We start from the raw sequence: 72,089 nt of genomic DNA, 5'->3' as shown, positions 1-72,089 counted from the left end.
TAATCTCCGCTGTTCCAGAAATAAACTGACCCAGCCTCACCAGTCTCCGGGGAGTGGAAAGGGGAGGGAGGGGCCGCTCCCTGCAGGCTGCACAGTGCAAGTGTGTGGGAGGCCCATCCTCCTCGTGTCTCGCTCCGTGCTCCTTTAGCCAGAGAGCTGCCCTTGAATCTGCTGGGTTCAGGCACCCCACACGCCAGCCTGGCCCGTTCCTGAGGGCACACTGCTCAGGAGGGGCAGTGGGCTAGGTTTAGCGTCAGGCTACAGAGCAAGGGAGGGCATGAGGAAGTTTGGGGAGGAAATGCTGATGGGGGAGGCTAGTCGGGTGGGCAAAAACTTGCTCGTTACAGGAAAGGAAGAAGAAAAACAAACCAGACACACACGAACACGTTTCTGAATCACTGGGATCTCTTCTGGGGAAGGAACTATATGTACAAAGAGGACAGGTTATAGCTGAACCCGAAGGAGACCAATATCCTTGTGGGCAGGTTTGCTAAAACCGTTGTGGAGGATTTAAGCTAATTTGGTAGGGGACTGGGAACCAGAGTGACGGGGCTGAGGATGGGGCAGTTGGCATACACGTCGATTCTGTGTGTAGTGAGACTTTGAGGAAGGACAGACAAATGATAGGACAAAATTGCAGTCAGTGGAATGAGATGAAGTGTAACATGGGGGCAAGATCAAAAAGGGTGATGAGTACCGGACTGAAGTTGTTATATTTGAATGCATGCAGTATAGGGAATAAGGTAGCTGATCTTGTAGTACAGTTAGAGATTGGCAGATATGACATTGTGAGTATCACTGAGTTGTGGCTGAGGGAAGATTATAGTTGGGAACTTAACATCCAAGGATACACATTGTATCAAAAGTACTGTCAAGTCGGCAGAGGGGATAGCGTGGTTCTGTTGGTAAAAACTGAAATTGAATCTTTAGAAAGAGGTGATATAGGATCAGAAGATGTAGAATCCCCATGGGTAGAGTAAGGAACTGCAAAATACCCTGATGGGAGTTATATGCAGGCCCCCAAACCGTAGCTAGGAAGTGGGATATAAATTACAATGGGAGTTGGAAAAGGCATGTAATAAGGTCATGGGGGATTTCAGTATATAGGTAGATTAGGAAGGTCAGGTTGGTGCTGGATCCTAAGAGAGGGAATTTGCAGGATGCCAAGAAGTTGGCTTTTTAAAAACAGCTTGTAGTTGAGCCCAGGAGAGGAAAGACAATTGTGGATTGTGCAATGAATTAAAGATTTGATTAGGGGGCTTAAGGTAAAGGAACCCTTCAGAGGCAATGATCAGAATATGATAGCATTCACCCTGCAGTTTGGGAAGATAAAATCAGATGTATCAGTATTACAATGGAGTAAAGGGAATTACAGAGGAACTGGCCAAAGTTGATTGGAAGGGGACACTAGCGGGGATGATGGCAAACAGCAATGGCTGGAGCTTCTGCAGGCAATCAGTAGGTGCAGGAGATAGATATATCCCAAAGATGATAGGGAGGATGAGGCAACTGTGGATGACAAGGGATCAAAAAAGGTTCAGCAAAAATTAGTTGGAAGTTAGAGGATTTGGAAGCTTTTAAAAACCAACAGAAGACAACTAAAAAAAAGCCAAGTGGAGCGAAAAGATGAAATATGAAGGTAAGCCAGCCAATAACATAGAAGAGGATAGCAGAATCATTTTCAGATATATAAAAAGTAAAAGAGAGGTCAGAATGGATATTGGACTGCTAGAAAATGGTGCTGGAGAGATCGTAATGAGGTCAAACAAATGGTGGACAGACTTATTTAAGTATTTTCCATCAGTCTTCTTTGTGGAAGACACCAACAGTCTGTCAAAAATTTGAGAGGGTGAAGGGACAGAAATCAGTATAGTTGCTATTATTAACAAGAAGATGATTGGGCAGCTGAAAAGTCTGAAGGTAAGTCACCTGGACCAGATGAACTACACTCTAGCATTCTAAAAGAGGTAGCTGAAGAGATTGTGGAGGCATTAGGAATGATCATTCAAGAATCACTAGATTCTGGCATGGTTCCAGATTACTAGAAAATTGCAAATGTCACTCCACTCTTTACGAAGGGAGGGAGACAGATGAAAGGAATTCTTAGTGCAGTTAGGCCGACTTTAGTGGTTGAGATGTTGGAGTCCATTATTCAGGATGTGGTTTCGGGGTATTGGAGGCACATGATAATGTAGGCCTCAAGTCAGCATGGGGAAACCTTGCCTGAGAAATCTGCTGGAATTCTTTGAGGAAATAACGGGCAGGGTAGACAAAGGAGAGTCAGTGGATGTTGTTCACTTGGCTTTTCAAAAGGCCTTTGAGAAGGTGCCGCACATGAGGCTGCCTAACAAGATAGAAGGCCATGGTATTGCAGGAAAGATACTAACACGGATAGATGAATACAAGGCAGGAGGCAAGGAATGGGAACAAATAGGGCCTATTCTGGTTGGCTGCCGGTGACTTATGGAGTTCCATAAGGGTCAGTATTAGGACTGCTTCTTTTCATGTTATCGGCCAACAATTTGGATGATGGAATTGACGGCTTTGTAGCCAAATTTACAGAGAGTGCAAAGGTAGGTGGAGGGTGGCGGTGAGAAAGCAGGAAGCCTGCAGATTGAAAGAATGGGCAAAGTGTCAGATGAAACACAGTGCAGTAAAGTGTACAGTTATTGCCCTTGGTAGGAGGAATAAAAGCATAGATTATTTTCTAAACTGGGGAGACAATTCAAAAAGCAAAGGTGTAACAGGGCTTGGGAGTCCTTGTGCAGGATTCTGTAAAGGTTGACTTGCAGGTTGAATCAGTGGTAGAGAAGGCAAATTCAATGTTGGTATTCATTTTGAGAGGCGAGAGTATAAGAGCAAGGATGTGATGCTGAGGCTTTACAAGACATTGGTCAGACTGAACATGAAGCATAGTGAGTAGATTTGGAAACGCAAAATAATCTGCAGATGCTGGGGTCAAAGCAACACTCACAACACGCTGGAGGAACTCAGCAGGTCGGGCAGCATCCGTGGAAAAGAACAGTCGACGTTTTGGGCTGGAACCCTTCGTCAGGACTGAAGAGGGAAGGGGCAGAGGCCCTATAAAGAAGGTGGGGGGAGGGTGGGAAGGAGAAGACTGGTAGGTTCCAGGTGAAAAACCAGTAAGGGGAAAGATAAAGGGGTGGGGGAGGGGAAGCAGGGAGGGGGTAGGCAGGAAAGGTGAAGAAAGAATAGGGGAAAGCACAATGGGTAGTGGAAGGAGGCAGAACCATGAGGGAGTTCCTTTACTGCCATGATGAGGCTAAACTCAGGTTGGAGGAGCAACACCTCATATACCGTCTAGGTAGTCTCCAGCCCCTTGGTATGAACACTGAATTCTCCAACTCTGCTCATTCCCTCCCCCTTCCTGTTTCACTCTGCCCCCTCCCCCAGCTGCCCATCACCTCCCTCATGGTTCCAGCTCCTTCTACTACCCATTGTGTTTTCCCCATTCCTTCTTCACCTTTCCTGCCTACCCCCTCCCTGCTTCCCCTCCCCCACCCCTTTATCTTTCCCCTTACTGGTTTTTCACCTGGAACCTACCAGCCTTCTCCTTCCTACTCTCCCCCCACCTTCTTTAAAGGGCCTCTGCCGCTTCCCTCTACAGTCCTGACGAAGGATTTCGGCCCGAAACGTCGACTGATCTTTTCCACGGATGCTGCCCGACCTGCTGAGTTCCTCCAGCGTGTTGTGAGTGAGCAGTTTTGGGCCTTTTATCAAGAAACAATGTGCAGGCATTGGAGAAGTTCCAGAGAAGGTTCGCCATAATGATTCTAGGAATGAAAGGGTTTAATGTATGAAGCTCTGGGCCTGAACTCGCTGGAGGTGTTTGATAGGTTCCTGAAGTTCTGGGGAGAAGGCAAGAGAATGGGATTGAGAGGTATAATAAATCGGCTGCGATGGAATGGCGGAGCAGACTCGATGGGCTGAGTGGTTAATTGGTCTTATACACGCACCTTATAAACAAACACATATACACGTACTCAGACACGACACACACATAGTTAACAAAGCGGGCATCCGCGGGCTTACCTGCACTCAAGGAATTTTTCAGTTGATGGTGCTGCGCGAAATCAGGACGGTGGGTTTGTGGGGCTCCCGCAGCCACCTCGAACAGCAGGAAGATTCATCCCGCGGCGGACGCTGCCCGACCAGAAACGCTTCCAGTATTTTGTGGTGCACTAACTGGAAGCAGCCGGGAGTGAGTGACCTTTACAGACCGCTGGGCTGTAAGGCTCCGGTTTGGTGCCCGGTTGACGTGTACTTCTGGCCGATCTCAGTCCCGCACGGTGGCTGCGGGGCGATTCCTCTTCGCTGATCGGGGGAATTCGGCCAGCTTCCCCCCCGGTAATGTGGGGGATAGCGAGGGGGAGCTGCCCACTTGCACAGCCCCCAAGCTGAGTGGGCGCTCGCCAGCGAGTCTCCCGTGACAGGTGGGAGAAGCATCTTCGCTCGTTTGAAGGGGCCCACCGCGCACACAACACACACGCAGATCTGGAGGTGGATGGAGCGGAATGAGCCGTCATCGTGCTTACCGGCAATTCCCTGAAATGCGACTAAAGGGAAAGCAAACAAACCCCGTACCAACCCAGTGCTGATCACCCGCTCCCAGGGAAGCAAGGAGTTTGCTGTGCAATCGAAACTCCGCCGCATTCACAACTGAGCTGGAAACGCGCGACTGGACTTACAGCCGGTCGAGTCGGAAAGACTGCGAGCTTCCCTGGCAGACAGTGAAGGCGATGCTCCCATCGTGTTCCCCTCAGGACCAGCAGATTCACCGATCTGGAAACTCACCAGCCCCGACGACGGAACTGGCACACCCGTGATCCGATCCTTTTCACGTTGCGGAATCCGAGTGTAGCGTCGAGCTTCTGTAAAGGATCCCTCTGGGTCCTACTGCTCACACGCTTTCAGTTTAAATCTAAATACCATCCCGCGTTCTTCAACGTAATCCATGCGCTGGAGAAAGACCGTACACCTCCCCCTCTCTGTTAGTGATCCAGCTCCCTTTTCAACGCGACAAGCGAATCTGTCTTCACTGCTGTTCCTTCAGACCCTCACCCCCCACTGGCGACTTTTGTTCTTTTGCTAATCACCTTCAGTTTACGGCCCTTGATTTTGATCGCTACGCTAATGGAGCAGTTTCTGCCCACACCTGTGATCTTAACGATCTCTATTAAACCACCTCACACCTCCCCCAGTTCCAAGCAGAACAACCCCAGTCCCCAGACTGTCCACACAATGAAGTCCCTCTCCCTGAAATGGCTTTGTAAATCTCTTCTCCACCCTCTCTAGTGTTTTCCCATCTCTATTAGCGCATCGTGCCCAGAACTGGATACAAAACACCATGTGTGGCTAAACCAGGGTTCAAATTGACTTACAACAGACATCAAAGTTGCTGGTGAACGCAGCAGGCCAGGCAGCATCTCTAGGAAGAGGTACAGTCGACGTTTCAGGCCGACTCCCCTCGTCAGGACTAACCGAAAGAAAAGCTAATAAGAGATTTGAAAGTGGGAGGGGGAGGGGGAGATCCAAAATGATAGGAGAAGACAGGAGGGGGAGGGATGGAGCCAAGAGCTGGACAGGTGATAGGCAAAAGGGATATGAGAGGATCATGGGACGAGAGGCCCAGGGAGAAGGAAAGGGGGGGGGAATCCAGAGGATGGGCAAGGGGTATAGTCAGAGGGACAGAGGGAGAAAAAGGAGACGGAGAAAGAATGTGTGTATAAAAATAAATAATGGATGGGGTACGAGGGGGAGGTGGGGCATTAGCGGAAGTTAGAGAAGTCAATGTTCATGCCATCAGGTTGGAGGCTACCCAGACGGAATATAAGGTGTTGTTCCTCCAACCTGAGTGTGGCTTCATCTTTACAGTAGAGGAGGCCATGGATAGACATGTCAGAATGGAAATGGGATGAGGAATTAAAATGTGTGGCCACTGGGAGATCCTGCTTTCTCTGGCGGACAGAGCGTAGGTGTTCAGCAAAGTGGTCTCCCAGCCTGCATTGGGTCTCGCCAATATATAGAAGGCCACATCGGGAGCACCAGACGCAGTATATCACCCCAGCCGACTCACAGGTGAAGTGTCGCCTCACCTGGAAGGACTGTCTGGGGCCCTGAATGGTGGTGAGGGAGGAAGTGTAAGGGCATGTGTAGCACTTGTTCTGCTTACAAAGATAAGTGCCAGGAGGGAGATCAGTGGGGAGGGATGGGGGGGACAGATGGACAAGGGAGTCGCGTAGGGAGCAATCCCTGCGGAAAGCAGAGAGGTGGGGAGGGAAAGATGTGCTTAGTGGTGGGATCCCGTTGGAGGTGGCGGAAGTTACGGAGAATATGTCGGACCCGGAGGCTGGTGGAGTGGTAGGTGGTTTTTAAATTGACTTCCTTGGTCTTCTGTTCTTTGCATCTGTTCATAAACCTTGGGATCTAATTTACACCTTCTCAACCTGCTCTGCATTTTCAGTACTGATAACAGGTCTCAGCCCAAGACATTGACTGCTTATTCCCCGGCATAGACACTGCCTGACCCGTTGAGTTCCTCCAGCACTTTGTGCACCTGTTGCTCTGCATTTTCAATGACATCTGCATCTCCAGATCTCTGTTCCGTTGCCACTTTTAGAATAAACCTTTAGTTTTAACAGTCTCTTCTCATTCCTCCTACAAGATCATAACCCCATATTTCTCAGCATTCACTGTCATCTTCCACTCTCCTCCTACTCGCCTCTCTTCTACTCCTTGTAGGGTATCATTATCCTCCTGATTGTCACAGTTCCCTATAGTGTTGACTGAGCTGTTCTTGAATTAGTCCACCCATTGTTGAGACTGTATGCTTCATCATTAGAACATTCAGTATTAGAACAGAGATGAGGAGGAATTTCTCAAGCCAAAGGGTGCTGGATCTTTGGAATTCATTGCCAAGGACGGCTGTGGAGGCTAGGTCATTTGCCATATTTAAAGCAGAGCTTAACACGAGGAATTCTGCAGATGCTGGAAATTCAAGCAACACACATAAAAGTTGCTGGAGAACGCAGCAGGCCAGGCAGCATCTCTAGGAAGAGTTACAGTCGACATTTCGGGCCGAGACCCTTCGTCAGGACTAACTGAAAGAGGAGTTAGTAAGAGATTTGAAAGTGGGAGGGGGAGGGGGAGATCCAAAATGATAGGAGAAGACAGGAGGGGGAGGGATGGAGCCAAGAGCTGGACAGGTGATAGGCAAAGGGGATACGAGAGGATCATGGGACAGGAGGTCCGGGGAGAAAGACAAGGGGTGGGGGACCCAGAGGATGGGCAAGGGGTATAGTCAGAGGGACAGAAGGAGAAAAAGGAGAGTGAGAGAAAGAATGTGTACAAAAATAAATAACGGATGGGGTACGAGGGGGAGATTTATTTATATACACACATTCTTTCTCTCTCTCCTTTTTCTCCCTCTGTCCCTCTGACTATACCCCTTGCCCATCCTCTGGGTTCCCCCCCCACTTTGTCTTTCTCCCCGGACCTCCTGTCCCATGATCCTCTCGTATCCCCTTTGCCAATCACCTGTCCAGCTCTTGGCTCCATCCCTCCCCCTCCTGTCTTCTCCTATCATTTTGGATCTCCCCCTCCCCCTCCCACTTTCAAATCTCTTACTAACTCTTCCTTCAGTTAGTCCTGACAAAGGGTCTCAGCCTGAAATGTCGACTGTACCTCTTCCTAGAGATGCTGCCTGGCCTGCTGCGTTCACCAGCAACTTTGATGTGTGTTGCTTAAAGCAGAGGTTGATAGGTTCTTAGTTAGTAAGGGTGTCAAAGGTTACAGCGCAAAGGCTGGAGAATGGGGTTGAGAGGGATAATGAATCAGTCATGATAGAATGATGGAGCAGACTCAATGGGCTGAATGGCCTGTTTCTGCTCCTGTGTGCTATGGTCTTATGGTCTTACTGTCACCCTCTCCACCCCCACCCCCGACATTTCAAATTTCACATCATCCCCATGAGTATTTGGCTTTCAGTCTAGTAATAAAATTAATTTAAATATATTAAATGTTCATGCAAATCTCAGGAAACAGCATAAGGTAGGGGTTGCTAACTTTTTTTTAATATAATTTTTATTAAATTTTCAAAAAGAATACATGAAAAGATAAAATCTACCCATCCCCCCCACCCCATATATATAGTCCTACCTAAAAGAAAGAAAGAGAAAAAAAAAAGAGCCGCCTGGGTATTGGAAGGTTTCCACATGCTCCATGGGATTCAAAATAAATTTGGTATAATTATTCGTTACTTTCCCCAAGTAACCAAATTCTTTGTCGGAGCACTTAAATATGACATCCTATCTTTTGTAAATAAGGGCGCCAAATATTCAAGAATGTTACATAATTATCTCTTAAATTATAAGTAATTTTTTCGAGTGGAATAGAACTAGCCATTTCATTATTCCAACGATCCATACTTAAATACGAATCAGATTTCCAAGTAACTGCTATAGCCTTCTTAGCTACTGCCAATGCAATTTTTATAAATTCTTTCTGATATTTATTCAATTTAAGTTTCGGTTTTATCCCTTCAATATCACCTAATAGAAATAATACAGGGTTATGTGGAAGTTGAATTCCAGTAATTTGTTCCAATAAGACTCTTAAATTTATCCAAAAGGGTTGAATTTTAAAACAAGATCAAGTAGAATGTAAAAAAGTACCAATTTCTTGATTACACCGAAAACATTTATCAGATAGATTTGAATTTAATCCATTTATTTTTTGTGGTGTAATATATAATTGGTGTAAAAAATTATATTGTACTAATCTAAGTAGAACATTTATTGTATTTGTCATACTGTCCAGACAAAGTCTTGACCAATTTATTTCATCAATATTAATATTCAGATCTGTTTCCCATTTTTGCTTTGACTTATGGGTTCCTTGTTTAATTGTCTGTTCTTGAATCAAATTATACATACAAGAAATAAATTTTTTAATTTTCCCTTTTTGAATTAAAATTTCAATTTCATTAGCTTTTGGCAAAAACATTGTTTGACCCAGCTTACCTATTAAGTAAGCCCTTAACTGAAAGTAACAAAAGAAAGTATTATTAGATATTTTATATTTATCCTTTAATTGTTCAAATGACATCAATATACCTCGCTCAAAACAATCTCCTATAAATTTAATCCCTTTTTGGTACCAATTATATAAAAGTTGATTGTCCATTGTAAAAGGAATAAGTCTGTTTTGAAACAAAGGTCTCCTTGCTAATAGAGATTTCTGTGTTTCCTTATCAACATTTATCTTATTCCATAGATCAATCAAGTGTGTTAATATAGGAGATTCTTTCTTTTCCCGTATCCATTTAGATTCCCATTTATATATAAAATCTTCAGGTTTATTTTCTCCTATCTTATCTAGTTCTATTTTAATCCATGCTGGTTTTTGATCATCGAAAAAAGATGCAATAAATCTAAGTTGATTTGCTTTATAGTAATTTTTAAAGTTTGGAAGTTGTAACCCTCCTAACCTAAATTTACATGTCAGTTTTTCCAATGATATTCTTGACATTTTACCTTTCCAAAGAAATTTTCTCACAGATTTATTTAACTTGAAAAAATTTCTGTGGCAATTGTATTGGTAATGTTTGAAACAAATACTGTAATCTCGGAAATATATTCATTTTTACAACATTGACTCTACCTACTAATGTTATTGGTAGTATCATCCATTTGTCAAGATCTTCTTGAATTTTTTTCAATAGTGGTAAATAATTAAATTTATATAAATTCTTTACATCACTATCAAGTCTTATACCTAAATACTTTATACCATTTACCGGCCATCTAAATTGGGTTACTAATCGACATTGACTATAGTCTCCTTTAGTAAGAGATAAAATTTCACTTTTGTCCCAGTTTATTTTGTAACCTGATACCTTCCCATATTCATCCAATCTAGAAGATAATTTATGTAACGAATGTTGTGGGTTTATTAAATAGATCAAAACATCATCGGCAAAAAGATTAATTTTATATTCCTCTTGGTTAACTCTAAAACCTATATCTGGATCCAATCTAATTAGTTCTGCTAATGGCTCTATCGCCAATACAAATAAAGCAGGTGATAGTGGACAACCTTGTCTAGTTGACCTTTTTAGCTGGAATTAACTTTAACTTTTTTTTATGCCATGGAGCCTTTACTGGGGTGGGGGGTGTCAGTGGACCCCCAGTTGGGAACACCCAGGCATAAGGGGACTGCAGGAAATCCAATGGCTTACAGTCAGTGTAGGCAAAGAGAACTAAAAAAAGGACATCACAACAGAGTCTGCAGAGTGTCACAATGTTTTCACGGGGATTTCCGCCGCTTGCTGGAAGGAGTTTCTACATTCTCCGCATGACTGCGTGGATTTCCTCCAGGTGCTCTGGTTTCCTCCCACAGTCCAAAGACATACTGATTAGTAGGTTAATTGTTCATCGTAAATTGTCCTGTGACTAGGCTAGGATTAAATTGGGGGATTGCTAGGCAGTGCAGCTCAAAGGGCCAGAAGAGCCTACCCCATGATGAATCTCAATGAAATAAGAATATATTACTGATGTTGATTCTGAGATCAATGGGAAGTTGTGGTTAAATTTTAAGTGCTGACTAATCTGCTGAGTGTGTTCAGCATTTTCTGATTTACGGCATCTGCTGTTTTTTTTGGCATTTCTTGTTAAAAGAGTTATTAGTAACTTGTTTGCTTAGTGAAAGTGATTATTCTGTTGCTTAGTGTTTGTGTAAGAAATGTTATTCATGAGTTTAATTTGTTGTTAGTATACTCCATTTTTGGTTTAGAGTTTGAATTTGGGTAAAGTTAAATGAATTTGGTGAATTTTAGTTTAAAAAAAAGCACCCAGAGCTGAAAATGATCTATACTAATTTTTATCTATCAATTCTATGTAGATATGACAGAGCAATCTGGATGCCTTTTGAATGTCAGGGTTCTCTGCAGAAATGTATTCTTACCCTGAATTTCACTGGCTCCAAGGCATTCAGCTGGAAACCCCTTAATGTGTTACTGAAGGAGCATCTGAACAAATAGTGTTGGTTAGAACTTGTGGAAAGGTCTATGGTCGGAATGAGATGGCGTGGATGGTACTGTAAGTAGCAATGACAACTCTGACTGATTGATGAGATTGGCACTGTCCTGGTTGGCAGTGAGTGTATAGCTAACGTCCATCGATGGGATCGCAGAAAGGTAACTGTGTATTGGGCTTTCCAAAGCCGGGAGGAAGAGAAATATGATATGGTAGTGGTGCAGCATAGGAGAAACTCAGACCCTGAGTTAAATTACAAAGTAAATAACATTCACTGAAATTATGTTTACTGTCTCAAAAAGGTAAGGGATGAATTAATTGATATCTTCAAAACATGTAAGGGAATCGGTAAAATTGGTTTCTCATTATCACATGTGCTGAGGTACAACTAAAGACTTGTCCAGCACACGATGCAATGCGTTAAAACAGTGCACTGAGGTAGTGCCAGGTAAAACAATAACAGAGTGTGTTACAATTACAGAGAAAGTCCAAAGCAAGCAGACAGTAAAGTGCGAGGTCATAGTGAGGAAGACTGTGAGATTACAAATAGGAAGCAAGTTAATAGTCTTATAACAGTGGGCCAGAAGTTGTACCTGAACCTAATCGTGGTGCTTTCAGGTTTTCGATCTTCTGCCTGGTGAAGAGAGAATGAATGGAGCGGATGGGTCCTGGATTAAGCTGGCTGCTTTACCGAGGCAGTGGGAAGTGTAGACAGAGTACGCAGAGGCGAGTCTGGTTTCTGCGATGAGCTCGGCTGTGGCCATGACTCTCTGCACTTTCCTACGGTTCCCATGCAGAGCAAATGCCGTACCAAGTCGTGATGCATCTGGACAGGATGCTTTCAATGGTGCATCGGTAAAAATAGGTGAGGTCAAAGGAGAAAAGCCAAACTGATTTAGCCTCTTGAGAAAGTAGGGGTGCTCTCTGGGCTTTTCCCACCACTGTGTCAACTTGGTTGGATCAGGATAGGGCTATTGGTGATGTTCACTCTAGGAGCTTGAAGCTGTCAACCCTCTCACCCTCACTGTTGACATGAACAGGCACATCAGAGTGCCCCTTTCCTGAAGTCAGTGACCAGCTTTTTTGTTTTGCTGGTATTGTGAGAAAGGTTGTTGCCACTAGCACCTCTATCTCCTTCCTGCTCTCTGACTTACTAGTATTGGTGACGTCAATAAGAAGGAACTACTTCCATTGGGTACACAATCTAATAACTAGTGTCACAATTCCTGCAGTGACGTTAGGCAACAGTTTTATATGAAAATGGAGTTAGTGTTTTTGAATTCTTATCTTCAAATGCCAGTCGATTCAAGGGTAATTGTTAAATCTTTGAACAGGGAGAGAATCTTGTTCACTCAGGTGTGAAAGAAATGGGCAAAAGCGCAGTCTTAAATTAGGTGGCAGAGCAGGTATCATTTCTTAGATTTATCCCTTTATTTTTCCAGAGATTATGTTGTTTATTGCCTTCTCAATAGTATACTGGAAATGTTAATATTCAGCCAGAGACAGTAATTTAAGGGATGGATTATTTTGAATAATCGGGGAAATTCTCAAAGCAAAGGCACCACCATGTTTCAAGACAGCACACACAAAGTGCTGGAGGAACTCAGCAGGTCAGGAAGCATCTGTTGGAAAAGAGTAGACAGTCGATGGTTCGGGTCAAGACCCTTCTTCAGGATTCAAGATTGTTTTAATGCCATTTCCAGTACTCAGGTATAAGGGAGGACGAAGTAATTGTTACACTGGCTCCAATGCAGCACAAAAAAAACACAATAAAATAAAAAAAATAAATTCAATTAAAAAAGACAAAAAATATAAATATAGAAGATACATAGAGTGCAGCAGGCAGTGCGGCACAGCATCCAAGCTGGGGTCAGTACTGCCCCCTGGTGTTCGCTCAGCAGAAGACAAGCCATATTGTGTTTGACTACAAACTGTCAGAGTAGCATTACAAGTGCACAGATACACAAATATGCAAATATTAGAAGAGAAGTAAGAAAGAATAAAAAATAAGTTAACCTCAAACAGTCTAACAGGAGGAGGTCATCACTTCCCCGGCTATAGGTCGACTCATTATAGAGCTTAATGGCCAAGGCTAAGAATAACCTCATGGCATTCTTTGGAGCAGTGCAGTTGTCTTAGCCTATTACTATTATTGTAGGCCGTATCTCGGGTAATGATGAGTTTGAGTACAGAGAGGAAATTAAGAACCTGGTGGCATGGTGCAAAGACAATAAACTATCCCTCAATATCAGCTAGACGAAGGAGTTGGTTGTTGACTTCAGATGGAGTAGTGGACCGCACAACCCAATTTACATCGGTGGTGCGCAAGTGGAACAGGTCAAAAGTTTTAAGTTCCTCGGGGTCAATATCACAAATGACCTGACTTGGTCCAACTAAGCAGAGTCCACTGCGAAGAAGGCCCACCAGCGCCTTTACTTCCTGAGGAAGCTAAGGAAATTTGGCCTGTCCCTAAAACTCTCTCTAATTTTTATAGATGCACCGTAGAAAATATTCTTCTGGGGTGCATCACAACCTGGTATGGAAGTTGTCCTGTCCAAGACCGGAAGAAGCTGCAGAAGATCGTGAACACAGCCCAGCACATCACACAAACCAATCTTCCATCCTTGGACTCACTTTACACCGCACGTTGTCGGAGCAGTGCTGCCAGGATAATCAAGGGCACGACCCACCCAGCCAACACACTTTTCGTCCCTCTTCCCTCCGGGAGAAGGCTCAGGAGCTTGAAGACTCGTACGGCCGGATTTGGGAACAGCTTCTTTCCAACTGTGATAAGACTGCTGAACGGATCCTGACCCGGATCTGGGCCTCCAAATATCCAGACCTGCCTCTCAGTTTTTTTTGCACTACCTTACTTTCCCTTTTCTATTTTCTATTTATGATTTATAATTTAAATTTTTAATATTTACTATCGATTTGTACTCCAGGGAGCACGAAGCGCAGAATCAAATATCGCTGTGATGATTGTACGCTGTAGCATCAATTGTTTGGCGACAATAAAGTATAAAGTACTAAAAGTGCTCCTCTGTTCAGCCAAGGTGGCATACAGAGGGTGAGAACCATTGTCCAGAATTGCCAGGATTTTCCATAGGGTCCTTTGTTCTTCCACAGCCTTCGGTGTGTCCAGTTTGACGCCTATAAAAGAGTCAGCCTTGCTAAACAGTTTATTGAGCCCATTGGCATCACCCATTTTTACGCCATTACCCTAGCTCATCACCGTATGGAAGATTGTCCTGGTGACAACAGACTGGTGGAACACATGAAGGAGAGGCCTGCATACTCTAAAGGACGTCAGTCTCCTCAGGAAGTAGAGGTGACTCTCGCCCTTCTTATACACAGCCTCTGTGTTGGTGCACCCCTCAAGTCGGTCACCCAGGTGCACCTCCAGGTACTTGAAGGTCCTCACCACATCCACATCCTCACCATCAATAGTAACAGGGAGCAGTGCAGGCTGAGTCCTCACCATCTCCTTTAACTGACGTTGAACTGCAGATGATTCAGCTTGTACCATCTGACAATGTCCTCCAGCAGGGCTCTGTATTCATCCTTCTGTCTTCCCTTTATTCACCCAACTATTGCTGAGTCATCAGAGAATTTCTATTGATGACATGACTCGGTGTTGCATCTAAAGTCAGAGGTATACAGGGTAAACAGGAAGGGAGCCAATACAGTCCCCTGTGGGGCCCCAGTGCTGCTTATAGCCATCTCTGACACACAGATCTGAAGCTGCACACACGTGGTCTGCCAGTCAGGTAGTCCATTATCCAGGATACAATGGAAGTGCCAACCTTCATGAACACAGTTTTTTGCCCAGTTATGGACACTGTAATTTCCTTTGGGATCAATAAAATATCTATCTGTCTATCTGTCTATCTAGATTGGGTATTATGTAATGAACCAGATGATTAGTGAGCTGAAGGTAAAGGAGCTCTTAGGGTATAGTGATCATAACATGATAGAATTGATCTGCAATTTGAGAGGGAGAGCTAAGGTAAGATGTATCAGTGGAGTAAAGGGAATTACAGAGGCATGAGAGAGGAGGTGGCCAGTGTTGGTTGGAAGAGGACACCTACAGGGATGATCGCAGAACAGCAATGGCCGGAGTCCCTGGGAGATTTTTGCAAGGTGCAGGATAGATACATCCCAAAGAAGATGGAATATTGTAAAGGCAGGATAATACAACCATTGCTGACAAGGGAAGTCAAAAACAACATAAAAACAAAAGAGAGGGCATACAACAGAGCAAAAATGAGTGGGAATTTAGGGGATTGGGAAACTTTTAAGAATCAATAAAAGGCAACTAAAATAAAAAAGCCACAAGGAGGGAAAGGATGAAATATGAAGGTAAACTGGCCAATAATATCTAACAGGATACCCAAATGATTTTTCAGATATATCAAGAGTAAAATAGAGATGAAAGTGTATTGATAATTGGTAATGATCTTTCAAGCATCAGTAGATTCTGGCATGATTCTGGAGGACTAGAAGGTTGCAAATGTCACTCCACTCTTCAAGAAGGGAGGGAGGCAGAAGAAAGAAAATTATAGGCCAGTTTGTCTTAGCCTGACCTCAGTGGTTGGGAAGACGTTAGGTCGATTGTTAAGGATTAAGTTTCAGGATACTTGGAGGCAGATGATAAAATAGGCCACAGTCAGCATGGTTTCCCTAAGGAAATCTGTTGGAATCCTTTGAGGAAATAACAAGCTGGGTGGACAAAGGAGAATTGGTGGATGTTGTGTAGTTGAGTTATCAGAAGACTTTCAACAAGGTGTCACAAATGATAACAAGAGCCTATGGTATTATCAGAAAGATAGAGGATTCACTGATTGGCAGAAGGCAAAGAGTGGGAATAAAGGGAGCCTGTTCTGGTTGGCTGCCGGTGACTAGTGATGTTCCACAGGGGTCAGTGTTGGGACCATTTCTTTTTACATTGTATGTCAATGATTTGCATGGTGAAATTGATGGCTTTGTAGCCAAGATTATAGGATGACACGAAGATAGGCAGCAGGGAGGCTGCAGAAGGACCTAGGCTGGAAGAATGGGCAAAGAAGTGGCAGATGGCATACAGTGTAGGGAAGTGTATGGTCAAGCACTTCGGTAGAAGGAACAAAAATGTAGACTGTTTTCTAAAGGGGCAGAAATTTCAAAAATCCGGGAGTACAAAGGGACTTGTATTCCCTGGACATTCAGAAGTCCTTGAAGGTTAATTTTTGGTGGCAAAAATAGGAAAACAGATTATTATCTGAATGGTGGCCGATTAGGAAAAGGGGAGGTGCAACGAGACCTGGGTGTCATTATACACCAGTCATTGAAAGTGGGCATGCAGGTACAGCAGGCGGTGAAAAAGGCGAACGGTATGCTGGCATTTATAGCGAGAGGATTCGAGTACAGGAGCAGGGAGGTACTACTGCAGTTGTACAAGGCCTTGGTGAGACCACACCTGGAGTATTGTGTGCAGTTTTGGTCCCCTAATCTGAGGAAAGACATCTTTGCCATAGAGGGAGTACAAAGAAGGTTCACCAGATTGATTCCTGGGATGGCAGGTCTTTCATATGAAGAAAGACTGGATGAACTGGGCTTGTACTCGTTGGAATTTAGAAGATTGAGGGGGGATCTGATTGAAACGTATAAGATCCTAAAGGGATTGGACAGGCTAGATGCAGGAAGATTGTTCCCGATGTTGGGGAGGTCTAGAACGAGGGGTCACAGTTTGAGGATAGAGGGGAAGCCTTTTAGGACCGAGGTTAGGAAAAACTTCTTCACACAGAGAGTGGTGAATCTGTGGAATTCTCTGCCACAGCAAACTGTTGAGGCCAGTTCATTAGCTATGTTTAAAAGGAAGTTAGATATGGCCCTTGTGGCTACAGGGGTCAGGGGGTATGGAGGGAAGGCTGGGTTCTGAGTTGGATGATCAGCCATGATCATAATAAATGGCGGTGCAGGCTCGAAGGGCCGAATGGCCTACTCCTGCACCTATTTTCTATGTTTCTATGTTTCTATATGCAGGTTGAGTCGGTGGTAAGGAAGTCAAATGCAATGTTAGCATTCCTTTCAAGTGGACTGGAATATAAAAGCAAGGATGTAATGCTGAGGCTTTATAAGGCACTAGTGAGGCCTTATTTGGAGAATTGTGAGCAATTTTGGGCCCCTTATCTAAGAAAGGATTGGAGCGGTTTCAGAGAAGGTTCACGAGAATGATTCTGGGAATGAAAGGGTTATCGTATGAGGCTTGACGGCTCTGGGCCTGGGCCCATTTGAATTTAGAAAAACTGGGGGGAATCTCATTGAAACCTATTGAATGTTGAAAGGCCTCGAAGAGTGGATGTAGGGAGGATGTTTGCTATACTGGTGGAGCCATGGGCTAGAGGGTGCAGCCTCAGAATAGAGGGACGTCCATTCAGAGTGCAGGTAAGGAACTTTGTAACTCTGGAATTACAATGGACCTGTTTTTCTCAACCAGAGACCAATAGAAACTATCAGAATTCTCCTGGTTTTTGGACGTGTCAGCGTAGACATGCAACATGATCAATCTGCCAGTCTTCCAATGGCCCCGAGCACATGCCAATGATGCCCACAGTCAACAAGGTGGGCAGTAAGACTCTGCCCTATTTCAGCCCAGTCGGAGTGGATTCGCAGAGCAGTGCTGCTACCATTGATGAAACTGTGGCTGGGAGATCCAACCCGTTAGAGTAAACTGAAATGATTTATCTACAGATCAGATAATAAACAACACCAAGCAGCTGTATCATAATTATCTGAGCAAACAGGGTAAGTGGAGAGAGTCCATTTGGAATTAGTGAAATGTATTAATCGCAAAATCAATACAGATAAGGAAATGCATCTTATTCTATCATTGTCCATTTACTTCCCCTCCTTCACTGATCTGAGGGCTATGGAAGTGCAATGATTTTCTTACTAAGTTTGGTGGACAAACAATCTCCCACAGGAGTCTAAGTCAGTTTTGAATATTTGTACTGGAAATGAAAGGCTGTTATCAGGAAAAGTGGCGATGAATCTAAGAAAAATCTTAAAAAATAACAACTGGTCTGCAACAATAAAATCTTCCATTTTCACAGCACCTTTAATCAAATAAAATATCCTAATGTACTTCAAAGAGATTTCCACAGTTGAAATTTGACAGTGAGCTTCATGAGGATATGGAAACACAAGAGAGTCTACAGAGACTGGAAATCTGGAGAAACACACACACAAAATGTTCGAGGAACTCAGCGGATCAGGTAGCATCTATGGAGGGAAATGGACAGTCGACATTTCAGGTTAAGACTTGCTCATTCAGAACTGGAAAGTCTTTTCCATTTCAGGTCAATGTGGTGGGTGGTCCTCGGCTTAATGTAACTCAGTTTTGTTCTCTATATTTATCATCTATTTCATTGTACTGCTGCCATAAAGTTAACAATTTTCATAATATAGGCCGGTGATATTAAACCTGCTTCAGGCTGAGATCCTTAAGACCATGAAGGGTCTTGACCCGTAACATCAACTGTCCATTTCCCTCCACAGATGCTACCTGACCTGTTGAGATCTTCCAGCATTTTGTCTTGTGTGTTGTTCATGAGGATATGTTAGGATCATCGATAAACTTTTTGATTATAGATGAAGGTTTTAAGGGTGAAGGAGAGGCAGAGTGGCAGAGGGCTGGGGGGGGGGCTAGATTGTCTCTGATCATTTCTTAAATTCTTGCTGATGGAATATTTGGGAATGAAGAGTTAATGCCACATTGATCTAATATGAACCTTATAAGAATGTGTAAATACAGTGAATAATGATAAAGGAATATGGATAATAGGGAGAGGATCCCAAAGTTAAGAGCATTATCAAAGGCACAGCTGGGGAGGTGGACAATCTTTTTTATGAGTGGGGCAGGAACCTAGACACAGAGACACTATGGCATAGTAAACAGTTAGAAAAATAATGTAAAATCAGACCTGTGGCTCTTGGGACAATAAAGTTGCTGTATTTCTTGTATTCTTAAAGTTCTTGTATTCTTCCCATGTGTAGGCAGCATTGGTAACATGGGATTTGACCTATTGGGTGACAGTTGAGCTGCTTTGCATCATTGTTGGTTTATTAAAACCTTGACTTTCTGGGAGCCATCTACTGAATGATTCTGCATAGCCCATGGTTTACCAGGAGTTCGGCGGCTTTTTGAGACGTTGGCCGTACTCTTTTTCCATAGATGCTGCCCGGCCTGCTGAGTTCCTCCCGCACTTTGTGTGTGCTGCTTTTCGATACGTCTTACTTTTGTTATACTTGATGCTCATGCTGCCTCCTCACCTAAGCTGGGCAATGGATCGTCGTCGTCATGACGACGCGTCCCTGACGGAGCTGCACTCCCTCCTGCTGCACAGGAATTCCAACCCCGAATTGGTGTTCAAGTCTCTGGAATCAGAATCGGGTTTAATATCACCGGCCTACGTTGTGAAAGTTGTTAACTTTACGGCAGCAGTACAATGGAATATAGAGAACAAAACTGAATTATATTAAGTCTATTAAGTAGTCTTAATGGGTCTTAAATACATCTATTAAATAGTTCAGTTAAAATAAGTAATGCAAAACAAAAACAGAAATAAAAAATTAGTGAGGTAGTGCACATGAGTTCAACCTCCATTTAGGAATCGGTTGGCAGAGGGGAAGAATCTGTTCCTGAATTACTGAGTGTGTGCCTTCAGGCTCCTGTACCTCCTTCACAATGAACAATGAGAAGAGGGCATGTACTGAGTGGTAGGGTCCTTAATAATGGATACCACCTTCCTAAGGCACTGCTCCTTGAAGATGCCTTGGATACTATGGAGGCTGGTACCCATGATGGGGCTGACTAATTTTACAAGTGGGAGTTTAGAATTCTGGTTCAAACGTACTTGGAATATTCTGAATAGTTGTGAATTCTATTTAATATCTTTTCAAAAGTACTTCCCCTTCTTTCATGGTTTCAATCTAATTTAATTGATTATTGAACCTTTTTTCTTGTCCCATAAACAGCTACCGCAGAACCCTGTAGCATGTGTAATGACAGTTGGAAGCTTCCATTTTAAAGCTTTTCAAATCCCATTGGGCATTTGGCTTATGCAAACTGAACAATACTCCTTCTTGGTGTTTGCTAAACCCAGTGTTGTGTTATAATGTCGGGAATAAAGGGGTGACGTTTCGCAATCGGACCATCAGGTGGCGATGCCGGTCAGTACAAATGCAAGCTAATTCCAAACAGGGTAGCTTTCGATTTTAAACCAGGTGTTCATGAAATACTCAGGCTTGTTTGTCACCGTCACAGGAAAGAACAGGGGGGGGGGGGATGTGTGGGTGTGGATATCCCTGTCATACGGAATATACCAGTAAGGGAGTTTTCGAATTTTCTTGTACACAGTAGACTGCCTTAAAATCAGAACATAGATGCTGCAGGAACTCAGCAGGTCAGGCAGCATCTATGGAGGGAAATAAACAGTCGACGTTTTGGGCCAAGACTCTGAAGGGTCTGTTGGCTGTTCACTTCCCCCTACTGATACTGCCTGACCTGCTGCTCTGTGTGTGTGTGTGGGTCTCCAGATTTCCAATATCTGTTGGCTGTATCGTGCTTCCACTTTAAAATCAGATTTATCTACAGTTTATCCGTCATCATTTGGATGCCAAAGATATATTGAAATATATATTAAAGTTAATCACACATCGCCATCTTGGTGCTGTAGTGAGATCCCTTTCAAACTGAGGTAATAATGAACTGTAAAGGTAGAATGGGGACAATCATTAAAGTGATCAGCTTGCTGACAGAAGTAATACTGAAATAAACCACAGAATCAAGGCTGCCTTCCCAACAGCAAGTTTGTCTGTATATGTACTGGGAGGGGGAGCACCTCTGGTGGCAGGCTGTCGTGCTCCGCCCAGGGGCAGCTCGTCCACCTTTGGTCCCCACCCGGCGCCCAGCTCTCACCTGTGGCTCCAAGTAACCAGTTGCATGCGACAGTGGCCGCACCCTGGTACCCCGCTTCAACAGGCGGGCTAAACCAGGTGAGGGTAACCAGGAGCCTCCAACCCCGGTGAGACAGGGATATGCCTACCCCAGCATGCGAGGCCATTTCTGGTGGACTGGGCGGATGAGATCAGCTACAAGATCCAATGGCCAAGAAGGTGGTGCTGTAACGCTTCGTGGAGAGCGAGGGGCATGAGAAGGCACAGAATGCTCCAGACGTGATGATTTTTGACGCCGAGAGAGTGGAAGTGCCCCAGTGCAGCGACCTTTTCACTACGAAACTCCTCCCGCGCAGGTTACATCATCGTCGGGAACGACGGACAGCTGACCCAAACGCTTTGGGACTCCTCATTCTCTCATCACACCTGAGCCATGAGGCACAGCCGTCGCGTTCAGTTCACAGACAATGTCTGTATTTGAGCACACGTGGAGGATGAGCGCCAAGTCACGGTCGACTCATTCGCCGGAGCAGACGAAAGGATGGGCCTTCCACCCAGCCTGTGTAAGGAAAAAGGCCCTCGGTCAACCTGCACTGCACAAAGCGGTGGCTATCCCTTAGCAAACTTGAATGAATAATTTGACGTGCTTGACGAAGGTAAGACGGTGGAAATTATGTACATTAATTTTGGTAGGGTATTTCTCGTGGAAAGTTGATTAAGAAGACAATGACCATTTCAGTTTAACATCCCAACAAGCTGAAAGTTGTCTTGAACTGTGATTCAAGACCCCACCCTCAATTGAAAGGAACACCATCCCCCATGGCTTTAATGACAGCTCACAAGCCTGCCCAGAGGGAAGCTGAAAAGCGACATCTGGGACAGTGCAGCACCTTCTTAGTAACACAGGAGCAAAAGGAAAGGGAGGTGGTGTGTACCTTGCTCCGGAGATGTGGAGTGTAACCCTGAAGGTGACAGCCTCGACATTGACCTGCTGCATTCCTGTTTTCTCTGTTCCTATTCTGAGCTGCCTTCCACACCCCACCATCTGGGCTACAGGCATGTCCAACTACTTTGGCGGTGCTGTATTTAAACCCTCTTCCCTCTGTGATATTTGCCCCAGTTCTAATTAAATCCTCAGAATCCAAACTTTTTTGACTGCCCTCCCCACATTCACTGACTGGCCAATTTCACCAATATATACTTCTTTATGCTTCGGTTAAAATTTTGAGGAACTGCATGCTAAAAATGACTGAACATTTTATCTGAATTTGAGCTGATAAATAGGTTTGCAGTAAACTAATGCAATTAACTAGCAAATTATGAAACAATTTGATGGAAAGTTTTGCCTACATTAAAAACTACGACTGAATTGTCTCTCTAAAAGGATGGAATTTCCAAATGTGAGCAATAAGGGAAGGTTTTATTGATTTTGGGCATCATTTTTGTGGGCTCCCAGTGTGATTGTTTTAGCACTAGGAAAATGCAAACCTTTGCAACAGGGGAAGCTTCCAGGCGCCCGGGTTAGACTGAATGCAATGGCAGCAAAGCTTTGCTCAGTATTGATAGAGAACCCAGAAACTTGGCATTCAGGTTGAAGTTGTTCATTTGCTTGCTTTCAGAAAGAGGTAGTAAATTGGATTCAACAACCCCATCCTATTAGGCAATTTTTGGTTTGCCAATGATGGAACATAGCTCTTTATCGTCTTCAGCCTGTCGTATGATTGCATTTGTTACATTAATGGCCAGCAGGTCCATTTCATTGAATTGGAAAGAGACCAATCCTCCTACTGCATTTCAATGGTTTTTTCAAACTATATCACGTTTAAATTTAGAGAAAATCAGAAGTGTCATTTTTGATCCTTCGGTTAAATTTGAAGAGATTTGGAAGCCATTTATTCGACATTTTCATATGATGTAGTTTGACCTTTTCTGAATCCTTTTTATTAACTTAAAATATATGAATAGAGGAGCGGAGTTGACGACATTAATGAATGTATTCGATCTAATATATTGGTTCAGCCCTGTTTTGTTCTGTTTGGTTTTTCTTTGTGATACTTTTTCTCTTTTCTTTTTTTCTTTTTTTTTCTCTTCATGATTAATTATATCAGGGGTTTGGAAGTTCATTACACTTGTCCTATTTGTAGTTTCTCTTGTATATGTTTATTATCAATAACGTACAAATTCCAATCTCTTTATATCACTATTGTTATTATGTTTATGAACTTGAAAACTAATAAAAAGATTAAAAAAGAAAGAAAGAAATTGGATTCAATATTGGCTTTGCGGGAGAAGCCAGAGAGTGGTAGTAGATGGTTGCCTCTTTCTGATTGGAGGCCTGTGACATATGGCGTGCCACAGGGATCGGTGCTGGGTGCATTGCTGTTTCTCATATAGACTAATAACTTTGATAATGTGCTAAACTGGATTAGTTTGCAGATGACATTGTTGCGTATTTAATATTTCAGTAATACTTGAGTAATATTGTAAATATATTGTTTGAGTTAAGCATTCTTTGTTGTTTACATAATGCCTTGAGGGTTACAGTGCCTTCAAGTGCAGTCGCTGCTGCCGAGACTGTCGCTCCCGTGTGGGCCTCTACAGCCACAACAGATGCTGCTCTAACACGGACTGAAGCAAGACTTTCCGGGCGCAGATCCACGGTCTCGCGAGACTAACGAATGCCACCAATATGAGGGTTACAGGTTAAAGTATGTAAATGGCACACATCATTATGCTGCCATGTCATACACGTTTAAAGTAAAAAAAACAAATACATATGAGCCATCTCCCAGCTCCTGAGTTTTCTTTAAATTAGTTTATTTTTTGGAGTTACAAAACATAACAGGCACCAAGATTGGGGCGTAGTGGACAGCGAGGAAGGCTATCAAAGATTCCAATGGGCTCTGGACCAGCTGGAAAAATGAGCTGAAAATGGCAGATGGGATTTAATTCAGACAAACTTGAGGTGTTGTCCTCTGGGAGGACCAACTGGGAGAGTGAGTGGGAGGGCACTGAGAAATGTAGCAGAAGAAAGGGATCTGGGAATACAGATCCATAATTCCTTGAAAGTGGTGTCATAGGTTGATAGGGTTGTAAAGAGAGCTTTTGGCATATTGGCCTTCACAAATCAAAGTATTGGAGTTGGGATGTTATGTTGAAGATGTGTAAGACATTAGAGGACATATTTGGAGCATTGTGTGCAGTTCTGATCACCCACCAACAGGAAAAGTATCAATAAGATTAAAACAGTACAGAGAAAATTTACAAGGATGTTGTCAAGATTTAAGGACTTGAGTTAGAGGGAAATAGGTTCGGACTTTATTCCCTGGAGTGTAGGAAAATGAGGGGAGGTTTGATAGAGGTACAGAAAATGATGAGGAGTACAGATCAGGTAAACACAAGCAGTATTTTCCCTGCTTGAAGCCTAGAACTAGAGGTCAAAGGTTAAGAGTGAAAGGTGAATTATTTAAGGGGAACGTGAAGGGGAACAACTTCACCCAGATGGTGGTGAGAGCGTGGAATGAGCTGGCAAGGGAAGTGGTGGGTGCCGGTTCGATTTGTAACATTTAAGAGAAGTTCGGATAGGTACGTGGATGGGAAGCGTATAGAGGAAAATGGCCCAGTGAGGGTCGATGGGACTTGGCAGAGCAACAGTTTGGCATGGACTAGATTGTCCGAAGCACCTGTTTCTGTGCTGTAGTGTTCTGCGACTCTAAACTACTGCTGCTGCTCAAGCCACCTATGTTGTAAACTCCAATCTGTGGACAAAATGGTTGGGGACATTGATGTTGTTTCCTACGTAGGTTGCGTTTCTGCCAGTACCGAACTTGACATTGTTGTTTGCTGTGCGATTATCGGCTTGTTCTGAGCCAGTGACAAGGTGTTGTCGCTTTTGCGATTAGAACCCCCTGTAAATGCAAGATTATCTCTGGTTTCCTCCACTGAAAACCAATTCCATCGCGATTTTGAAAATGCTTTAATAACCTGGCCCCAGAACACTTCACTGGCCGAGCGGAGTTGATGGCCCGCTGTTGCGGCGTTTTGCTGTAACTGGGTGACCTGAAGCAGGTGAAGGAACTCCACAAACGCGAAACTCAGAGGGAGCTGTATACCGGTTACAGAACAGGAAGTTCTAATGTTGAGGACCGGCAGAACGGGTTCCAACGTTGTCGCCAGACCACCCGTTTGCAAAAGCAAACAGCGAAGTTTCCGTGGGGATCCACGCACCATCAGCTCCCTCTCTGTGTGGGGGGAACGCACCGAGACCACGGAAAACTCGGTCATTTTGCCCGTGTGCGCTTTTCGAGCCGGAAGATATAGTGAGCCGTATCTTCACGATTTATTGGAACAGTTTTAATGGTGAGGTTGATTAATCGGGTTATCTCTTCACAAAAACATTGCCCTGTTGTCTACAGCGTTTATAAGTTTGCAAATGTTTTCTGACTTGGCATAAACAGTTCCGAAAACGTTTGCAAAGTATATCGTGGAGATCGCGGAAACATTTTAGTGGGAAAACCAAAGACAAAGCTTTGTAATGTACCTTGGAGCAAAAACATAGGGAGTAATAAAATGCAGTGAAGCGAAGTGATTTTCTTCGCTGTGCGCCGATAAATGGCCCATATGTAGATTGTAATGATAATGAAGATAAAGGACAGGAACTAACTCGATTACCAAGTAACAACACACACAAATAACTTCTAGCGGAAGTCCCTGCTCTGTCAGAGTGAAGTACCACGTGATTGGAATTTAAGGTCGAACTGATGCTGTGCAGAGCAACAAGAGATTAGCCACTTGAAAATCATTGTTTGTGGACAAATTAATGTCAACAATTATAAATGACGTTTTAATGTAGATTTTAGCACGTGGAATAATGGCCCTGCCAAAATCCTCTGCGTGTATATTGTTGCTATGTCAGTCAGTTGAGGTGTACAGCAAAGTGGTATCCGCTCTATAGTATGCAGTTTATGCAGCCACAGTAAACAGGAACTAAAGCAAAACTTTTAAAAGTGTGTTCAAAACAGCACTTGTATTGACACCAATGAGGATAAAAACAAAAATGGTTTTATAACCATTATTGGGATGTTGCTGTGGGGTGAAACTATTCTCTACAGAACAGAAACCGGTCAAAGGCAGCAGTTGTATGATGTCAAAGTCGTTATAGGTGGCTAAAAAGGAAGAAACAGATTAGCTTCTCATAGGCACAAGAGGTTCTGCAGATGCTGGAAATCCACAAAATGCTAGAGGAACTCAGTAGGTCAGGCAGCGTCGATGGAGCGGACTGAAACCTTTCATCAGGGTTGGGACGGAAGGGGGCAGATGCCAGAATAAGAAGGTGGGGGCAGTACAAGCTGGCAGGTGATAGGTGAGACCAGGTAAGGGGCAAGGTGGGGGAGGTGGGATGAAGTAAGAGGGGATAGGGGGATGGGTTAAAGGACTGAAAAAGAAGGAAATTAATAGGAGAGGACAAGTGGACCATGGAAGAAGGAGGGAAACCAGATGGGCGGGTGAGGAGAAGACTAGGAATGAGAGGGTAATGAAGAATAAAGAGGAAAAAAAAGGAAGGGCAAGCAGAAACAAAGTTGACCTATGAAGTCTCTTTCCAAAGAAAACAATACGATCCTTTTTGAACACCAAAAAAAAACTTCTGGGGCTTCCAGCTGGATACAGGTATCAATTTTAACCAACATTTCAGCGACAAACTCTACCTTCTTCATCCAGAATGATGCCTGGGCATGTCTAGTTTGGTGGTATTTACACCCCCGTCGTCTGTCCCTCCTGATTGGTTAGTCATCATCCAATCAGGTTTCCGCTGTTCCACCTTGTTCACAATCAATTTCCAGTTCTTTCTTAGAGCGAGACCTTCATCTTTGATGGCTGCACTATCAACAATACAACAAACTATCCCAACAGGTGCTGCCATCAAAGACAAAGGTCTCGCTCTAAGCATGAACTGGAATTCGATTGTAAACAAGGTGGGACAGCGGGGGTATAAATACCACCGGACCAGATTTTGGGACCCTTTCCAAATGTCAACCACTTTTTGTTTAACGTACTATTAAACAGACTGAAACTGTGAAGCCTAAGCGTGTATTGGCATTATGAGGAGCCCAGAATTAAGCTGATTGCTGGAGCCATAAACGTGCGATGCTTTATCTGCGATTTATTCTGCAGGGTTATTGTGTAGTTCACATCATGCAGGACACCGGTGGGAAACTACATATCAGTGTTGTTTGAGCAGACTGTTGCTCCCAGTGAGACTCCGGCCATTCAACTCGCCGTGCATAGGAGGAAGGACGATGCATGGTGTATTTTAGTTCTCACTCTGCTGTTGAATCACAGGGTGCTGGGATCAAGTTGCAGGCCAGAACTTAGTAAAAAACCTAATGGTTTATAAAATCATGAGGGGCATCGATACAATGAATAGTCAAGGTCTCTTCCACAAGGCATTGGAAGGGGAAGCTGGATTGTCAGTGGAGCAGTGGGAACTAGGGCAGTTATGTCTTTAAACTAGCAAGGTGTTCCGGGCAGAAGGCCTCAGAAGTGGTTTGAATTGTAAATCTCACTCTCACTACTGGGGCTCCCACAGACCCCTGCTTAATGGTATTGGCCCATGGTGGAGCAGCAATATTTAACTAAAAACCAAAACAATTGCCTGCAACCCTATGGATTTGTTATACTTGCACGACGCACTCCCAGCTCCAAAAGTCGAATCCTTTGTTCGATCCTTTATTAGCAAACGCACCATCTTGAAGCGAAGAAACTGAAGCACACTCAAGTGTAAGCTAAACATTATTCAGCAAATTAAGTATTACCTCAGCGGTCAGCAAAAGATGTGACCTCCGCTGGTCCTAAGCTACAAACAGCCACGAAATAAACAAGAATGCGTAACTTATTCCCTTCGCTTTTACCACGCCCCCCACTCGTGATTATTTTGGTTTCTTTACCTGAAAAGGGATATATTTTTCACAGAGGGAGTGCGCCAAAGATTCTCCAGACTGCTTCCTAGAATGCCAGGTGTATCATTTGAAGAGAAATTAAACAGTGGGTAGGCCTTGGCGAGTCGTGGAATAATGAGACCTGACCTCATTAGAACATGCAAGATTCTTTGAGCGTTCAACAAGGTATTGAGAAGAAACACAAAAATCCTGAAGAAGGGTCTCGGCCTGAAATGTTCAAAGACTCATGAGTATGTCACCATCTTCATAGACTTATCAGCAAGTGTGATAAGTGTGACTGTATCCCAAAGAGGCCAAACTGTTCACCACAGAAGAACTGGCAGATCCACACCCTACTGAAGTCTAGGTCTGTAGCCTTCAAATCGGGTGTCCCTGACCTTTACAAGAAATCAAGATATGACTTCTGTAAAGCAACCGGGATACCAAGAGATAAGTTAGTCCAAAACTATGTCCCAGACCAGCCAATGGTTATGGCAGGTCTTGCATTATATAACAGACTACAAGATGAAGACAGGTCAGCTGCCGGCAGCAGTACACCCATTCCTGACGAGCTTGCTGCATTCTTTGCACACTTTGAACAGAAAGGCAATGGCATGTCACCACCTACCCTGACTGCCTTCAGGACATCCGAACCTACAGTAGCTGTTTGAGATGTAAGATTGGTCTTCTGGAGAGGGAACTCAGAGAAAGCATCTGACCCAGATGGTTTCCCTGGCGGAGGCCAGTTCAGCTGCCAGGGGTATTTGTGGACATTTTTAAGCTCTCTCTGCTTCAAACTGAGGTTCCCACGTGCTTCAAGAAGACCAATATCATCCTAGTAGTAAGAAAAACAGGATAACGTGCTTTGATGACTCTAACATCCACCATCCTGAAATCTTTTGAGAGGCTGGTCATGGCACACCTTAACTCCAGCCACCCAGACAGCCTTGACCCACTACAATTCACTTACTGTTGAAAGATGTCTACGGCAGATGCTATGTCTTTGGCCACACACTTATCTGTGGAGTATCTAGACAGTAAAGGCCCTTCTGTTAGACTGTTGTGTATTGACTACAGCTCTGCCTTTAATTTTATAATTCCAAGCAAACTAATCTTCAACACCTTCCTTTGCAACCTGATCCTTGGCTTCATGAACAATAGACTGCAATCGGTATGGATTTGAAAAGGAGAATAAAACAATAGCTGTGAGAATCCCTGCAGCTTCTGGAAACCCTGTGATCTCTGTCTCAGAGGCCGACCTCAGAACATCTTTCAAGAAGGTGAACGCTCACAGGGCGTACCTGGTAGGGCTCTGAAGACCTGTGCCAACAACTGGCGGTATTGTTCAAGGGCATCTTCAAGCTCTCACTACCGCCGTATCCTCCTGCTTCGAAAGGGCAATAATCACGCCAGTGTCCAAGAAGAGCAGGGTGAGCTGTCTCAATGACTATTGGCCAGTGGCACTCACATCAACTGTGATGAAATGCTTTGAGAAGTTTATCATGGTTAGAATCAACTCCTGCCTAAGCAAGGAGCTGGACCTGCTGCAGTTTGCCTATTGCCACAATAGGTCTGTAGCAGATGCAGTCTCACTGGCTGTCCAGTCGGCCTTGGATCATCTGGACAACAGCAATATCTACATCAGTCTACTCTTTATTGACCACAGCTCAGCATTCAACACAATCATACCCTCAGTCCTAATCAACAAACTCCAAAACCTGGGCCTCTGTACCTCCCCCTGCAACTGGATCCTTGACTTCCTCGGCGGGAGATCACTTTCTGTGTGGATTGGAAATAACTTTGCAGCTCATTGTTGACAATCAACACCGGCACACCTCTTGGATGTTTGCTCAGTCCACTGCTCTATTCTCTTTATACCCATGATTGTGTGGCTAGGCACAGCTCAAACACCATCTACAAATCTGCTGATGACACAACTGTTGTTGACAGAATTTCGAACGGTGACAAGGAGGTGTACAGGAGTGAGATAGATCAGCTGGTTAAGTGCTGTTTCACCAACAAGTTTTCACTCAAAGTCAATCAGACTAAGGAATTGACTGTGGACTTCAGGAGGGGGAAATTGAGGGAACACACACTCAATTCTCTTCGAGGGATCAGTAGAGGAAAGGGTGAGCACTTGGAAGATCCCGGGTGTCAATATCTCTGAGGATCTATCCCGGGTCCAAAATATTGATGCAATTACAAAGAAGGCACGACAACAGCTGTATTTCATTCGGAGGTTGAGAATTGGTTTGTCACCAAGGGCACTCACAGATTTCTACAGACATACCACGGAGAGCATTCTAACTGGCTGCATCACCGTCTGGTATGGAGGGGCCGCTGCACAGGATCAGAAAAAGTTGCAGAAAGTTGTAAACTTTCCCAGCTCCAACATGGGCAGTAGCCTCCCCAGCATCCAGGGCACCTTCAAAAGGCGGCATCCATCATTAAGATTCCCATCGCCCAGGATATGCCCTCCTTTCTCATTGCTACCTTCAAGAAAGAGGTACAGGAGCCTGAATACACACACTCAACATTTCAGGTACAGCTTCTTCCCCTTCGCCATCAGATCCTCGAATACTACCTCAGTATTTTCCCCTCTCTTTTTGCACTCCTTCTTTAATTTAGTTTTCTTTTTTTAATATATACTTACTGTAATTTTTAGTTTTTATTATATATTGCTATGTACTGCTGCCACAAAATAACAAACTCAATGACATATGCCAGTGATATGAACCCTGATTCTATTTCGGATGCCCAGCAACTCCACATCAATGGAGCTGAGATTGAGGGGTTTGACAGCTTCAAGTTCCTCTGAGTGGATACCGCTAATAGCTTGGCCTGATCCACCCATGTTAAGACTACAGGCAATAAGGTTCACCTGCATCCCTACTTACTTGGGAGGGTAAGGAAATTTGGCACTTCCCCTGTGTCTTTCAGCAATCTTTATCCCTGTACAATAGAAACACCCCATCAGGATGCATCATGGCTTGGAATGGCATTGGCTCTGTCCATGACTACAGGAAACTTCAGAGAGTTGAGGATACACCACAGTATATAATAGCAACCAGCCTCCCCTCCATGGACTCAGTCTACACTTCTTGCTGCCTCGGTAAAGCAGCCAGCATAATCTAAGACCCCTCCTGGACGTTCTCTCTTCTCCCCTCTCCCATCGGACAGAACTCAGTAAATCCTGGAAGCACAGACCATCAGCTCAAGGACCGCTTCTAACCTGCTATCATTAAATGATTGAATGTTTCCCTAGTACGATAAGATGGGCTCTTGACCTCACAGTCTACCTTGTTATGACCTTACACCTATGCTGCAGTTTCTATCTGTTACTGTAACACTTGATTCTATTATTGTTTTACCTTGTACTACCTCAAGGCACTGTTGTAATGGATTGCTCTGTATGGACAGTCTACAAGATGAGCTCTTTGCAGTATTTTGGTACATGTGGACGACCGTTGTACAATTGTCCTCCAGCCACTGATTGCATGCCCCCGTCTTGCTCCTCACTTCCGACTGCAGCTCCCACTAACTGACCAGTTTAGCCTATTCGTGTCTTCCGGCACCTAACAGTTTCCCAACAGTCCCACAATTCAACCCATCCGTAAGGCCAGCGATGTTGTGGGGATGGAACTGGACTCTCTGACGGTGGTGTCTGAAAAGAGGATGCTGTCCAAGTTGCATGCCATCTTGGACAATGTCTCCCATCCACTACATAATGTACTGGTTGGGCACAGGAGTACATTCAGCCAGAGACTCATTCCACTGAGATGCAGCACAGGGTGTCAAAGGAAGTCATTCCTGCCTGTGGCCATCAAACTTTACAACTCCTCCTTTGGAGAGTCAGACACACTGAGCCAATAGGCTGGTCCTGGACTTATTTCCTGGCATAATTTACATACTACTATTTAACTATTTATGGTTTTATTACTATTTAATTATTTATGGTGCAACTGTAACGAAAACCAATTTCCCCTGGGATCAATAAAGTATGACTATGACTATGACTATCCCTCTGACCGCCCGCCACCTTGGACCAGAACTAGTTCCTGACCTGCCTTTGCATGCACTGTACAAAGGAAAGGTCTTGGCTTGCGTGAGGGAATCTGTGGTAATTGTAGTGTTGGACCTTGTGCACTTCTGCACTGACGAGTAGCAGGCCCAGAACCAAAATGCCTCTGGATTTATTGGGCAGCCAATGAGCCACACCTCGGTGAATTTCCAGACCAGAGTCAATCTACTGCACTGATTTGTTTGAAGGCTGGCTTTATCCAGGACACAAGGAGATTCCCTTTTCTTCTTTGAATTATGCCATGAACACTTTTATGTTCTGCTTAGTTTGCTTAATGTCTCATGTTTATACTAATTTCTGATAATGTAGCACTCCCTTGGTTCTGAACTGATTTAACTGTCTAGATCAGATCTCTGAACTGAATCAGCTTCTGACCCACACGAGCGTGCAGCCACTGAGGGACTGAGAATGCTGTTATTGTAGGGCGGATGGCAGTAAAGTCATTGCTGGATGCTTACATCAAGCTTGGCTGGCACTAGAATTAACCATCCATCTTCCCTCCAGCAAGCCATAGAAATGTCATCTTTTGCAGCCTCTTTTAAAGTAGGTATAGTCATTCAGCCCAGAAACAGGCCCTTTGGCCCAACTGAGATTCTCAAAGATGTTCGTCCCATTTGCCTGTGTTTGGCCAAAGCCCTTCTAAGCCAGGAGATCCCAAACTGGGGTCCACAGGTTCCTCGATTAATGGTAAGGGTCCATGGCATTTAAAAAAAAGTTTGAGAAACCCTGCTCTAAACTGTTCCTATCCATGTACTCGTCCGGGTTCCTTTTACATGCTGTTAATATACTTGCATCAACCACTTCCTCTAGCATCTCATCCATTTACTGACCACCCTTTGGATGAGAAAAAAATATTGCTCCTCAGGTCCCTATTAAGTCTTCCCTTCTCACTCTAAACTGATGTTCTCTAATGTACTCTGGGCAAAAGACAGTGTGCATTGACCCAATCTATGCCCCTCATGATTGTATGCACCTCTGTAAGATCTCCCCTTAGTCTCCTGTGTCCCAAAAAGTCCCAATGTACACAGTCTCTCTCCGTCATTCCAGTCCTGGCAAAATCCTTGCAAAGTGATATAGAAAACACTTCACCTGTGAGTCGGCTGGGGTGATATACTGTGTCCGGTGCTCCTGATGTGGCCTTCTATATATTGGTGAGACCCGACGCAGACTGGGAGACCGCTTTGCTGAACACCTACGCCGTGTCCGCCAGAGAAAGCAGGATCTCCCAGTGGCCACACATTTTAATTCCTCATCCCATTCCCATTCTAACATGTCTATCCATGGCCTCCTCTACTGTAAAGATGAAGCCACACTCAGGTTGGAGGAACGACACATTATATTCCGTCTGGGTAGCCTCCAACCTGATGGCATGAACATCGACTTCTCTAACTTCTGCTAATGCCCCACCTCCCCCTCGTACCCCATCCGTTATTTATTTTTATACACACATTCTCTCACTCACTCTCCTTTTTCTCCCTCTGTCCCTCTGACTATACCCCTTGCCCATCCTCTGGGTCCCCCACCCCTCCCCCCCCCCGTCTTTCTTCCCGGACCTCCTGTCCCATGATCCTCTCGTATCCCTTTTGCCAATCACCTGTCCAGCTCTTGGCTCCATCCCTTCCCCTCCTGTCTTCTCCTATCAGTTTGGATCTCCCTCTCCCCCTCCCATTTTCAAATCTCTTACTAGCTCTTCCTTCAGTTAGTCCTGATGAAGGGTCTCGGCCCGAAACGTCGACTGTACCTCTTCCGAGAGATGCTGCCTGGCCTGCTGCGTTCACCACCAACTTTGGTGTGTGTTGCTTGAATTTCCAGCATCTGCAGGATTCCTGTTGTTTGCGATAGAAAACAGGAAGTGCCTTTAATCCAATCCAGTCAGAATCAGAATCAGGTTTATCACTAACATATGTCGTGAAATTTGTTGTTTGCGGCAGCAGTACATAAAAATTACTATAAGTTACAATAAGAAATATAAACAAACTAAAAATAGTGCAAAAAGAGAGCAGAAAGTGAGGTTACATTCATGGGTTCATGGTCCATTCAGAAATCTGATGGGCGAGGGGAAGGAGCTGTTCTTGAACTTCTGAGTATGTGTCTTCAGGCTCTTGTACCTCTTCCCTGATGGTAGTCATGAGAAGTGGGCACATCCTGGATGGTGAGGGTCCTTAACAATGGATGTCGCTGCCTTGAAACATCGCCTTTCGAAGATGTCCTTGGCGGCGGGGAGACTAGTGCTCAGGATGGGGCTGGCTGAGTTTAAAACTCCCTGCAGCTTTTTCTGTACCTATGCATTAGCCTTCGAAGTTCAAAGTAAATTTATTATCAAAGTACATATTTGTCACCATGTACAACCCTGAGATTCATTCTCTTGCGCTCATACTCAATAAATCTATAGAATAGTAACTATAACAGAATCAGTGAAAGACCACCCAACTTGGACGTTCAACCAGAGTGCGGAAAGCAACAAACTGTGCAAGTGCAAAACAAAAGAATTAATAATAATAATAAATAAATAAGCAGTAAATATTGAGAACATGAGATGTAGAGTCCTTGAAAGTGAGTCCATTGGTTATGTGAGTATTTCAATGATGGGGCGAGTGAAGTTATCCCCTTTGGTTCAAGAGACGTATGTCATTATCTAAGAATTCAACCGTTATTACATTACTGTCGGCAGCTTGGAAGCAAGATACAGCATCACTTCTGCAAGTACAGGGAAGAAATCTTCAACCCATTAGAGATGGAAGCATGAAAGTTAATTATACTGTCCTGTGCATGTAGTGGGACAGGCAGAATGTGTGTCAGGGGTTAACAGTCTGAGGCTGAAGCTCGTGTTTCTCCCAAGATAATGTCCACTTATATCGGCAGTTTTATATAAATCTCTGAGACTGAAAGCTCATGGAGCCGATGTTCTTCTACATTACAGTCCCTTGGAATGTGCTATAAATTTACTGCAGTCTGACATTATCTTAACACTGTGTGCTATGAATCAGAGATGATGTAAATGAAAATGAAGAAGAGCCTAGATTTACATCTGATTTATTCAGAGTTTGAATTAGAAAGACTATGATAACCAGGCAATCCACTGAAGTTGGCAATGATAGTTTTTTCATGGAGTGCATTTGCTTCTTTGCCAAGCTCATCATTTATAGCAGATGGTTTTAAAAGTGGAAGGATGCCAGCTTTAGGCTTTCCTTTGCAAATTTAATGATTACTATAACTTCCAACAATAAGCCAAGTGTTTGCATTCGGGCCACTGTTTAAGGGTTAACTGAGCATTGCTTAAGGAATTTGAGACTTGCCATGAGAGCCCATTAGCCTGGCAGATTGCTGGTTTTTGGGTATTGTAATGGTCAAACAGCAGGCTGACTGATGGAGCAGCACCTCCAGTAATGAGGGCCAGCAGCTGTCAGCCGTGCTAATATGTCATCTAAATCCCAGCAGTGGCGTGGAGCGTTTTGATATTGCAAATACTGCTGCCAGGGACTGGACGCTCCGAGGTTGAGAAATTATAGGATTGATGATCAGGTGGTAGAAGCGTCTCCTACAGGGAGCAGGAGAGAGGAATTTTAGTCAAATTGGCCACAGTTGCTGGAAATAATGCAGAGAAATGGCAGATGCTGTTTCAAGGATCCAGAGAACAATCGGGGAGATGTCTGACCTGAAGAAATTAATTAAGCCAAAAATATCGTTTTGAAGGTCGTGCTCTGATCTCCAGTGAGCGTGTTAGAAAATCTGCTTTGAAGAGCTTTAAAATGTGGATGAGAATGCAGGTGGTATGATTCAAAGTCTGATGATGACGCAAACGTTGGTGGTATCATGGACAGTGAAGAAGGTTGTCCACGGTCAACTGGGAAAGCAGGCAAGAGAATGGCACAAGAGATTGTGCAGATGCTGGAAATCCAGAGCAACACACACAAAATGCTGGAGGAACTCAGAAAGTCAGGCAGCATCTATGGAAAGGAATACTTACTATTCTGTGAGTTTTCTGAGTATGCCCACAGGAAAATGAATCTCAGGGTTTTATATGGTAACATAGTGTAATTTGATAATACAACTTACTTTGAACTTTAAACAGTTGAGGGTTTGGGTTAAGACCCTTCATCAGGACTAGAATTCAACTCGGGCAAGTGCAAAGGGGTGTGTTTTGGGAAGTTAAATCAGGGCAGGACATACACAGTGAATTACAGGGTCTTGGAGAGTGTTGTTGAACAGAGAGACTTGGGGGTACAAACGCATTAGTCCCTGAAAATGGCAATGCAGATAGGCAGGGTGTGAGGAAGGTGTATGGTGTGTTTGCCTTCACTTACCCCTGTGTTAAGTTTAAGAAGAGGACTGCCATTTGTATTCACAGTTGTATTAAATGTTGTTTAGACGGCATTCAGAGTATTGTGTGTAGTTCAGGCCAGCACACTACAGTATGGGTGTGATTACATTGGAGAGGCTGACACTTACTGCCCGTCCTGACAGCCTTTGGGATGCAGAGGTGAGACGTTAAAGGGCCAGAACAAATCTTTAATGCTGACTGGTAACCAAGCCGGACTCTAACCCGGCCCAGGAATCAGTGAGACTTTAACCCAAGCCTCTCACCAAATTAGACTTAGCCCGGGCCAATAGCAAGAATTTAAACAGGCTCAGGGTCATCCCACTCGATTCCAAGGGTCGAACAGTGATCTTCCACTGGAGACATTTCCAAGGCACAGGTAAGCGTTTCACTCTCGCTGTGGCTCCTCGAGGCAAGTTCTCCACCTGGAGAATAAATGCACGTCAGCCTGCTGTTTGATGTTAAAGACTTGATGGAATTCGAGACTGTGGGGTTTGGGAGCCGACCGTACTCCGGTGTCTAGGAACAGTGCAGCGCTGAGGCGCCTCCATAGCTCCCTGAGTTCCTGACGCGGACTGAGCGCCAAGTCAGGTTGCCCACTTCCGCCTCACGGTGCGGAGCAGATACCTGACGCTGTAGATCGCTAGAGGTGTCGAAACGGGGTTTTATTGGCATGACTATCTTGGCCAATGTTTTACCTTTACCCCCGCCCAGCCTTTGATTGTGCACTCGTTACCTGGTTTGCGATGGCGCTACCGGAGCCATGCGACAGCTTACTGGTGGTTCGAGAGCAAAGAAATTTGAATAAAAACATTACTAATAACACATTTTTTTGAAGTAAATTGTGGTAAACTATCACCACAAACAATGAAGAGGCAAGCGAAGGCAAAGCGAACTTGAGAGCTGTGCCCTGCTGATGCGCTGCAAAATGGACGCACTTGGAGTTGGAGCCATGCTGGTTGGAGTGGACGATTCGGAGAGGGGAAGACGGGGCAGAGGAGTTCCAATACCCGCCCAACGAGCCCGGGCGCAAGGGTGGTTCGCTCCAATTGCTGAGCTGATTTGGAGAGTTCAGGAATGGCTTCTCCAGTAGTGAAATTTAGGCTCAAAGCAAATCGCGAGGTGGCGAGTTCTAGGCCTGGAGTGATTCGCCGCGGCAGGGCCCGGGTCCAAATGCGAGGCACTGTTTGGATGATCTAAACACTGGCCCAGAGAGAGCGGAAAGGCAGGGTCCCGACAGGCGGGCGAGGTTGAATCACTCTGGGCACCGAGCCGATTTGGAAAGGCTGAAAACAGTTTCTCCTGCAGCAAAATCTAAGCCCAGAGTGATTCACCGTGGCAGAGTCCGGGTCCTAACGCAAGGTATGATCCGCAGCTCGGACAATTTAAGTACCAGCTCAGATAGACTGAGGCCTCCTCTCTCTGTGACACTAAGTCTGTGAGTCTGCCTCTGGCTACGGTGCTTCATGTCTGTGAACGTTGCAGCTGTTTGCCCCGCTAACATGATGAACTGAATACTAAGGCTTTGGGCCTACTCCAGGAATTGGATTTAAGGACTCGGTTTGTTTCGGAATGCTGTTGTTATTGCTCGCTTCTGTTGTTTGCATGATTTGCGTTTTTTTTCCCTCCTCTTTCTCTGGTCGCAAAGTATTGGGGGTTGGTCTTTATATTTTTTTTTAATTGGGTTCTTTCGGGTTTCTTGCCTTGCGGCTGCCTGTAAGCAAACTAATTTCAAGGTTGTATAATTTATACATTCCTTGATAATAAATGCACTTTGAATCTTGAAGGGGAATCTGATTACGGAACAACTAAGATCTCTCTTTACCTCCACAAAGTCCAACATGACGCAACAGTGTAAAGTTACCGTAGGAAAATTTGCAGAATTGTTGTAGCAGTGTTGAGTTTTACTCATTATTGTCCAAGTTTAAAGCTGAGAGATGGAGCCTGTCTAATATCACTCACTGTAAGCAGTAATCAAAGGGTTTAAAGGCGCAGGCCCTAGTAACCTGCAAACTGCTGCTTGCAAGTGGTACTCTAGTCAAAGGGGATTTTTAACCAAAATCTTACACCAACTACAAGGTCTCCCTCACCTGGGTAAGAGAGTAGGAATCGACACTGTTATTCCGAATGCAAAGCATATAGCCGACAATGTGCATCTTTGTATTTTTGAAAACTTCCGTAGAATTGTTTGCTCTAACTTCTTGCTAACTACAGTAAGTGTGCAAAGCCATGTTTCCCCACAGTAGACGAGCACCGTACCAGCACTGCCCATTTTTATCCCGAGCGATAATGTCATGGGTTGACTCAAAACCTCGGCATTACCGAGGGAGATCCACATTGTTGAAAGCGTCATCCTGATGATTTATTCAACTTTAGATTCTCTCTGCTGCTCTGGTGAATGCGGGGAAAAAAAAGCAGCATTCATTGTCACTCTTGGCAAGAAGGGTAGGAGAGCTTTCCCCAGTCTCTGGCGAACAGCATTTCATCAGTCATCATCAAAAACAAATAATATGCTCACTTTCACACAGCTTTGTGTGAAATCTCAGCATGTTGCCAATGCTGCTATTTCAACATTGGCAGATAGTAGCTACATCAAAGTGCTTAATTGGATGACTCTCTGTGCTGTGTTTAGGGAGTGTGTTATTGCTTTGTTTTGATATTGTGAGAAGGAATTAAAAAGACAATATCATAGGACTATGCTCTATTCTGGCTGCTGCCAACAGCAAGAAGGTACAAGAGCCTCAGGACTCACACCACCAGGTTCAGGAATAGTTACTACCCCTCAACCATCAGGCTCTTGAACCAAAGGGGATAACTTCACTCAACTTTACTTGCTCCATGATAGAAAACTTCCCACAACCAACAGATCACTTTCAAGGACTCTTCATCTCATGTTCTTGATACTTATTGCTTATTTATTTATTATTATTGTTCTTTCTGCATTTGCACTGATTGTTGTCTTCCTCACTCTGGTTGAATGACCTCGTTGATTCTGTTATGGTTATTATTCTATAGATTTATTAAGTATGCCCACAGGAAAATGAGTCTCACGGATATTTATGGTGACGCAAATGTACTTTGATAATAAAATTTACTTTGAGCTTTGTTGCCCTGGACAATATTCTGCTGTTAATGATTGCTGCCGTAGACAAATGATCTGGTCTTTGAGGCAGGAGATTATATTTGCTCTATATCTTTCTTTTTGGTCCCAAGAGGTGGTGCAGATTAAATAAAGAGATGTAATTTTTTGGCACTGTGCTTGTTGTATTCTCCAGAGATAGGCTTAAAGGTTTGCATATTCTTTGTTATAGTAATATTCCTGGTATACATAATTCTGCTGAATGTGATGCTGTGGGAGCCAAGTCACTGGATATATTTAAAGCAGAGGTTGATGGTTTTTGATTAGGACGGGTGTCAAAGTTTATGGGGAGAAGGCAGGAGAATGGGGTTGAGGGGGATAATAAATCAGCCATGATAGAATGGTGGAGCAGATTTTTTTGAGCCAAATAGCCTAATTCTGCTCCTGTGTCTTATGATTAAATGTTCGATAAATACATATGATTCACTTCTGCATATCCTATATCTGTATTTACCATGAATTTAAGCATTCACACAAGGTCAAGGGAAGCACTGTGGAGCAGTCTAAAGCAGGAATGAAGGGAACTTTGTTTTAAACCAGATTTTGGTCTTTAATCACTTGTCTTCCCTTTAGTGTTGCCTTCTCTGAAATGCCTGCAGCAGTTAGTACGCTGCTGTCTTTTTGCTCATTTATGTGCTCCGAATTGCTTCGTGGAACTTAGAAACGAAATGGGGAATTTGTTATTCTACTAGTGCAGAGAGTGTGGAGAAAGCCATGCATCGCCAAGGCTGTCCTCAGTCTCATTTCATCAGGAGGGGATGCATAAGCCTTTCTCTTGCCCTTACAGCTGGAATGAGTTGTGTAAAAGCACAGGACGAAGATTAGAATTGAAAGAATTTAAAAAGACAACGACTTATAGTTCTGGCTTTAGAAAAGGTTGTTAATTCATTGACTTTAATGTTCTCTTGGAAGGTAATGGCATCGACGGACCGAAAATGCTTCCACATCTGCACACCACTGCATAAAAGCCTGGCACTCTCAAAGGCAGCGGGGACCACAGTCTACATTAAACTTGAGAATGTGCAGCCAACAGGATCCTTTAAGATAAGAGGTGTCGGACATTTGTGTCAAAAGGTAAGCAGGACCTTAGTAGGCAGCCTTAATTCTGTTTCATGTGAAAAGGCATTTTGAATTTATATTCATGCCTGGGTTGTAAATAAAACTGTACTTCCCTTTTTCAGGCAGCAGAGGAAAGCTGCAAACATTTTGTATGTTCTTCCGGTAAGTACTAAGTTAATGGTGAGTGTTTAATTCCTTGTACAGTAATTGTACCGATGCCTATTGAGATAATCAAAACTAAATGGGGCAGCGTAGTGGTGTAGTGGTTAGCACAACGCTTTACACTACTGGAGACTCCGGGTTCAATTCCCGTCTCTGTCTGTAAGGAGTGTGTACGTTCACCCCATGAGTGCGTGCGTTTCGTCTGGGTGCGCCGGACCGGTTAGTAGATTAATTGGTCATTGTAAATTGTCCCATGATTAGGGTTAACTTGTCCTATGAGTACGGTTAAATCGAGGGTTGCTGGAGGCGGGGTGACTTAGACAATAGACAATAGGTGCAAGAGTAGGCCATTCAGCCCTTCGAGCCAGCACCACCATTCACTGTGATCATGGCTGATCATCCACAATCAGTACCCTGTTCCTGCCTTCTCCCCATATCCCTGCACTCCACTAACTTTAAGACTTGATGGGCCAAAGGACCTATTCCACGCTGTATCTCAGTAAATAAAAATGAGTTTTTAAAATCTAAATTTGATTCAGTGTGATTTACGAACTTGCTTAAAATGAGTTGTGTAGACGTTGCTGATTTGTGGAATTTGAACTGAATGGCGGTGATCATTTTACTCGGCTGTGTAAACATCTTAATTTGGATTCACACGAGAAAATCTGCCGACGCTGGAAATCCAAGCAACACCCACAAAATGTTGGAGGAACTCAGCAGGCCAGGCAGCGTTTGTTGGAAAAGAGTAAACAGTGGACGGTTTGGGCTGAGACCCTTCATGAGGACTGAAAACAAAAAGATAAGAAGTCAGATCATGAATGTGGGGGTGGGGGGGGGAGGAAGAAGTACAAGGTAGTACAAGTGAAACCAGAAGAGGCGGAGGGGTGAAGTAATGAGCTGGGAAGTTGATTGGTGAAAGAGATACAGGGCTGGAGAAGGGGAAACTGAAAGGAGAGGGTAGAAGACCATGGAAGAAAGGGGAGGAGCACAGAGGAAGATGATGGGCAAGTAAGGAGATAATTTGAGAGAGGGAAATGGTGAAGGTGGGGGGTGCAATTACCAGAAGTTTGTGAAATCAATGTTCATGCCATCAGGCTGGAGGCTAGCCAGACGGGATATAAAATGTTGCTCCTCCAACCTGAGTGTGGCCTCATCGCGGCAGTAGAGGAGGCCACGGACTGACATGTTGGAATGGGAATGGGATGTAGAATTGAAATTGGTGACACTGGGGAGATCCTGCTTTTTCTGACAGACGCAGCATAGATGCTCGACGAAGCGGTCTCCCAATCAGTTTTGGGTCTCACCAATTATACAGGAGGCCTCACCAGGAGCACCGGATCCGGTAGATGACCCCAACAGACTCACAGGTGAAGTGTCACCTCGGCTGGGAGGACTGTTTGGGGCCCTGAATGGTAGTGAGGGAAGAGGTGTAGGGGCAGGTGTGGGACTTGTTCCACTCGGTAGGATAAGTACCAGGAGGGAGATCAGTGGGGAGGGACGAATGGACAAGGGAGTTGCGTAGGGAGTGATCCCTGCAGAAAGAAAGTTGGTGGGGGGAGGAAAAGATCTGCTTGGTGGTGGGGTCTCATTGGAGATGGCAAAAGTTACAGGGAAACTTGGATTCAGTCTGAGAGGATAAAAGAGTGCAAGGTAAAGGTATTTTCCATGATGTGTTGCAACACGACTAATGTTTAATCAGGTGCCCAAAGCAGACAGGACCTGGAATCCACATCAGCCATCTTCACACTGTAAATAAGAGTGCGTAGGACATCAGAATTAAATTCAAAGTCCAATTGACAATGACGTTCTGAAATGGTGCTAATAATTAATTTTTAGTTATATATTGTATGGTTCATTATAGCAGAATCCTATCCCTGTAGTTTCTAATGGCCATGTACTTTCCTACAGGAAATAAAAGCCTAAGTGACTTCTTTCACTTCCCTTCTGGAGGTATTGTGATGAATTCGATACTTTGGGGCTACTTCTCTCTGATTGGAAAGAAACTGAAGGAATTCAGCCTTCAGGATTAATATGAGGAGGAATTTCTTCACACAAGGTTCTATGAACATCTGTAACTCTCCGCCCAAGCGGACTGTTGATGTTCAATATGGAGATCAGTGGGATTTGGTCAGTTAAGGATTTGAGTGTGGTGAAGCTGGTGTTGAGTTCACTCATGATATTCAATGGTAGGACAGGCTTGAGAGAGGATATGACTCACTTCTCGTCTATTCTTCTATTCTTCTGCTTTGTTTGTTTTACCTTTGCCACCAGCAAATAATGATCTTCCTGCTCAGCTGGACGACCCTTCAAAAATGTCTCGGGTTGGTCTGTTGTCCTTTGTGGCTGCCTGTATAATCCCAGCAACACACACAAGATGGTGGAGTGACTCAGCAGGCCAGGGAGCACCTGTGGAAAGGGTATCACCCACGTTTCGGGCTGTTTCTAATTTCAGTCCTTGTGGCTCCTTGTGAATCCAATGCCATTATTTGTAAATGCACTGGCAGCACAGTTCGCCTTAAAGTGGGAATGGTTCCAGGAATTTGATGTGATACACTACAGCTCTTTCAGATGCCTGAGTATATGACATTTTACAGAGTAGAATAATACTTAATAGTTTAAATGAGTATTAGATTACTAATTTCTATAAAGTCTACGGTGAGTGGTGGACACTGCCCAGTCTATCACAGGCAATGCTGTCCCTACCATTGAGCACATCTACAATGAAAGCAGCATCTTTCATCAAGAACCTCTACCATCCAGGCCATGCTCTCTTCTTACAACCATTGGGCAGGAGGTACCACACCACCAGGTTCAGGAGCAATTATTATCCTACAAGCATCAAGTCCCTGAACCGACGTGGATACCTTCACTCACCTCAACTCCGAACTGACTCTACGACCTGTAGACTCACTTTCAAAGACTCTACAGCTTGTGTTCTCAGTATTAATTTTGTACAATTTGATTTCTTTTGCTCAGTGCATGATTGGCAGTCTTTGTTTATGTACCGTTTTTCATAAATGTTATTCTATTTCTTTATTTTCCTATAAATGCCTGCAAGAAAATTCAAAGGTTCAAAGTACATTTATTATCAAAGTATGTATGCAGTTTACAACCCTGATTTTCCCCATAATCAGCCACAAAACAGAGAAAACTATGATACCCGTAAAAAAAAAATCAAAACCAGCCCCCCCACGTGCAAAAAAAAACGAGCAAACGGCAACAAAGAAAACAAACGAGTGAAAAACACAGAATATAAAACACAAGAGTTCAGGCACGTTCAGTTCAGCTCAGTGTTCGTTATCTGCAGGCTGCCCTGATTCAAAATCAACCAAAAAAAAAGGACCAACCAGAAACACATCATAACGTGAACTACAGAGACCAGTCCACAACCACGTCGCTTGAACCTTGCCCAAGACCCAAAACTCTGTCACCATCGTCTGACAGCATTAAGGGAGAGAGTGAATGTCAGGGTTGTCTATGGTGACATAAAGTACTTTGATAATAAATTTACTTTGACTTTTACCTGTCAATGAGGAGAAAACAGGAACAGGTTCAGAGCCCACAGCTAAGGAGGAACTGGCTGATTTCATAAAGAGGTGTCTGGGTGCTGAATCTTGCTGGTTTAGGGTCCAGTGGACAATGTTAGTTACTTGTTTTGTAGATGCCAATGCTAGCAGTGCCAGATTTGCACATGGCCAGTCCTTAGCAACCCACTACCCACCTTCAGAAGGTAACTAATTTGAACCTTGTGGGCCTGAGTTGCCACAACATAGCTGGGAGAGATTGCAGTCTCGGTGACAGAGTGGTGACCCGCAATGGGGCTTTGAAGTAATTGATGGTGTTGCTGCTCATCCCTTCCAAGGGGGGGAGCTGTTGCAACGTTCCTATTAATAACAAGCTGCGTGACTGTTTCGGGGGGCAGTGAGGGGGTGAGGTGCACTAGTTTGACTTTGCCCCACACTAGATTGATAAGCAATCAGTCTTTTTTCAGATGATCACTGACCCCATTGAGAACAAACTTACTAGGGAAGGCTCTGCTGAATGTCCTGCAAGAACGCGATGTGCAGTCTCTAGGTGAAAGTGATGAGTGGTCAGCATTGTTCTAACGGCTGTGGGGTGTCTTAATTCTGCAGGAGGGAACGCTGGCCTGGCTGCTGCCTTTGCTGGTCAGAAGCTGCAGATTCCTGTCACCATTCTGGTGCCCGGTAGCACACCAGAATTTACCATTCGCAGGCTGGAGGAATATGGAGCACTTGTAGATGTGGTTGGTAAGGTAGGTCCGTGTTACAGTGTTTTATGAGAGATTGCCAGTTATCTGGAATTTGACTGATGTGGCAGTGTGGGATGTAAAGTTAGTGGGGTGTCCTAAATTATAGGGTGTAAATGGGGTATCCAAAATTATTAATGAAAAATTGGGAAAATCATTTATTTTAGTTGACATTACAGATTTGAAATGCAAGTTTCAAAATCCTGTGCCTACTGCCCGTCATTCCCTGATGCATTTACAAAGATTGGAAAATGCATCCTCAAGGTTTCATTGGCTTCAGTGCATCTTTCTTCTGAACTAGGGGCCAATCCTCTTCTCCAAGGGTCGTGGTGGAGAGGCTTGTCAGCTCCTGAGATCTCGAGGGCAATGCTGTGTGGAGTTTGACAGCTGGTGGGGTCGTCCATGGTGGTAAGGACAAGGGAGATGCTGCAGACAAAGAGCGATCTAACCAGGACCTCAACGATGGAGCTGGTTAGAAGATGAGGACAGTGAAGGCAGGAGAAGGTTGCAACATTGAGAGATCTCCAGTCATCTTGCACTCCGTGCCACTGGACCCTGACCTGACCCCGATCTGCCGAGACTGGGTGGCGGCTTCCCGTGCTTCTGCCTTCCCACCTTCAACAAAGTTTGTGGGGCATCCTAAATTATTAATGAAAATTGGGAAAGTAATTTACTTCACTCTCAATCTTTCTGTTTTAACATAACTGGAATCAGAATGGTTGAAGGGGAGTTATAGAGCAACACACACAAAATGCTAGAGAAACCCAGCGTCTATGGAGAGAACTAAGCAGTGACTTTTAGAGCCGAGACTCCATCAGGACTGATGACCGAGGGGATCTTGTGTTTCTGAAGGGATGTTACATATATCGTGAAAGCAGAAAATTCAGAACCATTCAGTTTGTTGGATAAGTAAGATGCATGCATTAACCCTATCAAGGTAAATTTATTATCAAAGTGAAAATATGTCACCATATACAACCCTGAGATTCATTTTCTTGCAGGTATACACAGTAAATCCAAGAAACACAACAGAATCAATGTAAGACCCCACCGAACAGGACAGACAAACAACCAATGTGCAAAAGACGACAAACTCTGCAAATACAAATGAATAATAACAAATAAGCAATAAATATCAAGTACATGGGATGAAGAATCCTTGCAAGTGCGTCCATACTGTCATATTGGTTTGAGCACATCAAACCAATCTCTGAAAACTTCAGCAAGATCGACTCTAATAAATGGGAACAAACTTGTTGAGGAGATAAAGATATCCCTCCTCTTGACAAGCAGTTATTTGATTGAAGGTTGACTGTAAATTTTATGAATAAATCTCCATACTGTAGTTCTGCACTTTGGCACTTCAAGATATTGGCACATAAAAATAATTTACTGAAATACGAATGAAATGAATAATTAATTTGGTAATTCTCTGCAGATGTTAGAACAGACAACGTTGTTTTTTCTTGTTTCTGTACATCGCTTTTGGTAGTTTAACTCAACAGCTGTGCCCGTATTCTGAGGCACTTCAAAAGCATTCTGAAGTTAGTGGCTTGAGACAGCCGGTTCAGATTCAATGAGTCCCGCTGTTAGCCACAATTCCAATTCAGATTAATCTCGGCATTGGTTCACAAGAGCCCAGCCCACTGCATTCACTGGGATCTGTGGCTTTCGCCTACCCATTTGGTTCACTTTGAATTTCCTGGCTCACTGCTCTGAGTGAACCTTACATGTCACTCAGCACTTTGCCCAGTTGGGCAGATATTATCCATACATTTCTGTTTACTGCCTCTTTTACAAAAGAAATATGCACAATAAGGATCATTGCGGCAGGAGAGTAAACACATTTTTAACTGGAGACTGGGAAGATGTTGACAAGAATAAAAGTTTGCAAAAAATAAAGCTAATAATAATGTATTAACAGCCAGTCTTCAATGCATTTTTAGTAACGCCTACAAGGGATTCATACTGAGTTATCTCTGTCCATCTGCTTGTCATTGTGTCTGAAATAGGTTCAAGTAACTGGCATATTTAGTAAAGAATTGGCTTCCAGCCTGGTTGGGTGGAGAATACATAATTGATGTCTGTCCTACATTTGGATGCTCTCTGTACTGACAGTGGCAGTAACAGCAGTTAACTCAGGACCATTTCTGTGCTGCCCCATTACTGACTGGGTTAATGAGCTGAGCAGTAGGTCACCCGCATAGACCACTTGAGGGAAGGCAATCAGAACGAGAGCTAGAAGATCATCACCTGGAGCACATCAGTGCGAGATACTTGCATCTTAAAAAGTCTGTCTCCAGTTTGGGGAGAAAAAAGACTAGTGTAGACTATACAAATTAACAACGTGTGTATGGAGAGGGAATCAATTCAAGAGCATCACAAGGGCAAAACAAAGAACAAAATCAGCGTTATGTTTTGACGTGGCAACATACATTATGGATTTGAAACTCGTGTTTCGTAATCCTGTGCCTACTGCCCATCATTTCCTGGCACATTTACAAAGATCAGAAAATGCATCCTTAAGATCTCACTGGCCTGAATGTATCTTGCTTCTGAGCTGGAGGCCGATCCACTTCTCCAAGGGTCGTCACTTCGTCGTGGTAGAGAGGCTTGTCAGTTCCTGAGATCTCGAGGGCAATGCCGTCCGGAGTTTTAACTCCTAGTAGGGTCATCCATGGTAGTAAGGTCAAGGAGGATGCTCCCGACAAAGAGCGATCTAACCAGGACCTGAACGATGGAGTTGGCAGAAGACGATGATGTATCACGACGACAGTGTAGGCGGAAGAAGGCTGCAGCATTGAAAGGTCTCCAGTTATCTTGCACTCCATCTGCTGGGCCGTGACCCCAATCTGTCAAGTGTGGTGTGTTCTCCATTAAGGGAATCCACTCTAATTTTACAGCGACCTGAGGACCCACCAATAGACCACCCCTTAGGAGAACATCATACTCCACTCGAGTGACTACGCTTCTGCTACCACTGCGGACACCACTTCAGACCGCATTTCCTGTGCTGGAGGATGATGGGCACTACGAGAGGAAGAAGCCAGAGGTCCATGAGCCAGTCCTCATTAGGGAATTAGAAGTGCACAGAGTCAGTGGCCTCTCTGGTGAAATGATATCATATCTGTTAAATAGGGGCCGTGCACAATTCTGTTTTGATGGAGACAGCCGTGAGAGCACGGAGAAACATCTGCAGAAACTTCTGAAATGCCCGGTTTGCTGCCGCTGCTACTGTGCAATCGGAGAGTCTCCGGAGGGAAGGCCCCAAAATCCCCGGCTTTGCCTGCTGCTGGCGACCAGGCCTGGGGTCGAAGCATTCGGCAGAGATGGTGCTCGGTACTCGGTGTCGGAGGGCTGAGCAGAGCACGAAGTTTTCGGACGACTCAGAGTTGGACTGTGGTCGGGTATGGCAGGGAGAGTTTTCTTCCTTCTCCCATCTGCATGAGATGTGGGACTTTTGAGAGACTTTGAACTTTTTACTGTGCCATGGCCTGTTCTTCATCAAGTTATGGTATTGTTGCACTGTTGTAACTATATGTTATAATTAAGTGGTTTTTGTTAGTTTTTCAGTCTTGGTCTGTCCTGTGTTTTTGTGATATCACACTGGAGGAATATTGCATCATTTCTTAATGCATGCATTACTAAATGACAATAAAAGGACTGCATGTCCTCATAATCTAATCTAAATTCCTTGATGCTAGCTCATCAGAGGGTTTGTCCTGGGATCCGCACATAATTGTCATCACGAGAGAGGCACAACTGTGCCTCTACTTCTTAGAAATTTCGCTTAGCTTCAGGATGTCACCAAAAACTTTGACAAACTTCTACAGATGCACCGTGGGGAGTATCCTAACTGGTTGCATCATGGCCTGGTATGGAGACACCAATGATCAGGAACAGAACAGGCTGCAGAGCGGTGAATACACCCCAGTTTATCACAGGCAAAGCTCTTCCCACCACTGGGTACATTTACATGGAGCACTGCTACAAGGGAACAGCATCCATCATCAAAGCCTCCCACCATCCAGGCCACGCCCTCTTTGCTTCTTGCCTTGAGGTACAGCAGCCTGAGTTCCCACACCACCAGGTTCAGGAACAGTTATCACCGACAGCCAACACGCTCCTGACCCACCATGGATAACTCATTCACCACATCTCCGAACTGATTCTATGATCTACAGACTCAGTTTCAACAGCACTTCACAACTTGTGTTCTCAGCATTATTTTTATTTGCTCAGGTTGTCTTTTTTTCAACATTGGACGTTTGACCGTCTTTGTCTATTGTGTATTTTTTTTCGTAAATTCTATTGTATTTCCATTTTCCTGAGATGCCTGCAAGAAAATGAATCTCAGGGTACTAGATGGCAACATGTACATACTTTGATAATATGCTTACTCTGAACTTTGAGCTCTCCTGCTGGCTGTGTCAGTTAGCCGCAGATGATGACAGAACATTGAAACCTGCATCGTAGATTTTGGGGCACTTTCCTGGACTGTTGCAGAGAGCAGAATTTTGCCCGGTAATGTTCTCCACTGGTTGGTCCCTTGCAAGACATCAGTGGCGTTCAGCTCTCTCTCAAAATCCAAGTAAGAAAGGGTCAGACCTCCTGGGTTCTGCCCTTAAACACTGCAGTCCTGGAACAAAAGGAAGCACTGCGATCTGGCTTAAATTAAAAGTATGATGTCAACTTCTGAACTCATTGCATTAATCACTAGAAAGTTCTTTACCTGACTGACTATTGGTTGTACATTAAGGGAGCTGTGCCCTGAAGGGGAGAGTAAATTGCCCAGCGGGTATTTTTATTGCTGCCTGAATCTGAGAGAAGATATAGATCAGTTACGGCTGCTTGGAATAATGTGGAATCTAGGAGTTTGAAATTCCCTAACCTGTTCCTGTTCTCGCATCCAAACTTGATATTGATAGTCAGATGTTTTGAAGTTCTTGGTCCTGCCATGATGGTTTGGGAAGGCACATGGAATTTGAAACCCCAGTATTGCCCAAGGACTGTAAAGGTTATCTGATCAGCATGATTCTCTTCTTTTGGTATTGATTAAGCTGCCCTTTAATGCTGCTTTCCTCCCTATCAACCTTGCTTCATCCCCTTCTCTCCAACTCCTGCACACTACTTCACACAAACCAGTCACTCTCCCTCAGTCAAACCCCAGAGCTGTCGCTGAGGCCACCAGTAATGCTGTGAAATAAATGCATCAGCGGTTTGGATGAAGTAAGTGGAGTGTGAAGTTCGGGGCCGAGTTTTAACCCTTTCACTGTATTCCTCTTGGTCCCCGCGCGCAAAGCCATCTGTTGCTTTTCTTTTTGCCGCAGACGTGCCTCTGCCCCGTGTATTGAGACCAACAAAGCAGACTGCTCATTTGCATAACAGTGCTCCTTATTTCCATGATGATGAACCTTATTTGCATAAAAGACCTCCTGGTTATTTGTAACATGACACATTATTTTGGGAATGCATCGTGTCTTGAGCAATGACAGCATTAAAATTTGGATTTAGTCTGGCTTTAGAACACAAGACCATAAGACAATAAGGTGTAGGAGCAGAATTAGACTATCTGGCCCATCAAATCTGCTCCGCCATACCGTCATGGCTAATGCAATTTCCCCCTCAATCCCATTCTCCTGCCTTCTTACATCACCTTTGATGCCCTGGCTAATCAAGAACCTATCAATCTGCAATTTAAATATCCTCAATCACTTGGCCTCCCCAGCCATCTGTGGCAATGAATTCCACAGATGTACCACCCTCTGGCTAAAGAAATTTTTCCTCATTTCTGTTCTAAAGGGACGTCCTTGTATTCCGAGACTGTGCCCCCTTGTCCTAGTCTCTCCCACTATTGGAAATATCCTCTCTACCTCCACTCTCCCTACACCTTTCAATATTCAGTAGGTTTCGGTGCGATTCCACCTGGCCCCCACCATCATTTTTCTAAACTTCAGTGAGTTAGTCCCCCAGACCCATCAAAATCTCTTCCTGTGTTAACTGTTTCGTTTTTGGGATCATTCTTGTAAACCTCCCTGTGGGCTCTCTCCAAAGCCAGCAGACCAATTCTTAGATATGGGGCCCAAAGCTGTTCACGATACTCCAAATGTATTTCCTGACTAATGCCTTATAAAGCCACAGCGTTACATCCTCAGTGAATTCTATATTGCTCCTCTTGCAGGGTGTGTGTTTTTTTTGAGTGTTTAACATTGCTTTGACAATCATTTTGATTGGACGTTTTCACTCCGATATGGTGATTCTGAGGCATGTCGTCTGTAACTGTCTTTACATGATAAAACTCTGAAGAGCAGAGAAGGCAATGGGGAGCAGAGCCAATCTGTTGAGCTCTGTTTATCCGCGCTGGAATAATGCTTGGAAATGGATGAAGAACGCTGCTGTCTCAGAGCCGCAGTCACCGAGCCAGGTATCCGCTCCCTTCATTATTTCAAGAACCAAATGGTCCACCGAGCGACTGATGATTTGTTGATGCGCAGCTGGAATCTGACAGTGCTTGCGAGGCACTGCCCTCTCGGCTTGGACCGCACAGCCCCGGGAGCGAGCATTGCCTGCTTGGCAGCAGCCTTGTCGATGAGGATCATTCTGTCAGTTGGGGATTTTCAGCCAACACCTGCTATTCACTGTAAAAGGTTGGCAGAAGGTTAAAGTGCTGATCATACTCGTGAACATTTCATGCTCCCCACCTTTTATTTATATGAAAGTGGTGTCTTCTGTTGGATTGGAGTTTCTTCTATTGCTCACGTACTGGTGGTTCAGTGTTACCTTGATCATTTTCTGTGCGTGACTCTGACAGGTGAGTGGATTCATCAGTGAGGACGAGGAGGCGGAATTTCATTTCAGTGCCCCCATTTGGGGGAGGGAACGTTGACTCAGACCATGAGAGGCCTGCGTCGGGCATTTTCACGCCTTACAAGGCGCAGATTGGAAGTCTGTGTGGGGCGCCACTCCTCGCACAGACGAGGGCAATGTGTGATTAAGTGCCTTGCTCAAGGTCACAAACACGCTGCCACAGCTGAGGCTCGAACTAGCGACCTTGAGATAACTAGACGGATGCCTCAACTACTTGGCCACATCCCCATTTGAGATGATAGTAAAGTGTACTGTGAGTAAAGCTATTTGGCCTGCAAGCACTCCCCATTCTGAATTCATGTTGTGACTTTGTCGTGAATGTGATAATCAACTATTTGAACTCAAAAAAAAAACGAATTGCATCCAACATCACCTGAAAAGACGGCTTCTTTGATGACATTTTGCGTGACCTCACTATGTCACACACCACGACGGAGGACTGGGTATTTTAGTCGTGTGAGACGCGCAACATTCTTTTCCTGTTCTTTCAGCTCACATCAGGAAATGACTGAGACACACGCCCCTGTTCATTCTGTAGGTACCAGTAAAATGAGTTTGGGCATCTCAGTTGAATTCCGTATGATAGCAGAGATTACACCATAAAACTCGCTCCATGTGAGTTTACAGTCTGGCTTTGTGTGAGGAACAGAAGGTTCAGTGTAGGATGTAAAGGGGAAAACTCTTTTTAAATTGGGATTGTGGAAATTTGCAAGTTCTAACAGAAGAATTACTATCAAAATTTAAAATGAGTTTGAATTTTAATTTGCTGGAGTTATAGAGGATAGCGTATGAAATAAAAAACATGGGAGTCTGCAGGTGCTGGAAATCCACAGCAACACACACAAAATGCTGGAGGAACTCAGCAGGTCAGGTAGCATTAATGGAAATGAATAAACAGTCAGCGTTTTGGGCTGAGATCCTTCTTCAGGACTGGAAAGGAAGTGGGGGAGGATGCCAGAATAAGAAGGTGGGATGAGGGGAAGGAGGATGGCTAGAAGGTGATAGGTGAAACCAGGTGAGTGGGCAAGGTAAAGGGCTGGAGAAGAAGGGATCTGATAGGAGCGGAGAGAGGACCATATGAGAAGGGGAAGGAGGGGGGGCAGATGAGAAGAGGTGAGAGCCAGTGTGGGGAATAGAAGAAGAGAGGAGGGATAAGGAAACATTTTATAAAATATAATCCACACTACAACTTAAGTTTGATCTCACAAATACAGGCAAATACAAGTGAGGGAAGGGAGCAGGAAGCACCAGAGAGACATTCTGTAATGATCAATAAACCAACTGTTTGGAATCAAATGACCTAGTCTGGTGTCTCAGGGCTGGGTGTGTCTGCACCTCCATCACCCCCACCCCCACCCCTGGCACTCCCTCTCTGCCACCTATCCCATCAAAACTCCTGCGGTGCTTCACTCTGCCATTCCCAACATCCTTTGCTCCCGCCGGATTTACGGACTTGCTTTTTCACTCCATGTTGACAAATACAGTACTGTGCAAAAGGCATAGGCACCCTCACTATATATATATATATCTGTAACTTTTGCACAGTATGTATATCTAAAGCTTTGAGGATTAAATAAGCCATCAATTCAGCGTGATCAATTTCCCTCTTTGAATGCACAATCAAAAATGGAAATAGCTCATTTGCTTCAGCACAAACTTCCCCTGATCCCAGATCTTTAGTTTTATTTATAGATCTCTCTTTATATCTTTTATTGTGCTCCCCTGTCATTACTTTAAATGCATCTGCCAGTATGTGTCATTATGAGTCCCACATCTTATACACTGGGTAAAGATGTTTCTCCTGAATTCCCCAGTGGATTTATTCTATTTGTGGCCTCTTAATTTTGGACTCCCTTACTTTTTTTTTGTTTGTAGAAGCCAAGGTTAGAGAAAACACTTAGGTCAAATCATCTTCAGTTGTGCCTTCAAACTCCTCTATTGGTTCATATCCTCAATCTCAGTCAAGGAAACTTCTTTATCTTGAGGGTTAAATTAATAGAATGACAGTTAAAAGAGACTCTGGTTGCTATCCACCAGAACAGCATGAAATGCCACCTTAATTGAAAAGAAGTTCGTTTTGTGAGGTAATAATTAGAGAGATTTCTTTGAGGTGCACTGGGAAGTTCAAAATGTGCATTCGGTTGTGTGTTGCCAACATTTTGGAAAAAAAAGAATATTATCCAACTCCTAAATAGTACCCAACTACTTCAGGAATGAGCTCCAATGTTTATGTGCACGTTCGGATTGTTTTTAACTGTAATGGGCCCATTTGTTTTTCTTGTCTTTTTTTTGTTAACTGTTTGTTAAAGTTGAAATATTGGTAAATATATTTCCTTTGTAATTTTATGCCAGTGTACGACCTGTTTTTTTTTGTGACAAACAATAACTTTGATTAGTGTTCCTCCCCGGAGCATTCTATCTTTTCCTGTTGAACCAGTGACCCTAGACGTGTGTCGCTTATGGAAGGAGGCCTTCTCTCTGCTGAGTCATGTGGCTGTTAACAGAGTTAGCGAATGAAACAAGTTTATATACGAGCCCCAGTGAGAGGTTTACAACTGTGTGAATCAGCACTTATCTTGCCTTTGTGCTGATTCACTCAGTTGTAAACCTGATTATAAATCTCTAAGCCTGAAAGCTGTGGAGATTAATAATTGCTGTGAAGGGTGAAGGTTTTCTCACTCTTGTAGGTATTTACCAAAACTTGATACTAGTTTGTCAAAAATGATACAAAATGTTCATTTCTTCATTATCAAGGCACTTATATACCCTTCCTTATTGTTTTATTAGGTTTGGGATGATGCTAATAAACAGGCATTAAAGTTGTCTGAAAAAGATGGCTGGGAATATATTTCTCCGTTTGATCATCCCTTGATCTGGTAAGATTTCTTCAAAGAAACTTAAAATTCAGCTTGTTTAGTTGTTACAAAATATTAGGTATGAGCTGTGCCAGCCTATCACTGTTTTTAAAAAAACTCTTGTTTGCTATCCGCTACAACAGCAGCATGGCGATCATAAGTAATTCATTTTTTGTATTTTATTTGTAAAAAGATGCATTATGTTCAAAATATGTTCAGATTGGAGCCCTGTGACCAGTGATGTGCCACAGGGCTCTGAGCTGGATCCCCTGGGGTGCTTACTGAGAATATCGGTGACATGATTAACAGGTTGTTGAAGACACCGAAGTTGGTAGTATGGTGACAGTGAAGAAGGTTATCTGAGGTTGCTACAGGATCTAGATTAACCGATAAAATTAGCCAAGGATTAGCAAATAGAATTTAACTTCTGTAAGTTCAAACTGACGAAGTTAAACCAGGCAGACAGTTAGCATCAGGGTGAATGACAGGGCCCTGGAAAAGTTGTAGAGACCTGGGGATACAAGTACCTAGGTCCCAGAAAGTGATGATGAAGGTAGATGAAGTGGTGAAGAAGGTGAATGCATGCTTTGGTAACTGTTGGCAGGGATGACCTACTGGGGGAAGCCACAGCAACTTGAGTCTTTCTCTAGGGCTAAGAATGGAAGGGGTTAAAGTGAGTTCAGTAGTGATAGGAGATTCCATTATTATTAGAGGAGCAGACAGCAGATTCTGTGGACTTAAGAGAGACACTGAGATGGTACGTTGCCTCCCAGATTCCAGGGCAGAGATGTCTCAGATTGTGTCCACAGTATTCTAAAGGGGTGAGTGAAGAGCCGGAGGTTGTAGTACATATTGGTAACACCGACATAGGTAGAAAAGGGGAGGATGTCCTGAAGAGGGAATATAGGGAGCTAGATAGAATGCTGAAAAGCGGCACCTCCAAGGTAGCAATCTCTGGGTTGCTGCCTGTGCCACGTACCAGTGAGGGAAAGAATAGGATGATTTGGCTGAAGAATTGGTGCAGAGGACAGGATTTCAGATTTCTGGATCATTAGAGTTTCTTATGGGGAAGGTATGACAGGTACAAAAAGGACTGGTTGCATCTGAACCAGGGGTGGCCAACCTTTTACATTCAATGTGTCAATTTCTTCACGCACGAGTTCAGATGCATTTTTTTCATGCACGAGTTCTATATTAACATATTTTTACAAGAAATGAATGGGGGTACAAGAGTTGTATGGCGCATCTGAACTCGTGAGTGAAAAAATTGATGCATGGAATGTTAAAAGGTTGGCCACCCCTGGTTTAAACTAATTTGGCAGGGGGATTGGAACCGAAATGATAGGGCTGAGGATGGGGCAGTTGGTATACAACTAAATGCAGTGTGTAGTGAGACTGTGAGGAAGGACAGGCAGCTGATAGGGCAAAATTGCAGTTAGTGGGATGAGTTAAATTGTAACAGGGGGCCTAAAGTGAAAAGGGCGATGAATACAGGACTGCACGTCTTGTATTTGAATGCACGCAGTGTGCGGAATAAGGTACAGTAGATGATCTTGTAGCATAGATAGAGATGGGCAGGTACGATATTGTGGACACTGCTGAGTTGTGGCTGACAGAATATCATAGTTGGGAGTTTAATATCCAAGGATATACCTTGTATTGAATGGACAGGCACATAGCAGAGGAGGTGGGAAATCAAATCCTTAGAAAGAGGTGACGTAGGATCAGAAGATGTAGAATCCTTGTGGGTAGAGTTAAGAAACTGCAAGGGAAAAAGGAGGGTGATGGAAGTTGTTATACAGGCCCCCAAACGGTCGTCAGGATGTGGGCTACAAATTACAATGGAACTAGAAAAGAGGGCAAAATTATGATAGTCATGAGGAATTCAATGCACAGGTAGATTGGGGAAATCAGGATAGCACTAGATCCCAAGAAAGGGAATCTATAGAAGGCCTATGAGTTGGACTTTTAGAGTGGCTTGTGGTTGTGCCCACTGGGGGAATGGCTATTCTGGACTAGGGTGTTATTGATGACCCAGATTTGATTCGGGAGCTGAAGGTAAAGGAACCCTTAGCTAAAACTGGATGTAGCACTGTTATAATGAAGTAAAGAGAATTGCAGAGGTATGAGCTGGCCGAAGTTGACTGGGAGAAAACACTAGCAGGGATGACAGCAGAACTGCAATGCCTTGAGTTTCTGGGAGCAATTTGGAAGGCGTGGGAAAAGTGCATCCGAAAGATGAAGAGGTATTTTAAAGACAGGATAAGGCAACCGTGGCTGACAAGGGAAGTCAAAGACAGCATAAATGCAAAAGAGAGGCATATAATATAGCAAAAATTAGTGGCGAGGACTGGAAAACTTATAAAAATCAACAGAATGCAACTGAAAAAGCCCTAAGGAAAGAAAGGATTAAATATGAAGCAAGCTAATACTATAAAAGAAGATACAATAATTTTTTTCTGATCTATAAAGAGTAAAAGGGAGATGAGGAAGGATGTCAGACCACTGAAAAATGATGCTGAAGAGGTAGTAATTTGGGACAAAGAAATGGTGGACGAACTTAATAAATATTTTGTGTTAATCTTCACTGTGGAAGACACTGACAGAATACCAGAAATGCAAGAATGTCAGGTTGGGGGGGAAGTGAGGGTCACTGCTGTTACTAAGGAGAAGGTGCTTGGGAAGCTGAAAAGTTTGAAGGTAGATAAGACAGTCAGTGTATGTCGCTGGAGTTTAGAAGAATGAGGGGTGATCTCATTGAACCCTACCGAAAATTGAAAAGCCTGGAAAGAGTGGATGTGGAGAGGATGTTTTCTATGGTGGGAGAGTCTAGAACCAGAGGGCACAGCCTCAGAATGGAGGGACATCCATTTAGAACAGAGATGAGAAAAAATTTCTTCAGCCAGTGGGTGGTGAATCTACAGAATTCATTATCACAGACAGCTGTGGAGGCCAAGTCAGTGGGTATACTGAAGGCAGAAGTTGATAGGTTTTTGATTAATCTGGGCATCAGAGGAGAAAGCAGGAGAACGGGTTAGGAGGGATAATTTATTGGTCGTGACGGAATGGTGGAGCATACTCGATGGGCTGAATGGCCTAATTCTGCTCCTAAGTCTGATGGTCTTGATTGGACAGGGAAGTGAGGACAAGGCCTGGAAAACTATATTACTGGCGCATAGGATGGTTGCGAGACTATATCTGAAATCTTGTGTGTAATTCTGTTTGCCATGCAATGGGATGGATGTGATTAACGTTGGGAGGATGCAGTGAATATTTGCAAGGAAGTGTCCAGGGTGGAAAGGCTTGAGGTGTAAGGGGAGACTGAGGCTGGGACTATTTTCCCTGGAGGGAAGGAGGACAACAGGTGACTTTTTAATAGCTTATACAATTATGAGGGGCATGGAAAACTTTAATTTTCCCAGAGTAGTGGAGTCTAAAACTGGAGGAAATAGATTTAAGATTAGAGAGGAAATATTTAAAGGGGAATTTAGGAGTATGTTTTTCACACAGAGAGAGGTGGGTGTGTGTAATCATCTGCCAGATCAAGTAGTCCATGGGGACACAATTAAATGTTTAAAAGACACTTGGACAGGTGCATGGATAGGATAGAGGGCTATGGGCAAAATTCAAGCAAATGTGACTAGCCGAGGAAGGCAACACGTGTGAGTCCTGCTGAAGGGTCTTGGCCCGAATTGTCAAGTCATTATCAAGTTCAAGTTTATTGTCATTTACCTGTATATTTGTGTTGGGCATGTGGCCAAGCGGTTAAGGCATTCGTTTAGTTACCTCAGGGTTGCTAGTTCGAGCCTCAGCTGTGGCAGTGTGTTTGTGCCCTTGAGCAAGGCACTTAATCACACATTACTCTAGTCTGTGCGAGGAGTGGCGCCCCACACAGTCTTCCAATCTGCGCCTTGTAAGGCATGAAAATGCCCGATGCAGTCCTCGTGGTCTGAGTCGACGTTCCCCCTACCTGTATACCGCCAAACGAAACAACATTCCTCTGGACCAAGGAAAACAACACAGTACATATAACTCACACACAACACTTAGAGTAATATTGCCACAAATAATTTAGTGCATAAAAAGCTGCATTTAAGACAAAAGTCAAAAAGTAAATGGTATGACGCTACTGGCGCCTCACACATGATGAGACCTGGGTGGTGGTCGGGAGTTCAGTCGTCTCACGGCCTGGGGAATAAGCTGTTTCCCAGCTTAACAGTCTTCGTCCTAGTGGTACAGTACCTCCTGCCTGATGGTGGGGGGGGGGGAGGGGTCAAAGAAATTGTTGGACATTTGGGAGAGATTATTAACAATGCCAATGGTCCCAAACAGTCCTTCCAGGTGAGGCATCACTTCACCTGTGAGTCGACTGGGGTGATATACTGTGCCCGGTGCTCCCGATGTGGCCTTTTATATATTGGCGAGACCCGACGCAGACTGGGAGACCGCTTTGCTGAACATCTACGCTCTGTCCGCCAGAGAAAGCAGGATCTCCCAGTGGCCACACATTTTAATTCCACATCCCATTCCCATTCTGACATGTCTATCCACGGCCTCCTCTACTGTAAAGATGAAGCCACACTCAGGCTGGAGGAACAACACCTTATATTCCGTCTGGGTGGCCTCCAACCTGATGGCATGAACATCGACTTCTCTAACTTCCGCTAAGGCCCCACCTCCCCCTCGTACCCCATCTGTTACTCATTTTTATGCACACATTCTTTCTCTCACTCTCCTTTTTCTCCCTCTGTCCCTCTGAATATACCTCTTGCCCATCCTCTGGGTCACCCCCCCCTTGTCTTTCTTCCCAGACCTCCTGTCCCATGATCCTCTTGTATCCCCTTTTGCCTATCACCTGTCCAGCTCTTAGCTCCATCCCTCCCCCTCCTGTCTTCTCCTATCATTTTGCATCTCCCCCTCCCCCTCCAGCTTTCAAATCCCTTACTCACTCTTCCTTCAGTTAGTCCTGACGAAGGGTCTCGGCCTTAAACGTCGACTGCGCCTCTTCCTAGAGATGCTGCCTGGCCTGCTGCGTTCACCAGCAACTTTGAAGTATAATGTTGAACTGTTTACCAACCAACTTCAAATGAGGATCTTCATGGCACTAATAGCATATAACCCCCAAGAGGACTATAACCTTGTAGTTTGGAGGCTTGCATACCCCAATGACCTGGAGAGCTATGTTGGCTGAAGTCAGGGTTTTATGCTTTGGCTCTTGGTAGGGTCACCTGTGCCAAACAGGTCAAAGGGTAGAGGTCAGACTAAGGGTGGTCCACTGGGCCTTCAGATTCGGGGGTTCAGCTCAGGGCTAACAACCCTGAATGGTAAAATGAAATTGTTATAAAAACATCAACGAAGGATCCTTCTGCATCTGCGTGTGACGGTATTCCTGAGTCTCCACCTGAGACTTGCATGACTGACGGGCGGTAAGTAATATATATACACTGTATATGGCATTTGGTTTGGAATAGTAGCTGAATTTGTGTATCAATCATTTTTTGTTATTTTTGTTAAAGGGAGAATATTTTCCAGAGCAGGATGTGATTTTTGAGCCATAAACAAAATGAGCCAAAGCACAAAATGTTGGGAAATCTGGGAAGGGGATGAGAGGGAAACAGAGCTAACGCTTCAGGCCATGGGCCTCCAGTTTTGTTGAAAGGACATCAGCCTGAGCTGTCAGTTCTGTTTCTTTCTGCGGAGCTACAGCTGGTCTGCATAGTATTTCCATCGTCTTCGTTTCGTGTATTTTCGGAAACTAGTCACAACATCAAGTAGTTATAAGTGGCTCCTGACTCTCCCCATTCCGAAGGGTCAGTGCTTGCACCTTCCAAAAGTACGTTTCCGCTTTAAAGTGTGCTGTTTAACCTTTTCAAAATTGCAGTGCTGAGAAAGATAAATGTATCAACCACGTCCGCGCTGGTCACCACTGATTCTGCGGAATAAATCACGATTTTTTTCCCCCCGCAGTTGCCCGCTAAATGATACGGCTGGGTTTTCTTTTCAAAGGAGGGATTTACACAGAATGGCTTTTCACAACATTTCTCACAATGCTTTATTGCTACATAAGGTGCCCTGCTTCAAGGCCTGCTGTTTGATGTAATCAATCATCCACTTGGCATGTCTTGGTCTCCAGTATTTGCTTACTCACCCAGTAAAAGCAAACACTGTTGGTGATCGATGATGCAGCACAGACTACTGCAGTCCATTAACTTCTCTTCCCATTCTAGGTTTGATCAATTACTAGCATGGTCTCCGTTGCTGTTGTACTGTAGCCATGTAGACTACTAAGTAAACATGACAAATTTAACCTAATTGAGACCCCTCCTTTCCTAATTATTCTCATACCCAGCATGACAACCACCTCACCTGATTTACTGCTTGTTATTACTGATCTTCTTTAGGAAACCTACTGGGTAGAACATCTGTGCATTTGGCACCTGCACCTGTTATGATTGATAAGCTTTATTTTACCATTTTATTATGCTTTAAATTGTCTTTAGCTTCTCTAATAAATGCAGTAATTTCCACCAAGCTCTTATTTCTCTCTCTCTCTTTCTCTCTTTCTTTCTCTCTCTCTTCCCCCTCCTTCTCTCTCTCTCTCTCTCTATTTCCCTCTCTCTTTCTCTATCTCTCACATAAATGAAATCTTCAAGAAGTTCTGAAAGTTTGAAGTTAGTAAATTAAAATAGAAATCAAACTGCATAGAAAAACATGTAAATGTAGTAATACTGATATTCCTGGATTGTACCAATTCTTGCTAAAGATGCCTAGCATTGCCTTCACTGTAGTGGACCGCATCACAAATAACAATCAGAGTACAGGAAAGAAATAGAGAGCTTTGTGACATGGTGTCATGACAACGGCCTTCCCCTCAATATCAGCAAAGCAAAAAAGAACTGGTCTTTGACTTCAGGAAGGGGATGCTCCTGTTTACATCAACCATGCTGAGGTTGAGAGCTTCAAGTTCCTCAGTGTAAACCTCACCTAAGGCCTGTCCTGGTCCAACCATGTTGATGACTTGGCCAAAAAAGCTCATTGTCTATACTTCATCAGGAGGCTAAAGAATTCTGGTGTGTCCCTGCTAAACCTGTTACCAGTTTTTATTGGAAGCATTCTGTCTGGATGCATAGTGGCTTGGTATAACAACTGCTCTGCACGTATGGTGATGTGGTAGAGGTTAGCACAACGCTTTACAGTATCAGTAACCTGGGTTCAATTCCCGCTGCTGTCTGTAAGGAGTTCGTATGTTCTCTCCATGACTGCATATGTTTCCTCAGGGCGCTCTGGTTTCCACCCACAGTCCAAAGATGTACCGGTTGGTAGGTTTATTGGTCATTGTAAAGGGTTAAATTGACGGTGGCTGGGCGGTGCAGCTCGGAGGCCTGGAAGGACCAATTCTGCGTTGTAGCTCAATAAATAAATAACCACAAGAAACTGCATAGAGTTGTGGACAGAGCTCAGCACATCATGGGAACCAGCCTCAATGTCTATACTCCTTGTTGCCTCAATAAAGCAGGCAGCATTCTCTCTTCTCCCTCTCCCATCGGGCAGAAGATACAAAAACCTGAAAGCACGTCCCACCTGGCGCAAGGACAGCTTCTATCCCACTGTTGTCAGACACTCGAATGGACTCCTGACCTCACAATCTACCTCGTTCTGATCCTGTTCTCACTTGCTCCTTACAGCTTAGCTGTGTAATGATTTTATCTGGATGAATCGGACACAAGACAAGCTTTTCACTGTATCTTGGTACATGTGTCAATGACAAACCAATTCTAATCTTTAAGGCGTGCATCACTGCCCTCACTGCAGACTGTCATGTGAACGTTACTAGGTCAGAAGGGGTCACAATCACTCCTCCCATTCTGTTTCTCCTGTTCCCCACCCCATCACAGAATTTTTCTTTTAGTCTCCCTGCTCTTTTCCTATCTTTATATTTTCATAGTCTAATAAAGATCATTGTCCTGAAGTGTCGACTCTGCCACTTTCCCTGCAAATGTTACCTGACTTGTTAAGTATCGCCAGCGTTTTCTGTTTTATTTCAGGGCTGTGGGTTTGTCTCCAGGACAGATGGATAGGAAAAACTTCGTCTCTTTTTTTTGAGGCGTTGAGATCCAGAGTGTCAATCAAGTTCCTATTAGCCACAATAGAGGACAAGAAGTTTTAAAAGATATCCCAGGCGATTCACATATTTTTAAAGGTTAAAGATAAAGGGGTTAAAAGTCCAAAGCAAAATGTGAACTAAAAGAATGTTCAGCATGTTGACAAGATGTGGAAACGGTTGATGGAATAGCCCGGTACTGGGCTTGTTTTATGGCAGGTGAAGTGAATTTGGTGCTGTAGGAGCTGATAGCAAGTACGGTATCACGCCGTGCTGTCGTTGTTATGGTGATGTACTTTCTCTAGAAGCAAGGGGAAGCAGCAAAAACTCACAGCTGACGGGTATAGCTGGTGAATGAGAGCTTGGTAAGTTAGGAAACATATTAATTATTGGTAATTAGATGATATCCCTTGTAAATTAACCAGTCTTTGGGTCAGCTGCTGGCTGTAAATCCCATAAAAATCCCATAGATTGTTTGCTTTCAGATAAATCTACAGGATTATGCAAAGCAGCGCACACAAAATGCTGGAGGAACTCAGCAGGCCAGGCAGCATCCGTGGAAAAAAGTACTGTCGACGCTTTGGACTGAGACCCTGCCAACGGGTCTTGGCCCGAAACGTCAACTATACCTTTTTCCATATATTTCCTATACTCCTCACGGTGCAGTAGTGACCATTAGCACAACAGAGATCTCCAATGACTGTAATCTTAACATTTCATCCAATATTTGACACATTTATCGTCACAAATATAGAGTTGGTGTGCTTTGCTGGACATAACGTTTATTTGTGTGATTTAAGCAAATTTCATGTGGGTGTTCTCATTAATGAGGGGATTTTTTTTTTAAATCACTGGGGTATCCTCTACAAACACTCAAAGGCAGATCAGAAGACTTAACATGAGCATCAGGGCAAAAAAAATCATGTTGAATTCCTTTGATGTAGTTTCCATCCCTTTAGATTTCAGAATTCATGCTTCAGTGTATGCAAGCGAATAAAGAAATAGCAGTACATCCAGCCTCATCTCTCTCTCTGTAACTTCTTTCCAACACGACCATCACATTTCAGAAGCTGGAAGCCTGTTGGATGCTAAACCTTACATTTAATTTTCAGGGAAGGGATTGCCAGTATTGTGACGGAGCTTCGGGACACACTTCCGTCCAAACCTGGGGCGATAGTTCTCTCAGTTGGAGGTGGAGGCCTGCTTTGTGGAGTGGTAGAAGGCCTGAAGAAGGTGGGTTGGTGTGACGTGCCTATAATTGCCATGGAGACCAAAGGCGCCAACAGTCTGAATGAGGCAGTGAAGGCTGGGAAGTTGGTCACGCTTCCTGATATCACAAGGTATGGTAGCTTATACCTTTTAAGCACATATCTTTGTACTCTTTCCAAAATGCTGTAATATTACATTTGTTTGTTACATGGGGAGCCAAGCTGTAAGACTGGACTGCAACTGATCCTTGGCCCTTGCTCCTTTTGACTATGTTCCCTGTTGAGGATGAGAGACCAGTGGGCTTGCTCTACCGTGCCAAACAGTTTGGAGTGAATACAGTGCAGCAGAGCCAGGTGATTCTTCCAAAAGGAAAAATCAAGTGGTCAAGTTATCACCTGGTATTTGGGAGTCAAGCAACATTGGCGGGATTCTGTCTTTCAGGTTCTTTCTTCCTGTTAGAATACCTGATGGGTTTTCCGTTCAGTCGAAAACCCTCCTGCATCTTGCCTTGGAACTCATTGTACCTTTTTAGAGTGCATTTCTTTTGTCCAACATCTGAGCTTAAAACATAATAGCTTTAAAATGGATGCCCTAAATTTGTTTTTTTAGCATGGATAACCTACTTCTCAATTTCTTACTTGTGTGTCAATGATTGGAGAATAATTAACTCTTCCAGGACAGGCGTTTAGCACGCTGGCCTTCATTTTACAGGTAGAGGCGTTACGTTGCTGTTATATAAGTCAGTGGCTGGGCTGCACTTGAAGTATTCTGAACTGTTTTAGTCATCTTGCTTTAGGAAGGACATTGTTAATTTTGAAGAAGGTGCAGAGGAGATTCATGAGGTTGCTGCCTTGACTAGAAGGGTTGAATTATAGGGAGAGGTCCAGCCATACTGGATTTTTGTTCCCTGGAGTGGAGGAAAATGAGTGGTAAGCTCATGAATGTTTATTAAATTATGAAGGGATGGATAAGGTGGACAGTCTTTTCCTTGGGGTTGGGGGGTCCAAAACAAGAGGGCACAGATGCAAGGTGAGAGAGGAGAGATTTAAAAGAGACCGGAGAGGTAATTTCTCTACGTAGAAGTAGTGAATACCTGGAATGTGCTTTCAGAGGAACTGGTCGGGGTGGGTACAACAGCAGAGTGCAAGAGGCGTGTGGATAGGTACATAGAGAGGAAAGACTTGCAGGGTTTTGGGCTGAACACAGATAACTGCGGTTTGCAGGGAGAATGCTGTGGTTGGCACGGACTGGTCCAGTTGGGCGGTAGGCGCTGTTTCCATGCTGTGTTACTCTGTGACTCTAGGATATGTTCCAATTACCACCTTACCCCTGAGAAATATGCTAATGACATGGGGCTGACTTTCACCTTGATGCCAGCGAATTAAACTACCAGACTAGAAACGGGTCCATTTCTTTTTCTCGTGACTGCAATACATTTGATTAAAAATATGCTTTGCAAAGTTAAAAATGTTCGTATTTTTTGGGGTGTCTCCATGAGCCTGCATTTTCTGCAGGCTAACCTGATGCTGGCAACTGGAAATGGTGCGGTTCTATTAGCAGCTTGTTAATACGTGTAACACACACACAACGCTGGAGGAACTCAGCAGGCCAGGCAGCAGCTATGGAAAAGAGTACACATTTCTGGCCGAGTCCCTTCGGCAGGACTGGAGGGGAAAAGCTCAGGAGTAGATTTAAAGGTTGGGGGGAGGGAGGGAGAAACACAAGGTGATAGGTGAAAGCTGGAGGGGGAGGGATGAAGTAAAGAGTTGGGAAGTTGATTGCTGAAAGAGACAGAAGGCCATGGAAGAAAGAAGAGGGGAGGAGTACCAGAGGGAGGTGATGGACGGGCAGGAAGTTAAGGTGAGAGAGGGAAAAAAGGATGTGAAATGATGAAGGAGAGGGTGGGTGGGGGCATTACCGGAAGTTTGAGAAATCAATGTTCATGCCATCAGGTTGGAGGCTACCCAAACGGAATAAGGTGTGGTTCCTCCAACCTAGGTGTGGCCTCATCATGACAGTGGAGGAGGACATAGATGGACGTATCGGAATGGGAATGTGAAGTGGAATTAAAATGGGTGGCCTCTAGGAGATCCCACTTTTTCTGGCAGATGGAGCTTCAGTGCTTGACGAAGCGGTCTCCCAATTTACGTCAGGTCTCACCAATGTACAGGAGGCCACACTGGGAGCACCGGACACAGTCAATCACCCCAACAGACTCGCAGGTGAAGTGTCACCTCACCTGGAAGGACTATTTGAGGCCCTGAATGGTAGTGAGGGAGGAGGTACCGGGGCAGGTGGTGGCACTTGTTCCGCTTGCAAGGATTAATATGTGTCCTCACACCCGGAGAACTCCACCAACTATCAAACTATGCTGCGTGATCGAATGCATCGTTCCTGTGAAGAAACAAATTGCCTGTGATAAAGGCAGCCCAGTGAAAAGAAACTCCTATAAACACCGTGAGATCATTGGGATGTCAATAACTGCTGAAGAGAGGAGAGATTAAAAGCTTCAGCGTATCAATATTGAAGAGACAAGTGCCAATAATCTAAATGCTTTGTCACCCAAAGACGATACCGGACTCGAAACCAAGATGAGATTTAAACTTGCACTCCTGGTAACTTAGCCAGTGTGTTCCCGTTTCACCGTCCTGTCAGGACCCAACGTACAACGGACGTAATTGAAACCTTTGTCACTCACTTTACAATATGCACCCGGCTCACTGTCTCACTGACCTCCTGAAGTGTTGCTGGGTTCTCATTTGGAGATACAGCGTGGTAACAGGTCCTTCTGGCCCACTGAGCCTGCGCTGGCCAATTCCTCCCATGTGGCCAGTTAACCGACGGCTTTGGACTGTGGGAGGAAACTGGAGCTCCTGGAGGTCACGGGGGAGAACTCGCAGACTACTTGTACACAGTGGCCAAGTTGAACCTCGGCTGCAATACTGTAATAGCAATACTCTAACTGTGGCGCTGCTGCCTCCCCCCCCCAGGCTTAAAGCCCCCACCTACCGTTTGGATTCGGACCTCCAGATCGCTCGGAGAAACCAAACTATGCTGTTAAGTTCATAGAAAGCTGAAACTGCTATATGAACACCTGACAGAGTTTGCAGTTTCTGTAATATTGCACATATTTGATGAGATTAGCATTTTCAGTCAATTAGCTGTTACGCAATGGATTATCCTTCAGCTGGATGTGTTTTGCAAAACCACAAATCCAGTTAATAACAGACAGTGGTAAAACTTTACTAGTTTTTAAATACCTACCTCCTCTACATTTTGTGAACATTATTACAGTAGCAGTGTGTGGCATATGTGATCTGCTTGTTAATATTTGCATAATTTTATTCCATTAATAAAACTTAAATTCCCCACCTACCACGGTGCGATTTGAACTTGTATCCCCGGGTGTCTAAGCTGGTAATTTAGCCACTGTGCTACTACTATGAGCCAGCTTGCAACTTGTGTCATTACTTTATCCCTGGTCCTGGTATCCCCTTCACGGTTGAGCAATCATTTTGTTTTCAGAGCAGCTACGCATTCCATTAAAGGTGTGTACGAACGCCATTTCCATCGGCCTCCCTCTGAGTTGTTCTTTGCTCTTCTCTGTACCCTAGTGTGGCCAAAAGCCTCGGCGCTAAGACCGTGTGCGAGAAAGCCTTTCAGAACGCACAGGAGTACACTGTCCTCTCGGAAGTAATCAGTGATCATCAGGCTTTGGAAGCAGTGGAGAGATTTTTAGGTGAGACTTTCTTTATTTTCAGAGTCATGTTATTGAAAATCAGGCTTCATTCCAAAAAAGACACAGAACTAATTATTATTATGTTTTACTGAAACAGAGAAATATTTCTACTTTGCAGCTGTGCTGCTGTTTTGCTGTCCAGTTGGGAGCCATTTTAAAGCGCCCAGTTCATTGTCTCACTGTCCTCCTAAAGTGTAGTGTTGTGTTTTCATTTTTATTTAGGGATACAGTACGGTAAGAGGCCATTCTGGCTTAATGAGCCCGTGCTGTCCAATTACACCTATGTGACCAATTAACCCATTAACCCAGAGCAACACGCACAAAATGCTGCAGGAACTGAGCAGATCGGGCAGCATCCATGGCAGTGAATAAGTAGCTGACGTTTTGGGGCTGGGACCCTTCATCAGGACGAAAGAGAAAGGGGGAGACACCAGAATAAAAAGGTGTGTGGGGAAGGGGGGCTAGCTGGAAGGTGATGGGTGGGAAAGGTAAAGGGCTGAGGAAGAAGGAATCAGACAGTGGACCACAGGAGAAAGAGATGGAGGAGGTGACCCAGGGTGAAGTGATGGGCAGGAGAGGAGAGGTACAAGGCAGAGTGGGGAATAGAGGAAGTTGGGGAGGGGGGAATAATTATTTTAACAGAAGGAAAAATCAATATTCATGCCATCAGGTTTGGAGGTTACCCAGACGGAATATGAGGTGTTGCTCCTCCACCCTGAGGGTGGCCTTATCTCAGCACAAGAGGAGTTCATGGGCCAACTCTCCTAATAATCTGGATTCTTTCCTTGTGCAGCCCTTCTTCAGCAGAAATCTTCCACAGTGTACTTTGGTTCAATAAAGTGGTCAGATGTAAACTTGACTCCGTTTTTCCTTCACAAGGAAGTATGGTTTCAATTGGTTTCGTGAGTTAACAAAAAAAAGTTGTGAGAATTTAATGTAATTTTTTCAATGTGAAGTTTGTGTACTCAGGAATATCAATAGCAAGCTTTTATGTCTTTTTAAATGACAATCTGAACGAATACATACCTCAGGTTTTATACTCTGTATGAAATTATGGTTTAATTGTTTAATTGGAGATATAGGATGTCCCAAAGTTCAATGAGCTGCATGTGAGCTCAGTATCTAAAATGCTGGTTCTTTGGCTGACCAGATGAGATGTGAAAAAAATAAGTGAATACGAGAGGGCACAATTAAGGAAACAAGCACACTTCTTGTTCATTTTGATCTAGTAACATACAAATTTTGAATAAGTTACCAAAAAGCAGTAATTATTGCTGACTGTGCTGTGTGAACTGATGACTTTCTCGGTCAAATCACAAATGAGCTTGAAAAGTAAAGTATTTGGATTCCTAATGATGAAAATGGCTGTTATTTCCCCTTCACCCTAAATAATACCACTGACCTGCTTCACTGGGATCAGCAGTTTCAGTATTTTTTAAATAAAAGCATGTAAAAGACAGTTTTGATATCAACAAGGTTTCAAGAGCCAAGAGGCAGAAAGATTCAGAATGGTGTTGTTTTGAAATATCCATCATGAGACTGTTAAACATGAGTACTCAATAATTTTGCTTCGGGAGAGCACCATAACATACTGATCTGTCATCGTGCCTTTGGGCGTGTAAAGGCAGGGGTGGTTAGGGCAACACACACAATGTGCTGAAGGATCTCAGCGGGTCAGGCATCATTTATGGAAATGAACCAAATGTGACTAAAGCTGTATTTCATAATTAAATATTTATAAACTATCAGTAACCACACCAATACTCTTCTGACACTCTTTGTCAACATATTTTGTGTCCATTTGCTTCATAATCTTGAATAAATTGGCCATCCAAAGTAAATACATAAGTAATACATAAAGAATCACAGTTGGGTCAATAGTCAGGTCCAGCATTAACCAGGAGAATAGGGAGACTGGGAAAGCACACTTTGGATTTTAATGCCCTTTTGGAAGTCTGATGTTCTCCATTTCTTTAAGGGGAAGGAATATATTTTGAATTTAGAGTCACAATTTTGTTGTTAGTTTCCATTTTAGAAATTTCTGTATGTGTTATTCAGAATCCAGAAGTTTTACATTGAACGTAATTCTGTCCCCTGTGTTAGCTTTGAAATCTGAGGTGATGATCAAATCAGAATTTGTGATCTGATTGCATACAATGGGTTCTTCTTGCAGATGATGAAAGGATGTTGGTTGAACCAGCCTGCGGTGCGTCACTAGCTGCTATTTACAGTGGTGTCATCCAGTCTCTGCAGAAGGAGGGACAGCTGGCCAAGGATTTGCAGCCGGTGGTCGTCATTGTCTGTGGTGGAAGCAGCATCACAATGGCACAGCTTAAAGAATACAAGACGCAACTGGAGAGGGATCAGTGAAGCAGCTTTTGTGAATGTGATGTTCTCCTTGTAATTCATTCCTGTCTGGCAGAGTAATCATGTGAACTGGAATATTCTTTCAGTTTACAAATCTTTCCTGCCTTGCATAAAAGTCAAAGCCATGCTTAGCGAAAGTGTCAATACCAGATTCTCATGAGGTTACTCTCAGTCCTTTCCGACAATTCCCGACCTCCCCTTCACTTTCTCGCTGATCTCTCCCTCCTCTCCCTTTTCCCCCTCCTCCCCCTCCCTCTTCCCTCTCTCCCCTTCCTCTCCCCTCCCCCTTCCCCTCTCCCCTTCCCCTCTCCCTCTCCCCCCTCTCTCCCTCTCTCTCCTCCTCTCTCTCTCCTCCATTTCTCTCTCTTTCCCCCCTTTTTTTCTCTCTCCCTTTCTCTCTCCCTCTCTCTCCTCCTCTCCATTTCTCTCTTTCCCTCCTTTTTCTCTCTCTCCCTTTCTCTCTCCCTCTCTCTCTTTCTTTCTTTCCCTTTCTTCTTCTTGCTGTAATCTCTCTGTCTCTCTTTCTCTCTTTTCAATTAATATCTTTCTAAGACCACCTGCTTTGAGATAAGAGTATTTCTGTCTAAACATCCAAGTGGAGTAGTGTGCAGTATCACAGAAGACTGTAGATGCTGGAACCTGGAGCAAAAAGGAGCTGATGGTGGAACTCAGTGTGTCAGGCAGCAACTGGGGAGGGAGACGTACTGTCAGTGCTTTAACTTGAGACCCTTCGTCTGTCAGAAGCTTTAGTGTCACTGATGGTAGGTACAAATATTGCTACCTGTAATGACTTGATGCTTTTTTTAGATGACAGTGGATTCAGTCTTCTAATTCTGAGTTTGCTTTGTGATCTAATTCAACTCAACACAGGCAGGCTAATATTCCTTCAATCTGCTGCCTGCAAAGGGAAGTGAATGTGGGCCCTTAATATCATACCCATTGGTAGAAGCAGCCAGAAGCCTTGAAATGGGACCTTCCAGCACCTAGGGTTTGTTGAATGAACAAAATGAACGTGCAAAGTTTGGCTGATGTTTGGATAAGATGGCACCTACGGCACAAGGTGCTGGTCATCACGGAACTGGAATGGACACCGAGAGCGGCAGCTGCTATTCCAGTGCAGTTTGTGAATAGTGTTGATGTGCACTGTTCTCCCCCTTTGGCCTTACTAACAGAAGTTGTAGCAGCCTCCATTGTAAGCTCCCACTGGAAACAATGGCCTAACTCTGCAGAAGGTGACCACGGAGATGCAGTTGATGACCCCACTGGGACATTGACGTTTTGACTGTCGATTCTTCCACAATCATTGTTCTGCATTGCAGTTTTGTCCACCGACAGTGCCCTATCTCCATTATGCACTTTGCTGCAGGAAGCTGTGAACACTGGTCCCTTAAATGATCCCTCTCAGTGATTGGAGGCCATTTGTGCCATGGAGACCCATCAGAGCAGGCCTGTCTCAAAGCTGCTCGACTGTGGACTGAACGTCAACATTCAACTTCCTTTCCAGCAGTCAACGCTGGCATACGCTGGCAGCGGCAATTCTGTAAGGCAATGCTGTCAGAAAATACACAAGCAGCATGTTAATGAATGTCGGGGAAATGTTCCCTAATACTTCCTAATGAGATGTTCACCATCTTCCTATCTTCTACAGTACTAGTCATCCATCTGGGCACCAGGTAGATAGTTCCTTGAGTTCGACTTGAACCTGGGGTGAAGCTAGTCAAGACTCAGAGAGCAGCACAATTAATAGAGCTGAATGAAGCCCACACATAAAGTAATGTAAATATAAGTGCTACGGATAATGGATTGCAAGAGACTGCCAAAGATTAGATGATATAAGATGTTACAAAATACTTGCTCTAATATGACCATTGTGTGCTAACCACATATTACAGCAATTAATTTTTAACCGTAACTGTAGTTTCAGCTCAGTACTCTCCGACTTTGACAAGGGATGAACTTGTTCCCATCTATCAGATGATCAACACGTCCACCATTCC

General features: G+C 44.1%; 2 protein-coding genes across 3 annotated transcripts in view; one reads left to right on the top strand and one right to left on the bottom strand.

The window, feature by feature from the left end:
• tesca (tescalcin a) overlaps positions 1–4,896 on the bottom strand; it is a 49,272-nt gene extending 44,376 nt beyond the window's left edge. Inside the window, exon 1 of the mRNA XM_063034611.1 lies at positions 4,710–4,896. Coding sequence (XP_062890681.1) covers positions 4,710–4,770 — 61 coding nt within the window. The 5' untranslated portion in view covers positions 4,771–4,896. The remainder of the gene's footprint in view (positions 1–4,709) is intronic.
• Positions 4,897–25,072: 20,176 nt separating this feature from the next.
• On the top strand, positions 25,073–70,095 carry sdsl (serine dehydratase-like). 2 transcript variants are annotated; one of them, XM_063034285.1, is made up of 8 exons: positions 25,073–25,352; positions 40,379–40,540; positions 40,648–40,687; positions 44,821–44,960; positions 54,609–54,697; positions 63,890–64,117; positions 67,601–67,725; positions 69,899–70,095. In XM_063034285.1, exons 1-8 carry the CDS (start codon positions 25,350–25,352, stop codon positions 70,093–70,095), a joined length of 984 nt encoding a protein of 327 aa, XP_062890355.1. In that variant the 5' UTR covers positions 25,073–25,349. The 2 variants fall into 2 exon arrangements, with proteins under 2 accessions (XP_062890355.1, XP_062890354.1); XM_063034284.1 differs by lacking the exon at positions 25,073–25,352 and adding an exon at positions 35,861–35,982.
• Positions 70,096–72,089: the final 1,994 nt, after the last annotated feature.

The sequence above is a fragment of the Mobula hypostoma genome, chromosome 27 (assembly GCF_963921235.1).
Source record: "Mobula hypostoma chromosome 27, sMobHyp1.1, whole genome shotgun sequence".
In the NCBI taxonomy this organism is placed as follows: domain Eukaryota; kingdom Metazoa; phylum Chordata; class Chondrichthyes; order Myliobatiformes; family Myliobatidae; genus Mobula; species Mobula hypostoma.
Note: the sequence above shows the minus strand (reverse complement) of the source record. Positions and strands in the feature narration are given on the sequence as shown.

Excerpts from the sequence above, each read along its gene's own strand:
- sdsl (XM_063034284.1), top strand. The coding sequence starts at position 35,959 with ATGGAAAGGAATACTTACTATTCT. Across the intron at positions 54,698-63,889 it reads TTTGATCATCCCTTGATCTG|GGAAGGGATTGCCAGTATTG; the intron begins GTAAGATTTCTT and ends TTTAATTTTCAG. Across the intron at positions 64,118-67,600 it reads ACGCTTCCTGATATCACAAG|TGTGGCCAAAAGCCTCGGCG; the intron begins GTATGGTAGCTT and ends TCTGTACCCTAG.